The sequence below is a fragment of the Phyllobates terribilis genome, unplaced genomic scaffold, assembly GCF_046119375.1.
Source record: "Phyllobates terribilis strain yellow unplaced genomic scaffold, ASM4611937v1 Scaffold_3__8_contigs__length_932513732, whole genome shotgun sequence".
Lineage (NCBI taxonomy): Eukaryota > Metazoa > Chordata > Amphibia > Anura > Dendrobatidae > Phyllobates > Phyllobates terribilis.
The window spans coordinates 385,807,271-385,879,359 of record NW_027362763.1 but is presented as its reverse complement, the minus strand read 5'-3'; positions in this window follow the sequence as shown (position 1 = coordinate 385,879,359).

Below are 72,089 nucleotides of genomic sequence, written 5' to 3'. Positions count from 1 at the left end.
TGGTCCCCTCACCACCAATCCTGGTATGCATGGTCCACTCACCCCCAATCCTGGTATGCATGGTCCCCTCATCCCCCAATCCTGGTATGCATGGCACTACTCACCCACCAATCCTGGTATGCATGGTACACCTCACCCCTCAATCCTGGTATGTATGGTACAACTCATCCCCTAATCCTGGTATGTGTTGCCCCCTCATTCCCCAATCCTGGTATGCATGGTCCATCACCCCCAATCCTGGTATGCATGGTCCCCTCATCCTCCAATCCTGGTATGCATGGCACCCCTCATCCCCAATCCTGGTATGCATGGCTCCCTCATACCCAATCCTGGTATGCATGGTACCCCATCTCTCATCCCTATCCTGGTATGTATGGTACCCCTCATCCCTATCCTGGTATGCATGGCACCCCATCCCTCATCCTGGTATGCATGGTACCCCTCACCCCTATCCTGGTATACATGGTACCCCTCATCCCTATCCTGGTATGCATGGCCCCTCATCCGAATCCTGGTATGCATGCTCTCCAAAATCCCTATCCTGATATGCATGGTACGCCTCATCCTCCAATCCTGGTATGCATGGTACCCCTCATCCCCCAATCCTGGTATGCATGGCACCCCTAATCCCCAATCCTGGTATGCATGGTCCCCTCATCTCCAATCCTGGTAAGCATGGCACCCCCCACCCCCAATCCTGGTATGCATGGCACCCCCATTCCCAATCCTGGTATGCATGGCACCCCTCATTCCAAATCAGGTATACATGGCACCCTTCATCCCAATCCAGGTATGCATGGCACCCCATCTCTCATCTTGGTATACATGGCACCCCTCATCCCAATCCTGTTATGTATGGCACTCCTCATCCCCCAATCCTGGTATGCATGGCACCCTCCATCGCCCAATCCTGGTATGTATGGTACCAAATCCCTCATCCTGGTATGCATGGCTTTTTCATCCCCAATCCTGGTATGTATGGCGCTCCTCATCCCTATCCTGGTATGCATGGCATTCCTCATCCCTCAATCCTGGTATGCATGGTACCCCTCATACCCCAATCCTGGAATGCATGGTACCCCTCATCTCCCAATCCTGGCATGCATGGTACCCCTCATCCCCCAATCCTGGTATGCATGGTACCCCTCATCCCCCAATCCTGTTATGCGTGGTACCCCTCATCCCCCAATCCTGGTATGCGTGGTACCTCTCATCCCCCAATTCTGGTATGTGTGGTCCCCTCACCCCCAATTCTGGTATGCATGGTCCATTCACCCCCAATCCTGGTATGCATGGTCCCCTCATCCCCCAATCCTGGTATGCATGGCACTACTCACCCTCCAATCCTGGTATGCATGGTACACCTCACTCCTCAATCCTGGCATGTATGGTACAACTCATCCCCTAATCCTGATATGTGTTGCCCCCTCATTCCCCAATCCTGGTATGCATGGTCCATCACCCCCAATCCTGGTATGCATGGTCCCCTCATCCCCCAATCCTGGTATACATGGTACCCCTCATCCCCCAATCCTGGTATGCATGGTACCCCTCATCCCCCAATCCTGTTATGCATGGTACCCCTCATCCTCCAATCCTGTTTTGCGTGGTACCCCTCATCCACCAATTCTGGTATGCGTTGTACCCCTCATCCCCCAATCCTGGTATGTGTGGTCCCCTCACCTCCAATCCTGGTATGCATGGTCCACTCATCCCCAATCCTGGTATGCATGGTCCCCTCATCCCCCAATCCTGGAATGCATGGCACCCCTCACCCACCAATCTTGGTATGCATGGTACCTCTCACCCCTCAATCCTGGTATGTATGGTACCCTTCATCCCCCAATCCTGGTATGTGTGGCCCCCTCATCCCTCAGTCCTGGTATGTGTGGCCCCCTCATCCCCCAATCTTGGTATGCATGGTCCCCTCACCCCCAATCCTGGTATGCATGGTACCCCTCACCCACCAATCTTGGTATGCATGGTACCTCTCACCCCTCAATCCTGGTATGTATGGTACCCTTCATCCCCCAATCCTGGTATGTGTGGCCCCCTCATCCCTCAGTCCTGGTATGTGTGGCCCCCTCATCCCCCAATCTTGGTATGCATGGTCCCCTCACCCCCAATCCTGGTATGCATGGTACCCCTCACCCCTCAATTCTGGTATGCATGGTCCCATCACCCCAAGTCCTGGTATGCATGGTCCCCTCATTCCCCAATCCTGGTATCCCTGGCACCCCTCACCCCCCCCAATCCTGGTATGTGTGGTCCCCTCACCCCGAATCCTGGTATGCATGGTCCCCTCACCCCCAATCCCGGTATGCATGGTCTCCTCACCCCCAATCCCGGTATGCATGATACCCATCACCCCTCAATCCTGGTATGTATGGTACTCCTCATCCCCCAATCCTGGTATGTGTTGCCCCCTCATCCCCCAATCTTGGTATGCATGGTCCCCTCACCCCCAATCCTGGTATGCATGGTGCCGCTCACCCCTCAATCCGGGTATGTATGGTCCACTCACCCCCCAATCCTGGTATGCATGGTACCCCTCATCCCCCAATCCTGGTATGTATGGCCCACTCATCCCCCAATCCTGGTATGCATGGTCCCCTCACCCCCAATCCTGGTATGTGTGGCCACCTCATCCCCCAATCCTGGTATATGTTGCCCCCTCATCCCCCAATCCTGGTATGTGTGGCCCCCTCATCCCCCAATCCTGGTATGTGTGGCCCTCTCATCCCCCAATCATGGTATACATGGTACCCCCTTATTCCTGTCCAGGTATGTATGGTAACCCTCATTGCTATCACGCTGCACACATACAAAAAAAATAAACACTTACCGCTATTCCCTGTACTCCAGCGCTGTGGAGTCCTTTTCTGCCGGAGGCCAGGGGAGGAGTGTGGTGCCGGAGTACGCACGTGCCCATACCGCGCTGTCCGGCACCATTTTGCTGAAGACACACTGCAAATGTGTCTTCAGTAAAATGGCGCCGGATAGCGCTATGCTTATGTGCTGATTCCGACGCCTTCACTCCGCCCCTGGTCTCCGGCGAGAAGAGAGGCGCAGCGGCAATGCTCCTCCCGGTCAGGTAAGTATGTAAGTATGGTGCCGGAGATCGTGGTATGCGTTCAGTGTCTACGCATACTGTGATTTCCGGCGCCATGCACACTCCTCTTACCTGTAACGGCTCCATGCGTGATTCTGTCTGGAGCCAGACTGCGCAGGCATGTCTCGCTTGCGCAGTCTATAAAGGCTTCAGACAGAGACGTGCATCCCTGGTTATATTATAGATGTTGATGGAAGTATCTCTATTTATTTATAGGTTATATATAGGTATTGTCTGTTGTAATAATGAGCCTGAAAGGTTCTACAGAAGCTAATTCCATTCATAGCTGACTTTGGAACCTCTTACTATTAATGAGTTTTTGTCATCAGATTTCACAATACAAACTGCATACATTACATAGATGCTTTAGACTAGATAGTCTTGATGCACTCACTTTGAAAATCCACGTCAGAATGTACCATATTTTTCGGACTATAAGACGCACTTTTTCCCTCCAACATTTTGGAGGAAAGTGGGGGTGCTTCTTGTAGTCCGAATTATACATGTCCATACTATATACTTTGACTGTGGATGGTGGGGGATGTGGGGGGGGGGGCGACAACTGTGGATGAGCAAGGCACAGGAGGCAGCAGCATGAGCTGTGCCCGCTGCTAAAGAAAATTAATATTCACTGCTCCCCTCGCCCATGGGCATGGGGAGCAATGAATATTCATTTTCCTTAATAGCGCGCACACTGTACCCAATCCCATGGGTTGTAGTGAATATTCATGGTCTTTAATAGCGTGCACACTGACCGTAGAGCGGCAGCAGGAGCCGCGCTGTGGGTACAGTGTGCGACCAATTGAAGAGAGTGAATGGTCACTGCTCCCCACGCACAGAGTCCCAGCGTGGGGAGCAGTTACTATTCCGGAACAGCATATCACTTTGTGAGGGCGCATGGCATAACTGCCATGCGCGGCTCACACAGTGACATTGTCGGCAGCAAGGCGGGACACAGTGCTGGAGGAGAGAGGAGGTGAGTATAATTGTTTATTATTTTTGTGGTCAGTGTGATGGGGATCAGAGGGTGCCAAGCATACCAGGATCAAGAGTTCAGAGGGTCCAAGCATACCAGGATCAAGGGATCAGAGGGTCTCAAGCATACCTGAATCAATGAGTGACATGCATACCAGGATCAAGGGGTGCCATGCATACCAGGATGGGGGATCAAGGGGTGCCATGCATACCAGAATGGGGATGAGGGCCACGTATACCAGGATGGGGATAAGGGCCACATATTCCAGGATGGGGATGAGGGCCACGTATACCGGGATGGGGATGAGGGCCACGTTTGCCAGGATGGGGATGAGGGCCACCTATACCAGGAAGGAGGGGCCATATATACCAGGATATTAACAGAATTGGGGGACATTACCCCAATACCAGTATCAGCAGCAGACCCCCTCCCCCATAACAGTGCATCATGACAAAAATTTTTGCTTAAATTTTTTTTTCTATTTTCCTCCTCTAAAACCTAGGTGCGTCTTATGGTCCAAAAAATACGGTATGTATAATATTTTTGCAAAATTTTCAAGCCTAAAAATAAAATGATCATTTTATGAATTTACTGATTGCTGTTCCTTGGACCACATTTCATAGGTATTAGCACTGCATAGTGAGAGCATCCCAAAAGACCTGCCTATTTGGAAATAATCTGACCCACTTTACTATCTATCATAATTTGGTCCTTGTCAAACTTTAGAGCCAGATTTCTACATGTGCCCATTTTTCCTGCTTCCAACATATCAACATTAGAACTGACTGTTCACTTGAAGCTTAATATAGCCCTCCCTTTTACCGATGCAATTTTAATATATTAATTGATACTATTGGTGTCACCTGATCTTAATGTTGTGACTGATCAGTGTATGTACAAGTTACATACAAGAGATTGCTTTCTGGGCCTTTACTCATCTACTGGTAGGTGGGTATGTTAAATGAATCAATTAATCTAGTATTTGCAAAATTAATTAACATTACATTTTGAAAGCATTTAGCTTATCATAACCATCATAGTAATCTAATTATTAACATTAACATCAAGCAGATATTTTCAAAGGTGACCTCGTATTGTGTTTTCTGTGTAAGAGAATAATGTCAACCTTAGAACTGTTCAGTTTTAATTATCAGAGAGTAGAAAGACAATTTGCATAACATGACTTAATGTCAAATATCCTTGACATGCAAAATTTCCATTATGTAAATATGCTAATGTAACCTAAGATGCAGGTTATGATACTTGACTATATCTTCAAAATAACTTTTTGGGAAAATTAAGTCTTATTTGTCTCAATAAACTTTTTAATTTGTGATAACAGCTGCTGAAGTGTATCTAAGCTGTGAATATTTAAAAAGATAATTGCACTCAAAATGCATACTTTTCCTGCTCTTTCACCCTTTTTTGGCATGACCTATTTCAATTTTGATGTATTTTTAATATAGCACAATCTATATATAACAGTCAGTATGTCTCCAACTTGCAACTACTTCAACAGTAAATGTCTTCAAAAGCAGGAGAACAAAACTTTATACAATGAACACAAGCTCTCAAAAGGAATTTCAGAAGAAGCCAGAGTTCCTTGAGTTGACAGGATTATTTTTACAGTTGTCATCCTTACTCAATTTACTAACATCATTTTAGTTTAAGCCACCAAAAGAATGCTTACGTAGAGGTCTTAACATCATCTTACAGAATACAAGACTGTGTGCCTTTATAGTACAATTACTGCAAAGAACACATTATTGAAGGAGACTCATAGACTTAAAATAAGAGAGAAAGTAACAGTTGCCATTGATTTCCGCCACTCAGGGCTGAGGTCACGAGATACCGCAGAAGACGTGGAAAAACACTGGAAGCAGTAGAAGACAGCGACCAGTAAATTTTTTACTACACATATACAACGTACATTACACATATGTTACTAGTGATAAAATTGAAAAGAATAAAAAGAAAATTCCTTATTTTAAACAGAAAACTGTACATTTGCCACGAACTTCAATGCCATAACATGAATCCTATTGTTCCATTCAATTTCAGATTTTTCCATTCACTTAAAAAGTGCATCTGGCTGAACCATTTTTTAGCTAAAAAAAATGAAAATAAAAGCTAATCTGAAACAAACTGACAATTTCAGTCACTTATTGAAATTAAAGGGATTGTTCAATACCTGTAATGCCATTAATGAATATCTATTTAAACCCTAACCACAGAACGTCATCACGGGATGGCAGTGACAGAAGTCGTGATAAGTGACACACTTTACCTGCAGATTCGGTCCTCTTTAAAAGGGAAGGTGATCGAGGCTGAGGGGAAGTGACTGCAGGGCCAGCCTTCTGTGATGCTCCATTTGAGATTCCCCTAAAGCGAAACATTATAGGAAGCAATAAAAAAGCAGATATAGGGATTAGCAGAATAGGGAGAACAGTGGGTAATTTTAAAATAAAGCAAATTACAAAGTAGTTGGGGCTTAAAGATAAATATTTCTAAAGGGCAAGTATCGGATAACACTTTTAATGGGTTGTTCAAAAGATCAGTTATTATTATAATTTATTATTATAGCTCCATTTATTCCATGACACTTTACATGTGAAAAAGAGGTTTACATACAAGAACAATTATAATAATCTTGAACAAAATGTGACGGCGACTGGTACAGGAGGAGTGAGGACCCTGCCCGTGAGGGCTCACAGTCTACAAGGAATGGGTGAAGATACAGTAGGTGGGGGTAGAGCTAGTCGTGCAGCAGTATGGTAGAGCGATGGTTACTGCAAGTTGTAGGCTTGTCGGTAGAGGTAGGTCTTCAGGTTCCCTTTGAAGGTTTCCATTGTAGGTGAGAGTTTGATATGTTGGAGTAAAGAGTTCCAGAGAAAGCGACATTACTTTGTCCTCCTCTTCCTAGACCTGTCATCTGCCTTCGACACAGTGGACCATTCCCTCTTACTAGAGACTCTCTCATCTCTCGGCATCACAGACTTGGCCCTATCTTGGATCTCTTCATACCTAACAGACAGGACATTCAGTGTCTCTCACTCACACACCACTTCCTCATCTCGCCCCCTATCTGTTGGTGTCCCCCAAGGTTCAGTTCTAGGACTCCTACCCTTCTCTATCTACACCTTTGGCCTGGGACAGCTCATAGAGTCTCACGGCTTTCAGTATCACCTCTATGCTGATGACACACAGATTTACCTCTCCGGACCCAATATCTCCTCCCTACTAACCAAAATCCCGCAATGTCTGTCTGCTATTTCATCCTTCTTCTCTGCTAGATTTCTAAAACTTAACATGGACAAAACAGAATTCATCATCTTTCCACCATCTCATTCATCACACCCACCTGACCTATCTATCAACGTCAATGGCTGTTCACTCTTCCCACCCAGTACCGCAAGCTCGCTGCCTTGGGGTAACCCTGGACTCAAATCTCTCCTTCAAACCACATATCCAAGCTCTTTCCACTTCCTGCCGACTCCAACTCAAAAATATCTCCCGGATCCTCTTATTCCTCAACCACGAATCTACAAAAACACTAGTGCACACTCTCATCATCTCCTGCCATGACTACTGCAACCTCCTGCTCTATGGCCTCTCTTCCAACACTCTCACACCCCTCCAATCTATCCTAAACTCTGCTGCCCGACTAATCCACCTGTCCCCTCGCTATTTCCGGGCCTCTCCTCTCTGTCAATTCCTTCACTGGCTCCCCATTACCCAGAGATCCAAGTTCAAGACCCTAACCTTGGCATACAAAGCCATCCACAACCTGTCTCCTCCATACATCTGTGACCTAGTCTCCCTGTACTTACCTGCAAGCAACCTCCGATCCTCACAAGATCTCATTCTCTACTCCTCTCTTATCTTCTCTTCCCACAATCACATACAAGATTTCTCCCGTTCATCCCCCTACTCTGGAACTCTCTATTTTTTCGGCTTTTGAAATAGAGGAGAAAAAATAGAACATAAAATACTAGTGGTAAACTCTGCCTTACTGCCTGTCACCAGGTCAAAAGTGCCCAGTTTTTGGTTTTAATTTTGTCCTACTGCTCCCTTGAGTATTCTGTTTTTGTTCTTGTTTTTTTAAATCCACCATACGGTTCCACAGAAATGAGCCTATTTATTTTGTGCTGTTTTCTATGGCTTTTTTCCAAGTTTGCGTTACATGATTCTCTGGGACATGTCTTTAGGCTGCTCTGCATTAATACACTGTGAGCACCACCCACTTATAAGACCATAAAAATTACCTCAAAATAAAAAGGCCCATATCTCTAGAATTGCATGATCAATTTAGTAAAAAAAAGAAACAGTGGAAATAAGATAAGAGCAAAAACTGGCCATTTTTTCTTGATGACAAGCTTTCTTTAAAGGGATTGTCCACTACTTTAGATTCCCCCCCCCCCATGTATCCCCCTGGGGCCCCTAAGACTTCTTGTAAATACCTTCTGTTGCTGATAATGACTGTGAGCGGCGCTATTACTGGCCGCTCACAGGCATCATGTGACCCCTGGTTGCAGCCGGCTCTGATATCCTCTAATGTCACGACAAGTGCTAGCCGCAGCCGGGGGTCTTTGTCTTCCTGGTTCCATGGTGGATGCCAGGCTGTGGGCGGGGTTACCCCCCACGTCACACCCGGCATCCACCGCACGCTCTGCCTCTCTCCATTCATTGGGAAAGCACGTGGTGGATGCTGGGTGTGACGCGGGGGGTAACTCCACCCACAACCCAGCAGCCACCGCGGGGACCCCAGCGCTGAGTCACTCCTCACTTGTCGTGATGTCAGCGCGGGGTCAGTGATGCCTGTGAGCGCCCACCGATAGCGACACTCACAGGCATTATCTGCAACATAAAGTATTTGCAAAAAGTCTTAGGGGCCCCGGGGATATACATTATACATAGTGTACAACTTCTTTAATGTTCCTAAATGCTATTAGCATGCAGACATAGGGTCAATCTGTAGGTTAATAGCTTTAAAATGCTGACTGATCGCCTTACTGAAACAACAGCTACAGTGAAAACATTAACTTTATTCCACTCAGTAGCTGCTGGCTTTCGGTCATAGAGGCATTCCCGAAACAGCTAAAATCACTGCTCAGTACACAGTGAGTGGTGGCTGTAAGCACAGCCCAGCATTTTGATTGACAGCTGGCTCTGCAGCACATTTATGCAGAGCAAGCTGTCAATGAAAGTAGTGAGGTGGGCTTACAGCAGCTGCTCACAATGATCTGAGCAATGACTGCTGCCACTTCAGGCATGCCTCCATAACTGTAAGAACACCTCCATAACTGAAGAGTTTATTTTTTCCCAGTAGTCAAGCATTTCAATAAAGTGGCCGGACAGCATTGTACCCCTATTAACCTGCAGATTAACTCTATAACTGCAGGTTAATAGCATTTGGGGATGTGACACGTTCCTTTTAAGGACATAATAAGTGTTTCGTTTTTTTCATCACTGCCATTGATACATGTATAATAATAGAATTAAAATATATGCATTGTTATTTCAATGTGATAACTATTTATTTGTTTATTCTAAACATAAATTACAGCAGGACAATAGTGTGCATGCTTAACCTATCAATCCGAAGCTTTTGCTACAAAATAACAAAGCTCCATGATTCCAATTCTGTGACTTTCAGTTCATGCTTTGGATTGCTTTATAGTTCCTATTCAGGTCAATAGCTTAACTCTGGCTTACCTGGACTGATAAATAAACGAAGCATGTACTCTCCCTTCCTTTGTCCAGTGCCAACTCCCCACCGTTATTCTATTCCTGGTGTTTTGACTGCAGAGGTGATATCATGTCAACAGCAAATGTCACCACTCTAGGCAGTAATTGCTCAGCAATTCATACACTACGCTTGGCAGCAGTGCTGAGGTTGACGGCATGTCAGTGATTTCAATGACAAGCTAGAGCAGTGAAACGTACTGTTGATGTGACATCACTTCTGCAGCCAAAGCAGTGAGATTGGAGCAGAGGCGGAGCCAGCATTGCACCCAGGAAGGATGAGTTCCAGTTCAGTTTGTAATTTTAGGAATTGTACATAGTTTGGGGTCCACTTTACTGAAAATATATCTAGAGCAACTGTAAGGAAGTGGAGAAACTGTGGTTTTATATTGAATTGCACGGTTTTGAATGTGGCTTTATCTATTTGATTATTTGCATTGCTATGTTTTGAAATGTTGATGCATTTGTTTCCTGCCCAGTAACATCTAGCTAGCAATAGATAGGGTTAATAGCTGGGACTAGCTCAGGATGGGAGGAGTTATATGTGCATGAGCTGAGGAAGATTTCCTGTGATAGTGAGATAGCATTTAGCAACTGAGAAGTACTGATCTATGCAGACCTGCATTTAAAGGGTGTTCATGTGCCAAGAGGGAGACTCGAGACGTCAGAAAGCATGATCCAAAGGAAAGCGAAGAAACAGTGGGAAGTCGGGACCCATAGTAGAGACAGAAGGAAAGAACAAGGTCCTAGGTGCAGGCCAGGGAGGCCATTGTGACAATACCGAACTTTGCACAGGGGAAGCAGAAGTCAGAATTGAAGGGAAAAGAAAGAAATGACTTGTATAAACAGGGCTTTAGCAAACAAGTGTCTATAAAACAAGAAGGTAGAGTGTCACTGTACTGGGACACAAGTTCTCCTACAGAGAGCTGAAGATGCAGTGGCACAGCAAGTAAATGTGGCCCTGTTCAAACTGACTTTAAGAATACTAGTGAAAAGTCGTACTGATGTTGCTCAGCCATTGGGGACTTCATTAGCCAACTGGGAACCAAGAGTGAGGGGCCATAGTACTACACCTCGACCCGTACAATCCTCACAGGGGAAGATAGAGCTTCCCATGATGGTTTACTGGGTTGTTGTGAGATGTAAGAGAAGCAGTGTATCTTCACATGCACCTTAAAAGTGCATATTTCAGCATATTGCAACGGAAGCATTTGTAAAATATTGTGCCTACTATCTGAAGTATATAGTTCTTATCAATTTACTGTTCAATAAAGAAAAGTTTTTTGTTGGAATTTGGTCTCCTTCACTAAACCACACAACATCTGGTTCTGGCCTGCCAAGTGCAACAGCACCATGCGGTTTGCAGAGGCGTATCGTCGAGGACACTATAGCACATGCAACTAGCCAGGACCCATATTTTCATGTAGAGTAGCAGTGCGTGGAAGACAAGTACCTCGGCCATGGTTGCCGATCCCATTCATGCTACAGGGCCAAGAATCATTAGTCGGGTATTGGATGTTTTATGCAAATCATTGTTATCACCAATTCATCACCCTTTGTAAGCATGAAGCTGTTTAGGAACAGAACAACCATATTAGCGATCATTTTATTCCAATCAGTACATGTTGACCTGTGTAAACTTGCATACACCAGTACTCGTTGAAGGGCCTAGATTGGTCAGTGTGATTACACTTTTAATTACTTTTCGAACTACCAGTGTTTGATATGACGTTATTGGGCCAGATTAATAAAGTTACTATGCAACCTCCAGCAACATATCACATTATTAAAAGAGAATATATCTGGACCAAAAACAAGACAAAAAGGAGAGGATTCCTACTAATATAATAACCTAAAAAGTTTGAAGTCACAGCCTCTAAGTAATAAAATATAAATTTTATTGGAAATGTATTAAAAATACAATAATGCAAAAAATATCAAAATGCCATATTTTTTGAATTATAAGATGCACTATTTTTCCTCCAAATTTGGGAGGAAAGTGGGGGTGCGTCTTATAACCCGAAGTGAATTTACCGGGTGGGGTCTCCCTCAATCTCGTCTCCCAAGATCTCAATCTGCGCATGCGCCACCACTGGTGGCCATTTTCCCGAAGCCCACCACAGGAAACTGAATGGGAAAGGGGACTCCGCTCACCAGTGCCGACATCTAATGAGCGTCTAGACATCGCAGCATCGCCCCACTCCTGCCACCACCGGCCTCCTGAAGCAGTAATTTTGCCTCCTGTGACCCCAATCCACCGCCGCTGCCATCCTAGGCAAGCTACAGTTAAAATGGATTATAAGACCACCACCATTTTATTAAAAAAAATAATTCATATTTTCCACTCCAAAATTTGGGGTGCATTTTATAGTCCAGTGCATCTTATAATCCGCAAAATACGGTATATAAAGTATCTATTACAACAGTATATGAGTATAAGCAAGGTTCTGAGTGAAGGCTCAAAAAAAGAGGGGATACACAGAACAAAAAGTGAAGAAATGGGCAGTAAAAGGAAGTTCACTGGAAAACACAATGAACAGGGAATTAATTAAGCATGAATCAGACTTATCTGAATATGTATTGTGGTAATCGACTTGCTCGGCTCTCCAGAGGCAGAAACAGGACACACGGTTTGGGTTAACTTACTCTGCTGGTTTATTCTGTGGCATAAACTCCAGCAGTGTCCCATAAAAATAAACAGACCCTCTCGGGGTTAACGGGAAAAACAAAAAGATTTGGTATGACAGAGTCCAATAGTATGCGAGGCTCTGCCCGCTGAAGGTAGCACAGTGAAGTCTTCAGCAACACCAGTCCAACGGTGTTGCTCTCTGGTTTCACCCAAACACAGCCTGGAGACTTCACTCTCCAGACCACACACTCCAGAGGAACAAAGCTGACTGAGCATTTAACCCTGCTCAGCTACACCCTGAGGAGAGATAGGGAAATGGCCTCCCGCCCTCTTTTCCATTTCCATAAAACCACACCCTTGTAAGAGATTTAACCCCCCAGCATATAACATGCTGGCAGAAGTTCAGTAGGTTTCAGTTCACACAGGAGAGCACCCTGAGTGACACATACCTCCCCTCGTATATCAGACCAGTGACTCTGTCACATATCCTCCCCTCTGCCCAAAGCTGGGGGTTTGGGCACCTTCCAATACCAGACAGGGAATCCTAGAGAGAGCATTAGAGTTCCCGTGTAATTTTCCGGGCCTATGCTCCACCTGGAAGTTAAAGTCCTGAAGACCTAGGAACTAGGCATGAGCGAACATTTCAATGTTCGGTTCGGAAAAGTTCGCCGAACAAATTGATATTCGCCAAATTTATTCGCTGAATGTTCGTCGAACATTTCCGAATCCCATAGGAGTCAATGGGGGGACCAAACAAATGCATATACAACACCTAGAAACGGGACCAAAAGCTGCCAAAACACATCAAATTAGGTATAGACACCAGGGAAGTGCCATCAATTGACCCAGAGTACAAGTACTATAATTATTATTACTGTGACAGCAACATTTATTTAGTTGCGCTTTACATGTCAAAAGGGGTCATCGATTGGTACAACAGGAGAGAGGACCCTGCCTGGGAGGGCGCACTGTCACGGATGTGGTTTGTGGAACCACTTTGCCACTGACCCCGGAGAGCCTGGAGGGGCGTGACCAAGCAAGCACTGGACTGTTAACTAGAGCCTCTGATGGTGAGGTTAGACTTGGCTCCCGATGAACGCCAGGTGTCACTCCAGGACAGACCAATGTACGTGCAGCAGCTGGACCCAGTAGTACAGACTAGATGGTGCAGCAGACAGGTCTGTATCAGAGTGCAGGAGGCAGAGTCTGTATCAGAGTGCAGCAGGCAGAGTCTGTATCAGGAGTGCAGAGGCAGAGTCTGTATCAGGAGTGCAGCAGGCAGAGTCTGTATCAGGAGTGCAGCAGGCAGAGTCTGTATCAGGAGTTCAGCAGGCAGAGTCCGTATCAGGAGTCCAGCAGGCAGAGTCTGTATCAGGAGTGCAGCAGGCAGAGTCTGTATCAGGAGTGCAGCAAGGACTGGTACACAAGTTAGACTGCTGAACAGGAACGTTCCACTACAGCCAACCCAATAGATGGAGACCCAATCAGGATTCCCCACATTTAAAAAAAATAGTGACAGACACCAGCAAAGTGGCATTAATATCACTACTGTACAAATAGTGTAAATAAGACCCACACCTCTTCCAGTACAGCCAACCCAGGAGATGGAGACCTAACCAGGAGTGTTCACATTGCCCTAAATGAGGGCCTAACACCACCGAAGTGGCATCAATGTCATCAGACTAAAAGTAGTTTAACGCAGACCCAAACCTGTCCCACTACAGCCAACCCAATGGATGGAGACACAATCAGAATTCTCCACATTTCCCAAAATTAGGGCCTAAAACCTGCAGCAGCAGCAAGAGCAGGCACAGAAGCAATATCACAGACTGCAATTTCAAGAGATCAATGCAGCACACTCAAAACGACAACATTGCCTACTTTGTATAGTCTGCAATTGGGGTGCAAAAGTCCTTGGAGATCCATGACTTGTTCATCTTGATGAAAGTTAGGCGGTCTACACTTTCAGGGGACAGCCGGGTGCGCTTATCCGTCAAGCAGCAGCGCTGAAGACATGTTCAGAGAGAATGCTGGCTGCTGGGCATGATAAAACCTCCAAGTAGCTGGCTTATAGCACTGTATGACTTTTGGCATAGTAAAAAATATTTTTTGGACTGGGTCTAGTAACAGAAGTTTTTTTTTTACTGTGAAACCAGGACAAGTTCAATGCCACTAAAATAGGATCTGCCTTTTAGCAGACTGGATCAACTTTGCCACAGTAAAAAACCTTTGGTGGACGCTGCCTGCCAACCAAAAATATATATAGGTTTGACTGTGCGTACACGCTGAATTTGACCGCCACTGACGTAGTAGCTGGCTTTGAGCACTGTATGACGTTTGGCACAGGAAAAAATATTTTTTGCACTGGGCGTAGCAAGAGAAAAAAAACATTTTTTTACCCTGAAACCACCTGAAGTTCAACTCCACTAAAATAGTATCTGACACTAAAAAACTTTAGTGCACACAGCTTTCAATATCACAATAGCAACAGAAAAATAAAAAAAGATTTTGTGCTCTGCAATAAGAAGCTCTGCAGACTGTGCAGAGCCCAATCTCAACTCCACTAAATAAAAAGGTGCACTGCGCTTGCTTGATCACATTAGCAAGTGCAAAAAATTATTTAACCACTTCGCGCCAGAGCCTGTTTTTGCCTTCGTGACCGGGCCAATTTTTTCAATTCTGACCACTGTCACTTTATGAGGTAATTACTCTGGAACGCTTCAACGGATCCCCCTGATTCTGAGATTGTTTTTTGTGACATATTGTACTTCATGATAGTGGTAAAATTTCTTCGATATCACTTGCGTTTATTTGTGAAAAAATCGGAAATTTGGCAAAAATTTTGAAAATTTTGCAATTTTCAAACTTTGAATTTTCATGCCCTTTAATCAGAGAGATATATCACACAAAATAGTTAATGAATAACATTTCCCACATGTCTACTTCACATCAGCACAATTTTGGAACCAAAATTTTTTTCTGTTAGGAAGCTATAAGGGTTAAAAGTTGACCAGCGATTTCTCATTTTTACAACAAAATTTACAAAAAAAATTTTTTAGGGACCACATCTTATTTGAAGTGACTTTGAGGAGCCTTTATGACAGAAAATACCCAAAAGTGATACCATTCTAAAAACTGCACCCCTCAAGGTGCCCAAAACCACATTCAAGAAGTTTATTAACCCTTCAGGTGCTTCACAGGAATTTTTGGAATGTGGAAGAAAACAATGAACATTTAACTTTTTTTCACAAAACTGCTACTTTAGCCTCAAATTTTTAATTTTCACAAGGGCAACCAGAAAAAATGGACCCCAAAATGTGTTGTGCAATTTCTCCTGAGCACGCTGATACCCCATATGTGGTGCAAAGCCACTGTTTGGGCGCACGGCATGGCTCCGAAGGTAAGGAGCGCCATTTGACTTTTGGAATGGAAATTTGACTGGAATCGATAGCGGACGCCATGTTGCATTTGGAGAGCCCCTGAGGTGCCTAAACAGAGGAAACCCCCAACAAGTCACCCCATTTTGGAAACTAGACCCCTCAAGGAACTTATCTAGATGTGTGGTGAGCACCTTGAACCCCCTGGGGCTTCACAGAATTTTATAATGTTGAAGGGTGAAAATAAAAAAAACACATTTTTATCACAAAACTGCTACTTTAGCCTCAAATTTTTAATTTTCACAAGGGCAGCCAGAAAAAATGGACCCCAAAATGTGTTGTGCAATTTCTCCTGACCACGCTGATACCCCATATGTGGTGCAAAGCCACTGTTTGGGCGCACGGCATGGCTCAGAAGGTAAGGAGCGCCATTTGACTTTTGGAATGGAAATTTGACTGGAATCGATAGCGGACGCCATGTTGCATTTGGAGAGCCCCTGAGGTGCCTAAACAGAGGAAACCCCCAACAAGTCACCCCATTTTGGAAACTAGACCCCTCAAGGAACTTATCTAGATGTGTGGTGAGCACCTTGAACCCCCAGGGGCTTCATAGAATTTTATATTGTTGAAGGGTGAAAATAAAAAAACAAATTTTTAACACAAAACTGCTACTTTAGCCTCAAATTTTTAATTTTCACAAGGGCAGCCAGAAAAAATGGACCCCAAAATGTGTTGTGCAATTTCTCCTGAGCACGCTGATACCCCATATGTAGTGCAAAGCCACTGTTTGGGCGCACGGCATGGCTCGGAAGGTAAGGAGCGCCATTTGACTTTTGGAATGGAAATTTGACTGGAATCGATAGTGGACGCCATGTTGCATTTGGAGAGCCCCTGAGGTGCCTAAACAGAGGAAACCCCCAACAAGTCACCCCATTTTGGAAACTAGACCCCTCAAGGAACTTATCTAGATGTGTGGTGAGCACCTTGAACCCCCAGGGGCTTCACAGAATTTTATAATGTTGAAGGGTGAAAATAAAAAAACACATTTTTAACACAAAACTGCTACTTTAGCCTCAAATTTTTAATTTTCACAAGGGCAGCCAGAAAAAATGGACCCCAAAATGTGTTGTGCAATTTCTCCTGAGCACGCTGATACCCCATATGTGGTGCAAAGCCACTGTTTGGGCGCACGGCATAGCTCGGAAGGTAAGGAGCGCCATTTGACTTTTGGAATGGAAATTTGACTGGAATCGATAGCGGACGCCATGTTGCATTTGGAGAGCCCCTGAGGTGCCTAAACAGAGGAAACCCCCAACAAGTCACCCCATTTTGGAAACTAGACCCCTCAAGGAACTTATCTAGATGTGTGGTGAGCACCTTGAACCCCCAGGGGCTTCACAGAATTTTATAATGTTGAAGCGTGAAAATAAAAAAACAAATTTTTAACACAAAACTGCTACTTTAGCCTCAAATTTTTAATTTTCACAAGGGCAGCCAGAAAAAATGGACCCCAAAATGTGTTGTGCAATTTCTCCTGAGCACGCTGATACCCCATATGTGGTGCAAAGCCACTGTTTGGGCGCACGGCATGGCTCGGAAGGTAAGGAGCGCCATTTGACTTTTGGAATGGAAATTTGACTGGAATCGATAGCGGACGCCATGTTGCATTTGGAGAGCCCCTGAGGTGCCTAAACAGAGGAAACCCCCAACAAGTCACCCCATTTTGGAAACTAGACCACTCAAGGAACTTATCTAGATGTGTGGTGAGCACCTTGAACCCCCAGGGGCTTCACAGAATTTTATAATGTTGAAGGGTGAAAATAAAAAAACACATTTTTAACACAAAACTGCTACTTTTGCCTCAAATTTTTAATTTTCACAAGGGCAGCCAGAAAAAATGGACCCCAAAATGTGTTGTGCAATTTCTCCTGAGCACGCTGATACCCCATATGTGGTGCAAAGCCACTGTTTGGGCGCACGGCATGGCTCGGAAGGTAAGGAGCGCCATTTGACTTTTGGAATGGAAATTTGACTGGAATGGATAGCGGACGCCATGTTGCATTTGGAGAGCCCCTGAGGTGCCTAAACAGAGGAAACCCACAACAAGTGACCGAATTTTACAATCTACTCCTCTGTATAAATTAATCTAGTGGTGGGAAAATAAGTAGATAGGTAAATGGTCACTAAACCCATAGATGAATTCCCACAGAGGTGTCATTTCCATAATGGGGTCACTTCAGGGGGGATTATGCTGTTCTGGCACTTTTCAGAGTACCAGAGCTAAAGAATCCCCCCTGAAGTGAACCCATTTTGGAAATGACACCCCTCTGGGAATTCATCTATGGGTTTAGTGACCATTTTAACTTGATGGATGATTTCCAGAAACAAGCACGCAATGGAAGGTTTAGATTCTGGAGAACCCCCCCTGGAAATTAAGTGAGCTCTACTCGAATATGTCATTCACTAAATGAACCAAATGTTTGAATGACAAATTGGGATACATTTTTACAGTTTAAAAACGTGGTTCTGTGTGGTAGATTTTAAAGCAGTCAGTGACGCATAAGGCTGGCAATGATGGGCATTGTGGGCAATAGTAGCGGGTATCACGCCTCATTCCTCTCTTAGTACATACACGACATCTTTTCTGGGGGTTCCTTCTTGTTTCCGTTGCTGGAATAAGTGCAATAAAATGTCGCTCAGTGAGTCTTTTCACATTCTCAGATTCTAATGGATGAGCGGGGCTAACACTTTGAAAGACAAGATTTTCAATTACCTTTACTTGATAATCAAGAAAAGGATCTGAATTTCCTGCTTTTTTGTACAACACAAAAGAATTGTATGTGGCCACCTGAAACAAATAAATAACCAACTTTTTATACCAGGTATAGGACTTTCTTGATACCTGGTATGGCTGTAGAACCTGGTCTGCAAGGTCCACACCCCCCATGTGTTTGTTGTAGTCAATGACTGACACAGGTTTTTGCTTCGGAGTGGTGGATCCTAGTTCTACAGTGGCCCTTGTGACATCTGTGTGGATCGAGCTGAGGACAAAAATATCCCTCTTATCCCTATATTTCAGGGCAAGCAGCTCTCCGTTGCGTACAGCCCCTGACTGCCCCTTTTGGAACTTTTGGTTGACCAATGGTTGTGGAAACCCCTGACGGTTTTTACGGATGGTCCCACAAGCCCCGATGTTGTGTTCAACCAGACTTTTAAATAGGGGTATGCTGGTGTAATAATTGTCCACATATAGATTGTAGCCTTTTTGAAAAAATGGACTTATCAGCTCCCAAACAATTTTTCCAGATGTCCCCAGATAAGTAGGGCATCCTGGTGGGTTTAGCTGGCTATCTTTCCCCTCATATATGCGGAAAGCGGATGTGTATCCGGTTGAACTTTCGCACATTTTATAGATCTTTATTCCAAACCTTGCCCTTTTAGATGGGATAAATTGCTTGAGGTGCAGTCTTCCTTTGAATTTTACAAGGGACTCATCTATAGAAATATTTTGTGTTGGGGTGTAGAGGCTTAAGAATTTTTCTAACAAATTTTCAATGATGGGTCTAATTTTATATAACCTGTCATGTTCTGGGGCATTTCTGGGCAGGCATTGACTATTGTCGTTAAAATGCCAAAACCGCATGAGCATTTCATAACGGGTCCTAGGCAGAATGACTGAAAACGTAGGGGTGGCTTGAACAGGGTGGTTGGACCAGTAGGATCGAATGCTCGGTTTTTTAACAAGCCCCATGGCAAATGTAAGTCCTAAAATTTTTTTTATTTCCGGGACATTAGTTGGTGTCCATAAATTTGCCCTAGCATAGTAAGATCGGGGATTCTGGCTTATGAATTGGGATGCATATAAATTTGTTTGCACGACAATATGCTCTAGCAAGCTGTCTGTAAAAACAAATTAAAAAAATTAATTGGTCCAAAATCTTCCACCTCCACATTTATACCAGGAGTGGCGTTGAAATCAGGGCTGAATGGAGCAGCCGAATCCGAAGCCTCCCATCTGGGAAATGCTAGATCATGTGGCAAAGCCCCTTGTACACTGGGGTGCGCCAATTCACTAGTAGCAGGGACAGCGCTTGTACTGGGCAGTGTTCCCTGATTTGGAGACGTTTCTCCAGTAGCGCTATTTGCACCTATTGCTGTACTGGTCCTTGGGCTTGAGGATGGAACAGAATCACTGCTCATTTCTGAGCTCTCAGTGTCGCCGCTACTAAAGCCCTCAAAATCCACATCTCCATCTGAGATTGCGCTGTCATCAGTGTCAGAACACAGCAGGGCATACACCTCTTCTGCGGTATAAGTCTGACGGGCCATTTTATTTTTAGATTTTTTGACTGGACTGAACGGACCGGACTGAACGGACGGGACTGACCGGACTGGACTGACCGGACTGGACTGACCGGACTGATCTGACAGGACTGACTGACCTGACAGGACTGACTGATCTGACAGGACTGACTGACTGACAGATCTGACAGGACTGATCTGACAGGACTGACTGATCTGACAGGACTGACTGACTGACAGATCTGACAGGACTGACTGACTGACAGATCTGACAGGACTGACTGACTGACAGATCTGACAGGACTGACTGACTGACAGATCTGACAGGACTGACTGACTGGACTGATCTGACAGGACTGACTGACTGGACTGATCTGACAGGACTGACTGACTGGACTGATCTGACAGGACTGACTGATCTGACAGGACTGACTGACTGACAGATCTGACAGGACTGACTGACTGACAGATCTGACAGGACTGACAGGACTGACAGATCTGACTGACTGACTGATCTGACAGGACTGACTGACTGACTGATCTGACAGGACTGACTGACTGACTGATCTGACAGGACTGACTGATAGATCTGACAGGACTGACTGACTGATAGATCTGACAGGACTGACTGACTGATAGATCTGACAGGACTGACTAACCCTAACTCTTACTTTCTTTTTTATTTTTATTTTTTTACTTTCACAGTGGCAAGGCTGACACAGCTCTTGTCACACTGTTTCTCCTCTGCTCTCTCACTGAGATCGGAGGAGAAACAGTGTATTTATCAGGCAGATCGCCCGGGAAAGTTTGTTGCTAAAACAAACTTCCCTGGTGATCTCTCTGATTGGCTGGTGTGACGCTGACATCATCGAGACCTGAGCCAATCAGGTCTCGATGATGTCAGAGGTCACAGCACCGGGATCCCCGCCGCTCCTGAGGTATGTGGGGGGTCCTGATCGCCGACCACCAGCTGTTACTATCTTTTAAATGCCGCGATCGCTATGGATCGCGGCATCTAGAAGATAGGAACAGGTTAACATCATGGGGACCTGATCCATTCAGGTCCCCATGATGCCACATGTCAGAGCTATCGCTCTGAACCGGTACCGCAGCGCTAGCAGGACCCTGGGGGTCCTGAGCGCTGCAGGACCACCCACCGTTTTTAAACGTCGGCGCTGCACAGAGCCCGGGCAGCGCCGACGTTTATGTACAGTGGGCGGTCCTGAACCGGTTAAGCCATACTGAGACATGGAGCTCTATACCAGCGATGCACAGCACTATTGTATGGCATGGGCCCTCTGTTTCTGTCAGAATCTCAGTACTTGCACAAGAACACCAAAAATGTGCTGCACCAGCGGTTGCAGAGGTACACAGGCCAGGAAGTATCTACATTATCTGACCACCACACAAGCGCCCGTCTATCTAGCTAATATCTCACATTACACAAGAGAACACTGAGCTGCGTCTATCTCCAGCAGTGACATGAATATAGTGGCGCTGAGGGAACATGGCTGCTTTTTATATTGAGAGGACATGTGATTTCTGCAGCCAATTGCAGAAGCCCTTATGTCTGGACAGTGTAGATGCTTCCTGCGCTATGATTGGCTGGCCGCGCTTTCCTCAGTTAAAGTTACCGCCCACAGGAAAAAAAAAACAGTGCACCGTTGATCTGACTTGTTCTAAGCTCTCCACAGCCCCCACACTCACCTGGCACATGTCACCACTCATCATACACTTGCACTATGCTAACAAAACAGTTTAAAACGCCGTGGTTGCCCTGTATTCGCGGTCCCACGCACATTCGTCTAACTTTTCCGATTTTAAGAAAATTTGCTCACCTTTGCGATCACAAATCCGAATGTGCCATGTTCGTGCCCAATTTGAAACTTTTGAACATTCACCGAACAAATTCGCTCAACACTACTAAGAACCATCTAGTTACCCTGGCATTTTTACCCCTCTTTTCCCTCAACCATCTTAATGGTGCATGGTCTGACACCAACTTAAACTTCCAGCCTAGTAGGTAATATCTAAGAGTATCTACGCCCACTTTATGGCTAGACACTCTTTCTCTACTAGTTCTTCTCGCATGACGAAAGTTTCCAGCTCAGAGAATGGGATGCTCTTCTCCATTTATCACTTCAGAAAGTACGGCTCCTAGACCAACCTCTGAAGCATCTGTCTGGACCACGAACTCTTTCTTAAAATCTGGTGTGACCAGGACCGGCTGCTTACACAGTGCTAGCTTCATCTGTTGGAACGCGGTCTCTGTTTCCTCCATCCACTTCACCATGGTTGATCTGGTGCCTTTTAGGTGATCCGTCAGTGGCACGGCCATCATGGCAAAATTTGGGATAAACCGCCGGTAATATCCCACCATTCCCTGGAATGCTCTAACTTGCTTCATGGATAGCAGTTGCGGCCAGTCTGGATTGCCTCCACTTTATTTACATGTGGCTTTATTTCGCCTCTTCCGATGACATAGCCCAAGTACTTGGCCTCCTCTTTTCCAACGGCACATTTTCTCGGATTTATGGCAAATCCCGCCTTCCTTAGAGCATCCAGAATGGCCTATAGTTTAGGTAGGTGGCAACCCCAGTCTGGGCTAAAGACTACGATATCGTCAAGGTAGGCTGCGGCATACATCTTATGTGGGGCTAGGATCCGATCCATAGCCCTCTGGAAGGTGGCTGGGGCCCCCTGTAGTCAAAACGGCATCCGAGTGTATTGAAAGCACCCATCAGGTGTCGAGAAAGCCGAATTCTCCTTGGCCATCTGGGACATGGGGATCTGCCAGTAGCCCTTCGTCAGGTCCAGAGTGGTGATGTACCTCGTCAGTCCAAGCCTCTCGACGAGTTCGTCGACGTGGGGCATCGGGTACGCGTCACACTTGGACACCTCATTCAGCCGGCGGTAGTCATTACAAAATCTTCACTCTCCACTGGGTTTTGGAACGAACACAATTGGGCTCGATCACCCACTCTTTGACTCCTCTATCACTCCGAGGTCTAACATCCGGTACGGCTTCAGATTCACTCTTATATGTGGCTCTGTTAGCACGTCATGCTCTACGGGAGCGGCTCCCAGGCAAGGTGTTTCCACCACTTCCCGATCCCGCCACGGCTTGAGCAAGTTCACTTGGTATACTTGGTGCAGCTTCCTACGACCAGGTTGGTGGACTTTATAATTAACCTCGTTGACTTTCTCCACCACCTCGTACGGATCTTGCCATTTGGCCAGGAGCTTGCTCTTGACTGTAGGGATTAGCACCAAAACACAGTCGCCGGGCTGGAACTGCCTCAGCCTCACCGATCAGTTATAGACCCTTGCCTGGGCTTCCTGCACCTGGAGGAGATGCGCTTTCACGATCGGCATCAATCTCACTATTCTTTCCTGCATCTGGGCAACATGTTCAATGACACTCCGGTGTGGGGTATCCTCGGCTTCCCAGGTTTCCTTAGCGATGTCCAGGAGCCTTCGTGGATGTCGTCCATACCGGGGCTCAAACAGAGAGAAGCCAGTAGAGGCTTGCGGAACCTCCCTTACTGAGAAGAGCAGGAATGGCAGCAGGTAGTCCCAGTCATGTCCATCCTTCTCTACAAATTTTTTGACCATCTCTTTCAGGGTCTTATTAAAGCGCTCTACTAAGCCGTCTGTCTACGGATGGTAAACAGATGTTCGCAGCTGGGTAATCTAGAGGACCTTGCACAGCTCCTTCATTACCTTCCTCATGAACAGGGTCCCTTGATCCATTAGGATTTCCTTCGGCAGTCCGGTCCTGGCAAATATATGAACCAGTTCCCTGGCTATGCATTTGCTCGAAGAGTTCCTTAGCGGTACCGCTTCTGGATACCGGGTCGCATAGTCCATGATTACTAGAATGTATTCGTGGCTTCAGGCTGATTTGACTAAGGGCCCTACTAGGTCCATAGCAATCTTCTCAAAGGGGACCTCTATCACTGGTAGTGGAACTAGCGGACTACGGAAGAGGGAGGAGGGAGCGGTTATTTGGCAGGTGGGACAGGACCTACAATAGTTCCAAATTTCTTTGTAACATCCTGGCCAATAAAACCTTCTTAATATCCTGCCCCGAGTTTTCTCGACCCCTAAGTGTCCCCCCCAGAACATGTGAATGGGCCATTTCTAGCACGTCTATATGGCACAGGGACTAGCAGCTGTTCCACTATCTCACCACCCCTTAGTTTGGCCACCCAATATAGCAACTCCCTCTGAACTGCAAAGAGGGGGAACCTGGTGTCGGCCCCTGGCTCTTGGGCAATCCCATTGCATACAGTAACCTGGTCAAACGCCCTTTTTAACGTCCCGAACTTGAGCAGTCCCAAAGTTCTCTCTGGACACATCTAACTCAGGAAGGTTGGCCTCCTCAGTCACTGTCTCGCCTTCATCGCCGGCAAAGACGCACAGTGGGAACTCATCCACTTGAAACTTCGTCGGGGGTTCTTCTCAAGGGACCTGGCTTTTGCTCACACTACTTAGTCCGGTTCCCTTCCCCCACAAGTCCCAAAACTAAGAAAAATCACTGCCCAGTATGACAGAATGTATCAGGTTCTTAACCACCCCGACTTTGTGGGACTGGGCACCACAGTCTGTTCCGACTGTCACTGTGGCCACGGTGTAGTCCTTGGCGTCCCCATGGATGCACCAAATGCCCACAATTTTGGAAAGGGCCAACTGGTGGGGAAGGGTAGCTCTGATTAAAGTCACCAGACTTCCAGAGTCTAACAGCCCAAACACCTTTACTCCATTTATGGACACGGCACACGCCAGCGGCCCCTCGCCAGGTCGACAGTCCACACTGCAGGCTGGATACGCATAATAGGAACCTCGTCTGCCTAGGCTGCAGTCCATGGGTTCAGGGGACATATGACACCAGGGGGCTACGTGTCCAGGGTTGTGACACCTCCAACAGACTATATCCTTAACAACAATCTTTGCAGCACCTTCAGTGGAAGTGGGATGCTTCCCTGTGGTGGCTCTAAATCCCTTCTGTGGTGAACCCGCCCCCTTTTGGGTATCCCAGTATGGGGCAGTGATTATATCCAGTTTCCCAAGATATTTGTCAACCACCTGGTACCTCTCTATCAGGCCAATTAAGTCATCTGCCTTCTGGTGATCGCCCTGGGCAAGTCTGTACCGATTTAGGAAGGGAGTGCATGAATCTATCAATCACTACCCGCTCGACCATGTGGGCCGGAGTGGAGGACTCTGGCTGCAACCACTTCTGAATGAGATGCAGTAGGTCAAACATCTGCGAGCCAAGGAGTTTGTCACTGGCGTATGCCTAGTGGTGGACTCGTTGGTTTCTCACCGCCATATTCACTCCCAGTCATGCTAAGATCTCTGTCTTTAGCTTAGCATATCCCTTGGCATCCTGCAGTGCCAAGTCGTAATATGCCTTTTGGGGTTCACCCGACAAATATGGTGCCAGAACCTCTGCCCACTGGCCTGGTGGAAGTCTGGTGGCCTGATCAGCCACCATCTCAAAGACAGTCAGAAAGGCTTCAACATCATCCCCGGGGGTCATCTTCTGCATGGCCCTTCTTACCGCCTTCCTGATGTGTCAGTCATCAGTCGAGTCGACCCTGGGGGTGGGGCGGTCGCTCTGCCCTGGATGGCGTCCGCCAGAAACTGTATCTGATGTTGCTGCTCCTGCTGGTGCTGCTGCTGTGCCTTTTACTGCGACTGGATCTGTTGTAGTAACAGTTTGGTCATCTCCTGTTAAGCTTGCTGCTGCTGCAGGATTTGCTGCTGCTGCAGCTCCCGGTGTTGCTGTATTTCTTGCAGGTGCTGCTGATGTCGCTGCTGCTGGCTCAGGACTAAATGCTTAATAAGCTCCTCCATGTTGCCAGACATCTTTGGCTGGTTGAACAAAAAGTGAAGAAATGGGCAGTAAAAGGAAGTTCACTGGAAAACACAATGAACAGGGAATTAATTAAGCATGAATCAGACTTATCTGAATATGTATTGTGGTAATCGACTTGCTCGGCTCTCCAGAGGCAGACACAGGACACACAGTTTGGGTTAACTTCCTCTGCTGGTTTATTCTGTGGCATAAACTCCAGCAGTGTTCCATAAAAATAAACAGACCCTATCGGGGTTAACAGGAAAAACAAAAAGATAAGGTATGACAGAGTCCAATAGTAAGCGAGGCTCTGCGCGCTGCAGGTAGCACAGTGAAGACTTCAGCAACACCAGTCCTCAGGTGTTGCTCTCTGGTTTCACCCAAACACAGCCTGGAGACTTCACTCTCCAGACCACACACTCCAGAGAAACAAAGCTGACTGAGCATTTAACCCTGCTCAGCCACACCCTGAGGGGAGGTAGGGGAATGGCCTTCCACCCTCTTTGCCATTCCCATAAAACCACACCCTTTTAAGAGAGTTAACCCTCCAGCATATAACATGCTGGCAGAAATTCAGTAGGTTTCAGTTCACACAGGAGAGCATCCTGAGTGACACATACCTCCCCTCGTATATCAGACCAATGACTCTGTCACAGTATAAATAATCAATAACCATCCCTGCGAAATATGTAATATGTCCATTGTACAGGTGCAGGTGACGTAATAGATGACAAATGTAGTGCTACATGATATGAAGTTTGTAATTCTGAAATGTTTTTTACTGTCCGCAGAATCAAATGTAGTGAGCTTAATGATGTTTCTACATGCAATACAATCCCCACAGGGAAAACAACCCTTACTTTCACCTGATAGGGAACATATGGAAGGGTATAATACACTAATTCACACTGCTCAAGCTCTGGAAGAAGCCCACGCACAACGCACATTGGGGTGGAGAAGTATACACAACAAACATGCATAAGGAACTTCTGACTGTTTGATACTCGTATTTATGTTGCATTTACATGGGGTTTGCTCAAAACACTGGTGGTTTATTGGTATACCATATTACTGACCTTTATATATGGTGCAATTCCCTATTGCACTATGAACATATTGCATATTTCACAGGGATAGTTATTGATTATTTTTACATATTGAGACTAGTCTGATACATGCTTAATTCATTTCCTGTACATTGTGTTTGCCAGTGAACTACCTTTTACTGCCGATTTCTTCACTTTTTGTTATGTGCATCCCCTCCTATTTTGAGCATTCACTGAGAGCCTCGCTTATTTACTGTTGTTATATATACATATTTTGATTTTTGATTTTTTTTTGTATTACTGTATTTTTAATATATTTCCAATAATATTAATATTTTATTACTTGGAGGCTGTGACTTCAAACTTTTTAGGTTATTATAGAATATCAAAATAATATATATTGCTTTTTTTCTATATAGGCAAAAGGTTTTAGGGTTGTCATTTGCAGAACATTTTGCCTAATGTAGTTGCTATGCCTCAGTACTGTGATAGAATACCATCAAAGGATCCTTTGTTGAACTCTTTGTAAAGATAAACCTTGCAAGCTACATCCAAAACATTTTTGACTGATAATTTATAAATTGATATAAATTATGTTAAAATAGATCAAAAGGAATATATTTTAGCTTTAATTCTGAAATAGATACCACTCTAAGCATACAAAAAAATATATAGAATAGATTTATATACTGTTAGGCAAAGTGCTAATCATTTATGATACTATATAATTTAGTGAATTCAAAGCCAAATGAAAGCTATGTGATTTTCTAGGGACAGTGACATAGTGACATCTAGAGCTTTATAATTGATTGCTTCCTCTATCTTTGCTATAATCTCACTACTTCAGAATTTCTTTTGAGAACTGTTTGTGAAAAGTAGAGACGCCAAGAAACTCAAGTAGGAATTTGTAGGGTTTTTTTCTTTCAAATCAATCAAAAGTAGTCTCATATCCACTGCCAACTCTCCTCAAAAGGGTATTGTATTATGTTGAAAGAGTGGTACATAAACTTTAATAATAATAAAAACCTTAAATATCATACATTCAAGAAACTGAAAAAAATGAATAAAAATAATTATTTTCACCTCCTGGACCTTTGCCACTCCTGTGTGTTCATCATTCCATCCCTGCCGGTCCACTGAGCTCACCATCTGGCTAGGAGTGTCATGTGAGCGCTTTCTGCACTGCTCACAAAATGCCCCTCGCAGATGTTGATTCCAGTAGACCACTGGGAAGCACAGCTCTGCCTATGGAGGAATGGCATTGCTCTGTGAAGTGAGCATCATTTTTTTTACATACCATATAAAGGTATTAGTCAATCCAGAGTTGATTGTGATTTACAACTTTACAACTTGTATTATATCCATGCATTGCATACATAATGCCAATCAATGCTGATAATTTGCATAGAGCCAGCTAGGGCACTTTTGGAATTAATCTGATGTTCAAAGACCAAATAGTTTTGCATTGGAGCATTAGCTAAGTTTTTGGGGATGTGTCTTGCAACATGCTTTCTGACTGTTTCTAATCACTACAGCAGAATTATTAAAGGGAACCTGACAGCTTCTCCAGGCCCCCCAAGCCGCAACCATGTATTTATTGTCTATCTTTATACCCTTCTTAACAAGCGCTATGCTAATTGATTAGTGACTAGCTGTGGGGGCATTGTTTTCCCCAGCCTAGTCTTTCCACTAATCATGTTATCATGCCCCTGTGGATGTGAGTAACATGATTTACAACAGCTCTTTGCAAATCTCTACCTTCCTGACAATGGGCAATAAGCCTGGTGCATACATCCCGACTTCATTGGCGCACTGCATATGCTAAAGGAGGCATCTGTGATATAGCACACAGCCAACTGCGAGATTTGCAGTGTCGGCAATAACAGCCAGCTGAGTTCTGCATCACCATTGCTTTCCTGGGCGCTGATAAAGCCATGGTGCATGCCCCTGACTTACTACGCATTGTCAGGGAAAACCAATGCAAATCAACCACCACAGGGGTATGATAACATGCTTGGTGGGATGACTAATTTTGGAAAACAATGCCCTCATGATTAACTACCCATTAATTAGTATATCTAACACCACAGTTTAAAAATTCTATTTTGAAGTAAACAATAACTCTACAAAAAGGGTTCGGAAAGGTATCATACATGGTAGTAGTATTGGAGGTCTGTGGAAACTGCCAGGTTCCATTTAATATAATGAATATAGTGAGCATAATATAATGAATTAATTTGATGTCAGAAGACAAACAATTTATCATTATAGAATATTAATAAAGTTTTTAGAAATGTGTCTTGCATATGCTTTCTGACTGAAAGCTTTCTGACATATTCTAATGAATATAAGTCACTCGACCTTTATGTGAAAATTGTTTCTCTATTAAAAACATAAAATAGAGACCAAATTGAGAATTATACATTAAAATATATATTTTTTTGACAAAACAAAATACAAAGCATAAATTACAGCAGGGCAATAATGTGCAACATTGCAGTATCAATCTGATGCCAAAAGATTTTGTTACAAAGTTACAATGCCCGTGATTTTGTCTCTGCGACATTTGTTGTACATACTTCAGGTTGCTCCTATTCAGGTCAATGGCTTAACTCTGGCTTAACTGGACTCATGCGTAGAGTACTGTAAGTGTGAAAACTGTTCTTGTGAAAACAAACTAAATTGCTTCAATGTCAAAGAGTAAACTTTAGACTTGGAAGAAAACAAACTAAGAAAATGTAGGCAATGTATTTTAATTTTAGCAAGTGATTTACTATATGGCTGAACTCCATAATAATTCACTTCTTAAAATTACATTTATACTTCATATTGCACCAATAATTTGTTTTAACATTATCTACTTTTTTTCAAAATAGTTTACTAAATGTTTAAAGAGAAAAAAACAATTTATTGTAAATATATTTCTTATACTAATATTTCATTTTTAATCATTTGTAAAAGATAAAAATGCTCATGAGTAGGATATTATTGCTACATACTTGCTATGGCATAACAAAATATTTTTGTGCCGAAATGGAGATGCTGCACACTGAACAAGACAGATCTCTATGGTCCAAGGCCATGGAGAATCCCACTGCTTAAAGTTGGTCTGATCTAATAGTATGGATGTCACTAATAGATGAGCTAGAGACTGTGAATCACATGTATCTGTGTCACTGGTGCCCTATTCAAGCTTTATCCGTGTGCATTTGAAATACTAGGCAACCACCCCCTTTATGAATTGGTAGGTTGTGAGTGGTTGTTTCATCAATATTTTGTACCTGTGTTGATAATGTAGTCAATTTGTGCTACAGTAGCTACTATGTGAAAATTCAACCAGACATGCTAGCCTTCACTTTTCATGTGCATCAATGAGCCTTGCATACCAATGTAATGATTTCACTGATTATCCTTTCTTGACAAGTAGTATCTACTGCATCTTTGAAACACCCTATAAGACTTGTTATTTGGAAGGTCCAATCACCATTTGGTCCTTGTCAAAATTGCTCAGACTCTTGTGCGTGTCAATTTTTCCAGTTTCCAGTTCATCAACTTTTACCCCTTAATGACCATCGATACACCTTTTAACAGCGGTCATCAAGGGGCCTTATTCCTCAGTGCCGCTTTTTAATGACGCTGGGAAATAAGTGAATAGCACCCAACAGCAGGCACAATTCCCATGGATGACAACCCTGCAGCTTTGACCAAGAGCTGATTAACCAATTATATCAATTGCAACAGAGGTATCTAAGTGGTTAAAAGGGGTTTAAAAGACCCCTTTGACAGGATCGACCCCCACGATTATAATCCCGGGTGCTAATTGGTGTCATGAGATCATCTGCTATAAGCAGGGTCTAACAGGCTTTGTCAGTGAGTCACTGACAGATCTCAGGCACTGCATTAGACGTGTACAGCAATGCATGAGACCAGTGATCAAAGTAAAAATTCTTCATGTCACACAATGGGACTAAGTGAAAAACTGAAAAAAGTAAAATTAAATATGTAAAAAAGTAAAAAGCATACAATGAAAGCTCACACAAATTGCAAAAAGCCGTTTTGCAACTAAAAACTCAGCATTTGCATTAAAACTGAAATAAACAAAAAAACATACACATTATTGGTATTGCCAATCGCCAGGTCCAGAAAAACCCGATCTATAATACTGTCATGTTATTTATTCAGTACGATGAACACTGTAAAAACATTAATAAAAAACACGCCAAAAATGATGCTTTTTCACCATGCTTACACATAAAAAATTGAACAAAAAGAGACCAGTCACATCTAGAAAAAATGGTGTGTATGTGAAACACCAAACTGTCCCGCAAAAAACAAGCCCTAATATGGCTCATTTGGCAAAAATATAAAAAAGTTACAGCTCTCAGAATATGGTAACGCAAAAACAAATTCATTTATGTAAAATATTGTTTTTAGTCCATAAAAGTAACGAAGCATAAAAAACGATATATCTGGAATTGCTGTAATCGTACTGACCCGAATAATAAATCGGTCTTATTACTTTTACCGCAAAAATAAGAAAATAGAAACAATCACTTATAGCACATGGTGAACCGTGCAAAAATATAAATAAGAACTGTTTTTGTTCTATTTGTTCACTGTGCCTTTCAAAAAATCAGAACAAGACTGAGCTCCTATTTATCCTGTGCTCTCTGAGAAAAAATGCGATTCAGACTTAACCCAGGACGGAACCACTCACTTATGAGGCACATGGAGTCCCATTGGACTCTGTCTGGTCTCTGTTCTGGCAGTATCCCATCATTTTAGGCATCTTTTTAGCGTACAAGTGTGGAGGACCACAGATCTGTGCACGCCTGAAAACATGAATATCACCAGAACAGACACCAAACAGGGTCCAAAGTGTCTCCATCTGCATCATTAAAGTGAGTGGTTCCATCAGTTTAGTCTTAATCACATTTTTGTGAGATTTACAAGGAAACCCCATAGTAAATAATCAGCATAAAACACAAGAATGTGATCCAAGCCTTATATTTAAAGCATTCAAAAAAATGTTATGCACTTCAAAATGTCCGTATGTCATCTGTCACTGGAAATATAGGGGTTCCAACTTACTGGTAGAACAAAGACTCTGGAAAAGTGACATGGCTCCCACATCCTCAAATAAAATCCAGTTAAATCAGCACTCCCAAATCCAAATTCCCCCTCCTCCTGAGCCCCACTGAGCTTAAACCACAGTAAGCGGCCACATGTTTGGTATTATTATAGTTGGGTGAGAGCACTTAACAATTTGCAGGGTGAGTGTCTCCAGAAGCACAAGCTGGACACACTGTATGGAGGAACAATGTATGGGGGCACAATGTATAGGCATTAAACTGGCAGATTTGCAATTCTCCAAAAAAAAAAAAAAACAACGTAGATGTTACAAAACAGTCACTGCAGCAGTAGATAAATTCATTGAGAGGTCCAATTTCTACAATGGGGTCACTTTTGGGTTTTTCCTACTTTTCTGGCCCCTTAAGTACACCACAAATGTCACCCGCAAACTATTCTACCAAAATTTGTGCTCCAAAAGCCAAATAGCATTATTTCCTCCTCAGCCCTGACATGTGGCCTATCAGTAGTTTCCGATGACATATGGGACATCACCGTGTTCAGGAGAAAGTGTGCAATAAATTGTGGTGTTCAGTTTCACCTTTCACCCTTGTGTAATGGACAAATTTGCAGCAAATTAAAAAAATACATTTTTACCACTAAAATATTATATTTTCACGTCTCAATGTTATAAAATTCTGTGAGGCACCTATGGGTTCAAAATACTCACTGCACCCCTAGATGAATTTCTTATAACAAAGTTTCCAATATGGTGTCACTTGTGGGGGTTTCTGCTGTTCTAACACCTCAGGGGCTCAGCTAATGGAGCCCATAATCTATTCAAATGTAATCTGCGTTCTAAAAGCCAAGTAGCTCTCCTTCCCATCTGATCCCTGCCGTGTGCTCAAACAATAGTGTGCATCCACATATGGGGTACTGCCATGTTTGGTAAAAATTGCATAACAAACTATGGGGTACATTTTCTCCTATTACCCTTCCTGTGAATTATAAATTTGGTGCTAAAACAGTATTTTATGGAAATATTGTAATTTGTTGGTTTCACATCTAAACGTTATAAAATGTTGTGAATCTCATGTAAGTTAAAAATGGTTACACCCTAGATGAATTCCTTGATGAAGTCCTAGTTTCCAAAATGGTGTCACTTGTGGGGGGTTTCTGCTGTATTGGCATTTCAGGGGCTCGGCTAATGGAGCCCACAATCTGGTCAAATGGAAACTGCATTCTAAAAGCCATGTAGCGCTCTTCCCATCCAATCCCTGCCGTGTGCTCAAACAGTAGTGTACAATTACATATGGGGTGCTGGCACGTTCAGTAAAAATTGTATAACAAATTATGAGGTTCATTTTTTCCTGTTACCACTCGTATAAATGATAAATTTAGTGCTAAAAGAGTATTTTAGAGGAAAAAAAATATTTTTTTGTTTTCATATCTAAATGTTATAAAGTTTTGTGAATCACCTGTAGGTTAAAAATACTCAGTTCACCACTAGATGAATTCCTTGAGAGGTCTAATTTCCAAACTTCTTTCCTTTCCATGCCCTTTATTGTGCACAAACAGAAGTTTTTGACCACATATGGGGTATAATCGCATTCAGGAGACTTTGCATAACACATTATGGGGTCCGTTTTCTCCTATTATCAATTGTGAAAATTACAAATGTTTGACTAAAACAACATTTTAGAGGAAAAAAACATAATTTTTGTTTTTGGATTTACATTTTAAAAAGTTCTGTGAAGCACCTATGGGTTCAACATGCTCAAAATACCCCTAGATGAATTCCATGATAGCTCTAGTTTCCAAAATAGGGTCACTTGTAGGGGTTTCTGCTGTTTTGGTACCTCAGGGACATGGTGTCTGCAATCTAGTCCAGCCAAATTTACATTCCAAATACCAAATGTCACTTCTTCCCTTCCGAGCCCTGCCGTGTGTCCAAACAGAACTTTTTGACTACATCTGGAGTATCAATACTCCACTTGCAAACGTGAAAAATTTGGGGCTAAGACAACATTTTCAGCCACAAATGAAAATTTTCAATATGATGACCTAATGTTAGCAAATTCTGTGCAATACATGTGTGTTCAAAATGCACACTATACCCCTGGATAAAATCCTTCCAGGGTGTAGTTTCCAAAATTTAATCTCTTGTGGGGGGTTTCTGCTGTTTAGGCTCCATAGGGGCCCTGCAAATACGACATGGCACCCACAATCAATTTCAGCCAAGTTTGTGTTCCAAAATTAAAATGGTTTTCCTTTCCTTCCAAGTCCTGCTGTTTGTCCAAATAGAGGTTTCTGACCACATGTGGGGTATCAGTGAGCTCAGCAGAAATTTGGTAACAAATTGTGTGGTTCATTCTTTTGTGCTATTCCGTGTAAAAGTGAAAAAAATTGGGTTAAGCAACATTTTAGAGGAAAAATTGCAATTTATTTTTGTTATTCCACTTTACATCAATTCCTGTGTAGCACCTAAAGAGTTAAAAAGAAATCCTGACTGCAGTTTTGAAGTATTTAAAGGGGTTGTCCACTCAAAAGCGATAAGTCTGCAGTCACTCTGTGTGACTGCAGACTTATGAATCCCCCCAGCGCAGGCATTGTGCGCTGGGGGGATTCACCGGTATGAGACCCGGGACCGGAGGCTATGTATACGTTATACATACCCCTGGCCATTCAGTGCCGCCTCGCTCCATTCACTTGTATGGAGCAAGGCCACGCCCCATCTAGTGATGTGGATGACCTGTGGGCGCATCCGACTAGAAGGTGCGGCCTCACTCAATACAATTGTATGGAGAGTGAGGCAGCGCCCACTGGCTGGGTCTCATACCTGCGAATCCCCACAATGGACAGTGCCTGCACTGCAGGGATTCATAAGTCTGCAGTCACACAGAGTGAATTCAGGCTTATCACTTTTGACCGGACAACCCCTTAAAAGGGATTTAATAATATTCCATACAAAAATGGTCACTTGATCACTTCTCTTTGCAGAAATGCACTATTGTTGCTTGCCTGACAACTTCTGCACTATGGATCTAAGGATTTTTAACAGCTATTAAATATCATTATTTTGTTTATTTATGTTTAGTTTCAGTGTAATATAATAAATAAACAGAATAATGATACTTAATAGCTGTTAACAATCCTTAGCCCCATAGTGCAGAAATTGTCAGGTAAGCAACAGCAGTGCATTGTTGCAAAGAAAAGTGATCAAGGAAGGTGCTGTGACAGGCACTGAGTGTCTGCTCTGCTGTATGGAGAGTGACATGTAGACTGTGCCAGAGTAAAAGAGGAGCTACTCAACACATTGACAGCAGGCTGTTTAAAGTGTTGCAAGTGTCAGCCGGTTTTGTCAATACAAATTGCTTACCTCTGTTCAAGCTAAGCTGTTGCCTCTTGTAAAATTGTTGAAACCATCAAAATTGTTGCATTCTATAAAACTCTCTAACCATTAAACGTATTACCTCTTCATAATCCATCTGCTTTTGAACTGTCTTCTACAGTTAGGTCCATACATATTTGGACAGAGACAACGTTTTACTAATTTTGGTTCTAGACATTACCACAATGAATTTTAAACAAAACAATTCAGATGCAGCTGAAGTTCAGACTTTCAGCTTTCATTTGAGGGTATCCACATTAAAATTGGATGAAGGGTTTAGGAGTTTCAGCTCCTTAACATGTGCTATCCTGTTTTTAAAGGGAACAAAAGTAATTGGAAAATTGACTCCAAGGCTATTTCATGGACAGGTGTGGGCAATCCCTTCATTATGTCATTCTCAATTAAGCAGATAAAAGGCCTGGAGTTGATTTGAGGTGTGGTGCTTGCATTTGGAAGGTTTTGCTGTGAAGTAAACATGCGGTCAAAGGAGCTCTCCATGCAGGTGAAACAAGCCATCCTTAAGCTGCAAACACAGAAAAAACTCATCCGAGAAATTGCTACAATATTGGAGTGGCAAAATCTACAGTTTGGTACATCCTGAGAAAGAAAGAAAGCACTGGTGAACTCATCAATGCAAAAAGACCTGGGTGCCCACGGAAGACAACAGTGGTGGATGATCGCAGGATAATCTCCATGGTGAAGAAAAACCGCTTCACAACAGCCAACCAAGTGAACAACACTCTCCAGGAGGTAGGTGTATCAATATCCAAATCTACCATAAAGAGAAGACTGCATGAAAGTAAATACAGAGGGTTTACTGCACGGTGCAAGCCACTCATAAGCATCAAGAATAAAAAGGCTAGACTGGACTTTGCTAAAAGACATCTAAAAAAGCCAGAACAGTTCTGGAAGAACATTCTTTGGACAGATGAAACGAAGATCGTGGTACAGCTCATGATCCAAAGCATACCACATCATCTGTAAAACACGGCGGAGGCAGTGTGATGGCTTGGGCATGCATGGCTGCCAGTGGCACTGGGTCACTAGTGTTTATTGATGATGTGACACAGGACAGAAGCAGCCGAATGAATTCTGATGTATTCAGAGCCATACTGTGTGCTCAGATCCAGCCAAATGCAGCCAAACTGATTGGTTGTCGTTTCATACTACAGATGGACAATGACCCAAAACATAAAGCCAAAGCAACCCAGGAGTTTATTAAAGCAAAGAAGTGAAATATTCTTGAATGGCCAAGTCAGTCACCTGATCTCAACCCAATTGAGCATGCATTTCACTTGTTAAAGACTAAACTTCAGACAGAAAGGCCTACAAACAAACAGCAACTGAAAACCACCACAGTGAAGGCCTGGCAGAGCATCAAAAAGGAAGAAACACAACGTCTGGTGATGTCCATGAGTTCAAGACTTCAGGCAGTCATTGCCAACAAAGGGTTTTCAACCAAGAACTAGAAATGAACATTTTATTTACAATTATTTAATCTGTCCAATTACTTTTGGTCCCTTTAAAAACAGGATGGCACATGTTAAGGAGCTGAAACTCCTAAACCCTTCATCCAATTTTAATGTGGATACCCTCAAATGAAAGCTGAAAGTCTGAACTTCAACTGCATCTGAATTGTTTTGTTTAAAATTCATTGTGGTAATGTCTAGAACCAAAATTAGAAAAATGTTGTCTCTGTCCAAATATATATGGACCTAACTGTATGTGCACATTCCTTTCTTTCATCTTTGTATGGAATATTACGCTATAATTTAGAGCCCCTACATTCTATAAAATTATTTTAAGGGGAATACCATCACCAAGTAATCCTTTACAAACAGTAATTCCTTACCGTCATTTTAGCTTTTTGGACATCAGAGATGTAGTTGGGAAAACTTTTTCTTTTATTCTTTCATTCAGGTTAAGATTCACAACTATACAGGGTTGGCCATTTATATGAATACACCTAAATTAAATGGGAATGGCTGGAGATATCAACTTCCTGTTTGTGGCACATTAGTCATATGGGAGAGGGAAAACTTTTCCAGATGGGTGGTGACCATGGCGGCCATTTTAAAGTCGGCCATTTTGGATCCAACTTTATTTTTTTCAATGGGAAGAGGGTCATGTGACACATCAAACTTATTGAGAATTTCATAAGAAAAACAATGGTGTGCTTGGTTTTAACATAACTTTATTCTTTCATGAGTTTTTAACAAGTTTATGACCACTTATAAAATGTGTTCAAAGTGCTGCCCATTGTGTTGGATTGTCAATGCAAACCCTCTTCTCCCACTCTTGACACACTGATAGCAACACCGCAGAAGAAATTCTAGCACAGGCTTCCAGTATCCGTTGTTTCAGATGCTGCACATCTCGTATCTTGATGGTATGGTGTGGTATGTGAGGTACAAAGAGAGTGGGGCCATTCTTCACCAATGGAAACCTCAATGCCACTGGATATCTGAAATTGCTACATTATGATGTGTTGCCCTCTTTATGCACTGAAGATGGCACCTTCCCTGAGTTTTTTCAACAAGATGGTGCACCACCACATTATGGGTGTCAGGTCCGAGCATTCCTACATGAACAGTTTCCTGGAAAGTGGATTGGTCATCGTGGGCCAGTTGAATGGCCACCAAGGTCTCCCGATCTGACCTCCTAAGACTTTTATCTTTGGGGTCATCTAAAGGCAATTGTCTATGCTGTGAAGATACGAGATGTGAAGCATCTGAAACAACGGATACTGGAAGCCTGTGCTAGCATTTCTTCTGGCCGACAAAATGGCCACTATGGTCACCACCCATCTGGAAAAGTTTCCCCCCTCCCATATACTAATGTGCCACAAACAGGAAGTTGATATCACCAACCATTCCCATTTAATTTAGGTGTATCCATATAAATGGCCAACCCTGTAGAATGCTGCAAATTGTTACCTGCTCATTAAAATTATGAAACAGATATATGAGCTTTACCCAATGTCATTTTGTGCATCTGTAGAAAACAGTCTTTGATACAGTCCTCAGAGACTTCAGAATGTTATACACATCTTTTCAGAACAATTGTTGTAATTACTTATTGCAGCAAATGAAACTTTTTGGGGAAAAAAAGTGACACCTGCGGGCAAAAAAAACTAAATATTGACAGTAAACTGCCTTGTACAATTGGCCCTTTGAGACACATCAGATAATATAAAATTAAAATTCTAATGGCTATAGGGAATTGTTCATTTTGTAATAATATTAATCTTTGAATTAGATTTTTCAGACTGAAACTAGCTCTCCATTTTCATCTGCTTCAGCACTGAGTGTGCTACAACACACTCAGATTTAGCCTTTTTAAATCCCTAAGTGGAATGACCTGTGCACTCTGACCCTCCTATCCCCACTAAGTAAATGCAATAAATAGTGCTCTTAGACCGGCCCCCATCCTTTATACGCCCTGTGATGGCTGCACTAGACCTTGTGATGTGATGCTAGCAGTGCACAATAGAGAAGCTCGACTGGCCACACCTAATGCCATTAACCCACTCTCTGAGTCTACAACAGTGTGTGAAATGACGTTGGGGTAATCGAATCATAAAGTGTTCAAATTCATGGGAACCTGCGAATTTCAGGAAATTTGATTCAAAGTCATTCCTTCTCGAAACCGATCAACTCATCTCTACCAATATGATATTAACATTATTTTAACTTTTTATATGCAAATTGCCTCTTCAGATAAAAAGAGGACTTGAACTCTACAGCGCCACCTATTGGAAGCAGGAGGAGCATTGCAAAGCGAATAAGCCTCCTTACCTTGACATGCCAGAGCTGGTATGTCATTCTCAACAAGAAGAAACGTTACCCCTTAGACTTCAATCCAGAGCCGCTCATCTAGCCAAATCAGTTCTCATACTTTGCACTGACGAGGGCCAACAGCCCGAAACACCATGTCTGCAAATTGAGATTCTGATTTGGCTTTTATCCTAAATCATATTGCACAACTCGTTAAAGGGTTGATTGTGACTTGTAGGATTGCTGCTTCCAATAGGTGGCGCTATGGAGTACAAGTTCTCTTTTTATCTGAAGAGTAGTGCTGAGCGATACCTTCCGATATCAGGAAATATCGGATCGGATTGGATCGGGCCGATACCCAAAAAGTATCGGATATCGCCGATTCCAATACCGGAAACCAATGCAAGTCAATGGGACCCAAATATCGGAATGAAAATAAACCCTTTCTTTCCTTGTAGGTTAATTCTACATGAAGGAAAACAACTAACAATAATGTAGAATGTATTGGGGGAGGTGGTTGCCCAAATCGATGGGAACAGTGCTCACAGTGAAACATGAAAAGCCGGCAATTCAGCAGCAGCATACACCGGTACCCGACAATTTAGAAAAGAAAGAATAGAGCTTCACACATAGATTAGATACATAGAAACATGTCAGTCACATATATAATAAGTACAGTGACAGTGTTGCTTACTGTACTTGTCATTTAGTGTAAAGGATTTATTTAAAAAAATATTAGTGTTTTCATGCACCGTCTCTTTAAAAAAGCCGGCCGGCAATTCAGCAGCGGTACCCGACAATTTACAACAGAAAGAATAGAGCATCACACATAGATTAGATACATAGAAACATGTCAGTCACATATATAATAAGTACAGTGACAGTGTTGGTTACTGTACTTGTCATTTAGTGTTAAAATAAAGGATTTATTTAAAAAAAAATTGGCGTGGGGTTCCCTGTAATTTTAGGCTTTAGCGGAGGTTAAGCAGACGGCTGGGGCAGATCTTTGAAGCCTGGGAAGAGGGTAATACCCACGGAGCTTCCCAGGCTACTAATATCAGCCCCCAGCTGAATACCTAGCCTTTACTAGCTATTAAAATGGGGGACCCCCCAAAATAATGACGTGGGGTCCTTCCTATTTTAATAGCTAACAAAGACTAGGCTGACAGCTGGGGGCTGATATTAATAGCCCAGGAAGGGTGCCATGAATATTGGCCCCCTCCCAGGCTAGAAACACCAGCCGTCAGCCGCCCCAGAAATGGCGCATCCAGAGGATGCGCCAATTCTGGCACTTAGCCTCGCTCTTCCCACTGCCCTGTAGCAGTGGCAGTGGGGTAATAGGGCTGGGGTTGATGTCAGCTTATAATGCCAGCTGACATCAAGCCCAGGTTAGTAATGGAGAGGCGTCTATAAGACACCCCCATTACTAACCCCATTGTCAAAGTTAAAAAAAAAAACACAAACACCCAGAATAAAGTCCTTTAATTGAAATAAAGACACAATTCTTTATTGTTCTAAATTAAACCATACTTACCATCACGCCCATTCCAGCTGAAGCCAACGATCTCCTGCAATAAAAGAAAAATAATAAAGCGACATCATCCTTACCTTTTGATGGTTCCCAGGACGGCTTCAGCTCTGCTACATCGATATGACAGGCTGGATGGCAGCAGAAAGCTGCCATCCAGCCTGTCATCCCGCAGACACTGAGAAGCGCAGGCTTGTTTGCGTTCCTCAGTGTCTGGCTGTGACGGCATCCAGATGAGCCGACAATGAACTCAGCTCACCTCATGCACGTCACTGACAGCGTGGGAGAATTCTCCTGCGCATGCGGTGAGCGTGAGAGACTCGGCTCATCTGGATGCCGTCACAGCCTGACACTGAGGAGCGCAAGCATGCCTGCGCTTCTCAGTGTCTGCGGGATGACAGGCTGCATGGCAGCTTTCGGCTGCGATCCAGCCTGTCATCTCGATGTAGCAGAGCTGGAGCTGTCCTGGGAACCATCGAAAGGTAAGGATGATGTTGGTTTATTATTTTTCTTTTACTGCAGGAGATCGTTGGCTTCAGCTGGAATGGGCGTGATGGTAAGTATGGTTTAATTTAGAACAATAAAGAATTGTGTCTTTATTTCAATTAAAGGACTTTATTCTGGGTGTTGTGTTTTTTTTAAATACTTTACTAGAAATTCATGGTGGTCATGTCTAATATTGGCGTGACCCCATGAATTTCGGGCATAGGGCCAGCTGATAATGCCAAGCTGGCCCTAACCCCTTTATTACCCAGTGAGCCACCGCACCAGGGCCCTGGATTAGTTGGGTACAGCGCCAAAAGATGGCGCTTCTATGAATGCGCCATTTTCCGGGGTGGCTGCGGACTGCAATTTGCAGCGGGGGGGGCCCAGAAAGCTTGGGCCTCCCTGCGCTGCAGATTCCAGCCCCCAGCTGCCTAGTTGTACCTGGCTGGACACAAAAATAGGGTGAAGCCCCACGTATTTTTTTTTTAATTATTTCATGAAATTCATGGAATAATTAAGAAAAAAAGGGCTTCCCTATATCGTTGTGTCCGGCCAGGTACAAATAGGCAGCTGGTGGTTGGGGGCAGCCCGTTCCTGCCTGTTGTACCTGGCTGGACACAAATATAGTGTGAAGCCCCACGTCAATTTTTTTTTTAATTATTTCATGAAATAATTAAAAAAAAAAGGGCTTCCTTATATTGTTGTGTCCGGCCAGGTACAAATAGGCAGCTGGTGGTTGGGGGCAGCCCGTTCCTGCCTGCTGTACCTGGCTGGACACAAATATAGTGCGAAGCCCCACGTCAATTTTTTTTTAATTATTTCATGAAATTCATGAAATAATTAAAAAAAAAAGGGCTTCCCTATATTGTTGTGTCCGGCCAGGTACAAATAGGCAGCTGGGAGTTGGGGGCATCCCGTTCCTGGATGCTGTACCTGGCTGGCATACAAAAATTTGGCAAAGCCCACGTCAAAATTTTTTGGAAAAATTAATTAAAAAATAAATAATAATTTAGGGACTGCATCTTTATTAACCCCTCAAGTGTCATTTAGTGTTAAAATAAAGGATTTATTAATAAAAAATTGGCGTGGTATCCCCCATAATTTTAGTCTCTAGCGGAGGTTAAGCAGACGGCTGGGGCAGATGTTTGAAGCCTGGGTAGGGGGTAATACCCACGGAGCTTCCCAGGCTACGAATATCAGCCCCCAGCTGAATACCTAGCCTTTACTAGCTATTAAAATGGGAGACCCCCAAAAAAAAATAACATGGGGTCCCCCCTATTTTAATAGCTAGCAAAGGCTAGGCAGACAGCTGGGGGCTGATATTAATAGCCCAGGAAGGGTGCCATGAATATTGGCCCCCTCCCAGGCTAGAAACACCAGCCGTCAGCCACCCCAGAAATGGCGCATCCATAGGATGCGCCAATTCTGGAGCTTAGCCTTGCTCTTTCACGCTGCCCTGGTGCGGTGGCAGGGGGTAATAGTGGTGGGGTTCATGTCAGCGCCAGCTGCCATGAAGCCCAGGTTAGTAACGATGGGCTTCTATAAGACACCCCCATTACTAACCTAGAAAGTGTTAAAAAGAAAAAACACACACTACACCCAGAAAAAAATAATTTATTTGAAATAAAACACACAATTTTATTTAATTCTTAGTTTACTAAAAAAAAATAGTTATCTGTCCACGTTCCTGCGCTGATCTCCCATGCACAGCTGTCACATCTGGAGATGGTGACAGCTGTGCATGGCTGCTGTAAGCTCACACTGCCGGGAACACGTCCGCTCCCGGCAGCGTGAGCCCCTGACTGAGGTCACCGGAGTGCATTCAGTCAGCGAAGCTCCGGAGACCTCCTTTACGGCACTGCTGTACCGTGGGAATTTCTCACGGTACAGCAGGGCCGTAAAGGAGCTCACCAGAGCAGCGCTGCCTGAACTCCAGCGAACCCGCTTATGCAATGACGGGGCTGCTTTACGGCCCCGTCATTCTAGCGGTCGCAGCGGTTTAGAGTGGTCACATTTTATGTGGCTGCTCTAAACTGGAGATCTTCGTGGGACACCCGTGGACTACTACGGAGGGGTAAGGATAAGGTTGTGGTTTATTATTTTATATTTTATTACAGGAGATCGATGGCTTCGGGGAATTAGGTGTCTAGGTGAGTATAGGTGTTTTTTTTTAGTTTTTACTTTATTTTAGGTGGCGATCGGCGGGGACAGGTAATGTATAAACTAATTTATTTTAGGCAACCACTGGCCACCAATGAAATGTATTTAAAATTTATTGGGGACCAAAAACAAATATATATGGGGGCCTAAAAGAATAAAAGATGTGTATAGGGGCAAAAATAACATATGGGGCAGTTTAAATAGCAAGATCAGGCTGATGGGAACTACTGCTCCCATCAAGCTGATCCTGCTGGCACGAGTGGACGGGGGACAGACATAGGCCGATGGGAGTAGTAGTGTCACATTGGCCTATGTCTGCCTGCACGCACACACTAATCATGACGGGTCTGATGGTCTGGGAGGTGAGGCTGACCTGTGCGGCCGTGGGAAAGTTCATGTGAGTTCATGCAATGCAGTCAAGCATGAACTCACATGAACCCTCTGAGGGCACCGCGGATACTTCAAATGAACAGCTGATCGGCATCACCTGATACCTCAGCTGTTCATTTGAAATAACCGGCGGGAGAGCCCAGCACAGAACGGGAAAGCCGGCGGTGAAGTCTTTTCACTGCCGGCTTCCCCGCCCGGGTCCTTCGCTCCCCGCTCCTTGGTGATGCACTCCCTGCCCGGTCCTAACTTATGATCGGGATGGGAGGTGGCGAGGGGAGCGGAGGATCGGGGTGGGAGGCTGCGGGGAAGCAGTATGGGGCTGTGTGATTGTTTAAAAGCCAGCGGCTTTTTACCGCCCGCCGGCTTTTAAACAATCAGGAGAATTCTTTCAAGCTGGGATGGCATTCTGATGACAGGCTGGATCGCAGCTGAGCGCTGCCATCCAGCTTGTCATCCTTCAGAGACACTGCAGAGTGCAGGCATTATGGGAACTTCCGATTCCGGTATTCGATATTGTAAAAGTATCGGAACTCAGTATCGGAACTCTGATACCGCGAATATCGGCCGATACCCGATATTACAGTATCGGAATGCTCAACACTACTGAAGAGGCAATTTGCATATTATATTTCGGAGCGTTGCACGGCGAATAAGCCTCCTTACCTTGACATGCCAGAGCTGGTACGTCACTCTCCACAAGGAGAAATGTTACCCCTTAGAACTTTTTCTATGCATTCCTTGCATTGTGTACACTTTTAAATGGCAGCTGCATAAAATGAAACATTATGTTAAAGGGAATCTATTAGGAATTTTAGGATCACAAAACTATTTACGTTGGTGGCTCATGTAGTGAATTAGCATTCAAAATATCTTTCCAGCTAAAAATGAATATTCCATTGCTGAGAAAACATATTAAATCTTTATCCTAAGGTCATGGCCCGACTATCAGTATTTGGTCAGTATTATTTCTCAGGAGTGGGAGCCAAAACCAGGTGAAGAACAATCAGAGAAAAAGTATAATAGAAACAAGTGCACCAATTCTGCATTTATCACCCACTCTTGATTTTGTCTCCCACTCCTGAGAAAAAATACTGACCAAATACTGACCAAATACTGATAGTGGGGCCATGGCCTAATGATGTTTTTAGTGTGCCGAGGGTAACATATTCCTGACCAGTTAATCTATCCTACACAATATTCCCTGCCTAGTGCCACCCCAATAGGTTTGATTGACGTCTGTTTAGTACCACTACGTCACTTTTGTCAGATGCACTGAACAAACGTCAATTAAGCACAGGAAACAGCATGAGACTGAGAATAATACAAATAATCAGTACACTTGCTGGGAACTGGTTTTCCCTCCGTGGACTTTCAGCCTCGTTTAGAATGAAAAAATTCAAGATTATTTTCTCAGCAATAAAATATCCATTTTCAGACTTGTACATATGTTTGCACTTGTCTTTTAGTACAATCACTATAGCAATTCATATAGTTTGGTGACCCTAAAGATATTGACAGGTTCTCTTTAACCTAAAAAGACAGTTTTTTAAATAAAATATTGTCTGCATTTTAAAACTAGAATGTGTGAATTCTGAAGGTCAGCATGTAGTATGATACAAAAGCTCCAGATCACACCATGCATTGATTTTACAGATGTAAAGTTATGGCGTAAGGTGAAACAAGAAGGAAATATACTTTCAGCTTGTTTTACCCTTAGGCACCTTTCCCGAGAGAACATGCTTACCCTGATTATCTGTGTGGGTATTAGAAATTTCCTCAACCTAAATTTAATTTGAGCAGCTTACTTTTCCACATTTTCTGTTATTACTTGTTGGTAATACTAGTGAAAATTTTAGGTGGTGAGTTTAACTAATCTAATTAAATAATGTGACTTTTTCATCTCAGCTCTTCAATTCAAATAACTAAATAACTGTACAATGTGACTATAAATAACCTATATGCACTTGCTATTATACTAATCAAAAAGACATAAACTGCAAGATGTTTTAAAAAGTAACCATCATTTTATTATTTTTTTGTTCAGAAATCAATAGTAAAAATAGAGATAAAAAACTTTAACCCCTTTACCCCCTGAGGCTGTTTGCATGTTAATGACCAGGTCAATTTTTACAATTCTGACCAGTGTCAATTTATTAGGTAATAACTCTGGAACGCTTCAACGGATCGCACTGATTCTGTGTTTTCGTAACATATTGTACTTCATGATAGTGGTAAAATTTATTTGATATGACTGGCGTTTATTTCTGAAAAAAAAAACAGAAATTTGGCAAAAATGTTGAAAATTTTGCAATTTTCGAACTTTGAATTTTCATGCCCTTAAATCAGAGAGATATGTCACACAAAATAGTTAATAAATAACATTTCCCACATTTCTACTTTACATCAGCACAAGTTTGGAACCAAAAATTTTTTTTGCTAGGAAATTATAAGGGTTAAAAGTTGACCAGCGATTTCTAATTTTTCCAACAAAATTTACAAAACTATTTTTTTAGGGACCACATCACATTTGAAGTGACTTTGAGGGGCATTTATGACAGAAAATGCTTAAAAGTGACACCATTCTAAAAACTGCACCCCTCAAGGTGCTCAAAACCACATTCAAGAATTTTATTAACCCTTAAGGTGCTTCACAGGAATTTTTGGATTGTGGAAGAAAACAATGAACATTTAATTTTTTTTTCACAAATATTTTACTTTAGACACAGGTTTTTTTATTTTCTCAAAGGTAATAGGAAAAAAATGTACTTCAAAATTTGTTATTCAATTTCTCCTGAGCACGCTGATATTCCATATGTGGGGGAAAACTACTGTTTGGGCACACGGCATGGCTAAGAAGGGAGCACCATTTGAATTTTTGAATGTAAAATTTGCTTGAATAATTAGCGGACGCCATGTCACATTTGGTGAGCCCCTGATGTACGTAAACTGTGGAAACCCCCAACAAGTGACGCCATTTTGGAAACTAGACCCCTCTGGGAACTTATCTAGATGCGTAGTGAGCACCTTGAACCCCCAGGTGTTTCACAGAAGCTTATAACATTGAGCCGTAAAAATAATTTTTTTTCCACAAAAATGTTTTGCAGCCCCACAATTTGCATTTTCATAAGGGTAATAGGAGAAATTGCACCATACCATTGTTGTGTAATTTCTCCTGAGTAAGCCGATACCCCATATATGGGGAAAAATCACTGTTTGGGAGCACGGCAGGGCTCGGAATGTAAGGAGCTCCATTTGACTTTTGAATGCAAAAATGATTGAATAATTAGCAGACGCCATGTCATGTTTGGAGAGCCACTGATTTTCCTAAACAGTGGAAATCCCACACAAGTGACACCATTTTCGAAACTATACCACTCCGGGAACTTATCTCGATGTGTGATGAGCACCTAGAACCCACAGGTGGCTCAAAAAAAATCCTATTTTTCCCACAAAAATGTTTTTTTAGCCCAAAATATTTTATTTTCAAAGGTATAACAGGAGGAAAATTTGCTGTGCAATTTCTCCTGAGCATGCAGATACCCCATATGTGGAGGAAAACTATTGTTTGGGCACACGGCAGGGCTCAGAAAGGAAGAACTGACATTTTGGAATGCAGACTTTGATGGAATGGTCTGCTGGTGTCATATAGCGTTTGGAGAGCCCCTAATGTGCCTAAAAAGTGGAAAATCTTCACAGGTGCTTCACAGAATTTTACAACGTGGATCTGTGAAAATGAAAAAAATATATTTTTCCCACAAAAATGTTTTAGCCTCAAATGTTTTCAGATTTTGCTGGACTGGTTTGAGGGTGCCATGTCACATTGGCAGAGCCCCTGAGGTGCCAGAACAGCAGACCCCCCCCCATAAGAGACCCCATTTTACAAACTACACCTCTTAATGAATTCATTTAGGGGTGCAGTGAGCATATTGACACCACAGGTGGATCACAAATTTTATACCATTGGGTAGTGAAGAAAAAAATAATTATATTTTTTACCACCAAAATTTTGTTTTAGCCCCAGAATTTATATTTTCACACTGAGAAATGGGTAAAAATGGCACCAAAATGTGTCCCACAATTTCTGCTGAATGTAGAAATACCCCATATGTAGCTGTACAGTACTGCTTGGCAAAACATCGAAAATCGGGAGGGACAGTGTGCTATTTGCCTCCTGGAGCCCAGATTTTTCTAGAATAGTATGCGGTCTCAATATATAGAGCCCCTAAGTGTTAGAATAGCAGAATCCCCCTCAAATTACCCCATTTTGGACATTATACCCCTTTGGGAATTTATCTACAGTTGTAGTGACGATTTTGACTCCATGGGTCTTTTCCAGAAACAAGCAGCAGCGGATGTTGCTGAGTGAAAATTGCAAACTGCCATTGTAGTGACCAGTACATTGTAGTGAAAAGTACGTTGTGCCAAGCTCATGCTTCTGGAGACATGCACCTGTAAATTAGGTGGCCTCTCGTTGCTACAGAAATGACAAACATGTGGACGCTAACTGTGGTTTAATGTAAATATAAATCTGGCACCAGATTTATATTTACATTTTATGGTGGAGTGGAATCCTATCTGTGCACCCACAATCCAGAGAGTGTCACGCAGCCTATTTCTTCCTGCTAACTGCAGTTTAAGCACACTGTGGGGCTCAAAAGGGAAGCGAGAATTTGTATTTGGGAGCACAGAATTTCTTTTGGGGAGTATGTGCCATTTCACTTTTCCAGAGCATTTGTGCTACTACTAACATGGAAGCCCCCTATATTTTCATTAGCAGATAATGGACCTAAGTGGGGACTTGCTTTTTTGAGGATTGAGTCAAAGCTTTTATTGTCATCCTAAATGTTATGTAATATGTTCCCATTTATCCTGTGCTTTATGCTGAGCACTGATATCAGGGTTTCCATTTAAATCTTTGAGTGATGTAATTCAGATGAAACCCCCGAGAGATCCATTCACTATAATGAGGCAGCAGAGTTACTCTGGACTCCGTCTGGCCTCTGTTCAGTGGTGTTCTTTTTTTCAGAGGTTCACAAAACAGTGGCCGACGACACTTTTATGCACGCCTAAAAGAAATCTTCCGCCTGGGGTTCTGTCTTAATCTTGTATTTCAGAGATTTACACGGAAACCCCGGGGTAAGCACTCAGCACAGAGCACAGGATAAATGTGTGCTGAGCCATACTGTGATCTTTGGGAGGCAAAATGAACAAATCAGCAGCAGGTGAAGAATTGGTTTTATTTATTTTTTATGCCGCTCCTCATGCAGTATAAGTGATTAGACGACTTTATTCTTCGGGTTGGTGAGATTACAGAAATACCATATTTATATGTTTGGCTGCTGACATACACTGAAAAACACTTTTTTTTTTTTTCAAAAACTAGATTTTGCATCGCCATATTTTGAGAGCTATAATTTTTCCATAGTCATGTAAGGGCTTGTTTTTTTAGGGACAAGTTGACATTTTTATTTTTACCATTATCGGGGACTGTGATATTTTTTGATCGCCTTCTATTCCGATTTTTGTTAGGCAGAATAAACAAAAAACAACAATTCAGGAATTGTTTTTAGAGGGGTTTTATATGCCGTTCCGCACGTGTGATAAAATTGATAAGACAGCTTTATTCTTTGGGTAAGTACATTTACAGCGATACTAGATTTATAGATTTTTTAGGCTTTGGCGCTTTTATACAATAAAAACTATTTTATAGAAAAAAAATGTTAGCATCGCTTTATTCTGAGAGCTATAATTTTTTTATTTTTTGGCTTATGGAGCTGTATGGCTGCTTGGTTTTTGCGGGACAAGATGGTGTTTTCAGTGGTACCATTTTTATTTACATTCATCTTTTTGATTGCGTTATATTCCACTTTTTGTTTGGTGGTATGATGATAAAGCATCATTTTTTGCTTTGTTTTTTATTTTTACCGTGTTCAGTAAGGGGTTAACTAATGGTACAGTTTTATAGATCAGGTCGTTCCAGATGCGGTGATACAAAGTATGTGTACTTTTATTGTTTATTTCTTCTTTTCATAAGAATATTTATGGGTACAATATATTTTTTATTTTTTTATTATTATTATTTTGTGATTTTTTTAAAAAAAATATTTTTACAACTTTTTTACATTTTTTTTTTTCACTTTTTTACTTAATCCCACTATGGGATTTTCACTTTCTGCAGTCTGATCCCTGCTATAAGGCATATCAATGCAGGATTACTGCTATGCCTTATAGCTGTCAGTCCTGCAGACATAAGATAGTTAGATCATGCATTGCACATGATCTAACTACCTTGCTAGTGCCTGGTAACCCGGATGTCATCATGACTCGACATCGGGTCACCATGGCAATGATTGGGACCCCACGATAACGTTGCGGGATCTCCGATCCAAGAGCAGAATGGCTTCTGTCCCTCTGCTCGCTTGCTAAATGCTGTGATCTCAGGGATCGCAGCATTTAGGGGGTTAAAGTGGCAGGAGCAGTGCGGGCACCGCTCCTGGCACTGAGTGTCGGGTGTCAGCTGTCAGAATCAGCTGATACCCAGCAGCGATTGCGCGCACACAGGCTCTGTGCGCGCGATCTCCAAGATGCATCCATACGTCCCTAGTCAATAAGTAACAGGCCACAGGGACGTATGGATATGTCACACGTCAGAAAGGGGTTAATATATCTTATCAGAGAAATCTGCATCTTTTGATCTTTCACTCTCAATTTACAGGTAAAATCTGTCTTCAATGAATAAAGATTTTCACATTACTGAGATAGAACATGAGAGTAGCTCATCATAGAATTCCGTAGAAATAGGAGGGTGGAGGAGGAGTAAGGAAGAAAGACAAATACAGAAATGTTACTGTAAATTCACCTGAAATGACAGATACCCTTTAGATTCCATAGACTAATGTATACCTTTACTTTATGCAAAAAAACAGCACATGAAATTATCATAAAAGCACACCAAAAGGAGGATGACCTGCTTCTACGAGGGTCAGTCAATAAGTAATGCCTCCTATTTTTTTTCTCCTTTTAATTGGCAAGAAATTCAAATGCAATTACATAGGTTGAAAAACACAACATTAACGATTAATTTGTCACTTTTCAATATAATCTCCATCCATCTCCACAATCTTGGTCCACCGTTTAACAAGGGCATGTATTCCAGCATGGTAAAATGCATTCTTGGGACCCACCGTGCACAAACTTTTCGGTATCCCAGTTGTGCAATAATTTTCATCACACTGCCTTTACTGAGGCAGATAATGCCACACAATTCATCTGCAGTCACCCGGCGGTCACCACGAATGATGTCATCGACTGGCTGAATGTTGCTTGGAGTCACTGCGGTTACTGGTCTGCCACTCCACATTTTGTCAGCCAATGGTGATGGCCCTTCAGCTGTGTTACAGCGACGAACCCATCGTCTAACAGTACTGACATCCACTGTTGCATCACCGTACACATTTTTCAGTCTCTCATGAATTCGAATGGGCGTTTCGCCTTCTGCATGCAAGAATTCATTCACAGAACGTTGTCTAATACGAACATCGATGTCAGCCATTTTGCAAACAGATACAGTCCTGCCACCTGTTGGTGCAGGAATTTGCAATTGCTGTGGATTGGAGAAGAAGGTTTGAGGAATTGTGCCAAATTCGAATATTTAACATAACTACCTTATTTAAGGAGAAAAAAATTAGGAGGCATTACTTATTAACTGACCCTCGTATATAATGATACATTTGGTAGTTTGTTAAATGAATTATGACATGCTTCCCTTGTCTGAAAGTGTTTGCATGGGTTTCCACCAGGCTCTCCGGTTTCCTTCCAGACTCCAAAGACATACTGAAAGGGAACTTAGATTGTGAGCCCCAATGGAAACAGTGCTGAAAATGTCATTAAAGCACTGTGAAATTCATGGCGATATATAAGTGAGTAAAATAAATAAATAAAAAATAAATATAGTGAACCAAGTGTATTGTACCAGCTATTGCTCAAGTAAGACGGTGAGAGACCCACTTATGTACAGGGACCCACCGGGGAATTAACCAATTCCTCTGTGGGCCAGTCAGAGGAATCGGCAATAAAATTAAACTGACTTGACAGGTGAGGTAAATGACAATGATTATCTCATAACAATGGAACTTGTCAGGTGATGGGCTAGATCAGAAAACAAGTAAACTGTGTATTCTTGATCAGTTAATTCTGGACAAGGATATCGGGCATCTGTCTCAAATCTCTAAAACAAAAGGTAATGCGGGGTGGTCCATTGCTTAGTACTGGGAAGCACAAATAATGATTGTGATTGTTCTTTTCTTTGCATATAGAGTAATCAGTGATAAAGTAAAAAACACTCACAAGTGAGATAAATTACATTGATTTGCCAATGAAAACTGTCAGGCATTGAGTTTGATTAGACACCAAGCAAACAGTCAATTTTTGAACAGGGAATTCTTGATAAGGGGCAAAATTGTAACAGACTGACAACTGGGTGATACAATCCACAAAATGACAAGTTTTGTGTATGTAACACCTGCACAGGGAATTGTCAGGGCAGCTACTGGTATACTGGAACTTACAGACACTAAGAAGAGCTTTGCAGCTGCTGTTAAACAGGGACCTACAGACATTAACTGTTTTTCCCCTGAGCTGTAGTGGACTACAATTCCCAGGGACCCTTGTTTCAGTCAGATGACAGAGCCTGGAAGGATAGAAGGAGAGAGATTTGATTGGATGAGGAGGGACTTGGGGGAGGGTGCTGGGCAGGAAGTGAAAGTGAAAGTTCAGAGAAAAAAGAGCGTGGCAGCTTGCTGTGAGGGACGGAGCGGTGTGGATCTGCATTGCGCTACGCTGCCGAGTGTGGCGGCCCCCTCTGAGATACCCGCGCTGCTGGAGAGAGCGCGGTCTTGTCACCCTCTGAAGCAAGTTACATCAAGGACTCGGAGAGTTCTACCGGCACTTCCACCGTATAAAGGCCTGAATCCTGCCGCCCCCAGCTGGTGTCCAGAGAACCATCCGACCGTTTGAGACACACAGTGAGTGCCCTTCTGAGACTTGTGGTTCTACCAGCACTATTTACTGTGAGTACACTACAACCCAGACTATTGACATTAATATTCATTTAAGTGCACCAACGGTTCTCATTTGCGCGCCAACATCCGCGGCAACTGGGCCCCAACGTTTGGACTGAGTTAATACAAAAAGGGAAAACCTGCTACGTTATATTTGCAGGGTCGGAGTAGAAGTAGATTGTGATGTGTATATGACTTTTATAGAGCACTGTTACTTGTATTGTATGTTATTCCTTTAAATCCACCTCAATTCTGCTGCATAGCAATAAACCTGTTAAACGGTTTTACTCCTGTTCCCTGTGAGTGTGTACTGAGCTGTGGCAGGGGCTTCCCGAATCAGTCCCTGGCAGAAGATAACAGTCCTTCTGTAGTCCCAGAGAGAGAGATCCAATCAAGATTCGGGTGGAGGCACTGAGCCCTAGAGAGGTGAGACCCCCCATAACACCCGGTGTACCATGGTAGCCCTAAAGGGGTGTTACAGTGGAGGCACTGCTGAGATCCAGAACTAACACAGGAGTATTTACTATGGAGACTTTCACAGAGCAAGAAGTGTATTTGTGGTGTGAAGAGATGGATGTTACAGCTAAACAAAGCTTTGCAGTGAGTGGTGAGCTCTGTGATGCGTCTGATGAAGAGATACTGAAAATAGTTAACCGACTCACTGAACTTGCCCACCCTAAAGTGGTCGACCGCAGGAAGGAAAAGGGGGGACAGTTACCCACAGCCCTGATCTCAACCGGGCAGATCTTGAGGAAAGAATACTTCCCATCCATGGTAGCCATGTCCCCAGAGTATGGTCGACAATGGAAGATCACTTGGCCTACTGAGTCCGAAGTTGAGACCCGGCAACAGGAATCAACCACTCAGCCTAGAAAGACTAGTATATGTCTGCCCTCTACTCCACTTAGAGCCAGTCCTGAAGAGACAGCAGCCCTGCTGATGTGCTTATGACAGCTATGGAAAAGTTAGTCAGTCAGTTTGCAAAGATGCAGCCAGAAGGGAACTACCGTCGTCTAAGAACTTTCTCGGGTGCCCTCCCCACACCTGCTGGAGAAGAAGGATATGATATTTGGAGGGATGTCACTTTACTGTGCTTAGAAGAGTGGCAGTGCACTGATGCCGTAAAGAAGCAGAGAATAGTAGAAAGTTTGAAGGGTACTGCTATGGAAGTGGTGCAGGCTGCTTGGCGGAGCAAGCCACTAGCAACTTATCAAGATTATATGAGTGCTTTAGAAGATGCTTTTGGATCCCCTGAAGATGCTACTGATCTACTCTATAAACTCCATACTACCTATCAACAGCCAGATGAGAAGATGTCCGACTATCTATACCGACTAGATAAGCTGGTTCATAGAATAGTATCTAAAGGTGGAGTCAGCCCTAAAGAAGTTGATCAGTGTCATCTGGAACAAGTACTCAGAGGAGCTCTCACGCATGATCCAATTGCCCAGCGGATGAGTTCTTGTGATAGAGAGAAGATTCCTGGTTCTTTTCATGAGTTGCTTAAGGAAGTTCACAAGGAGGAGGTTATTTTGGCCGCAAGAGAGAAGACATTCCCTCGGGTGACTACTGTTGCCCTGAAGCCAGCAGCCGACTGCTGAGAGATAGAACTGTTGAAAGCCATCGAGAAACAGGGGGAGAAGATTACACAATTGTTAAGTGCCCAGGCCAAGACAATACAGCGGCTACAAAGTGCTGCGGAGGTAGCCAAGAAGCAAACCCTGGCTTCAGGAAGCGAGAATGATGACCTCTGTAGAGTAGAGAGTAGGAAACCAGGAGGGTGCTTTGTCTGTGAGAGTCCAGGCCATATAGCTCGTCAGTGTCCAAAGAGGTGGCGCTCAAAGAACTCTTCACATTTTCCCCATCACACTCAGAGGCAGTCGGGAAACGGGAAAGGGGGCCAGTAGGACAACACACTGAGCCCCCATCAGCAACTATGACCTACTCTACTGCCCCATACAATAGTGCCTCATCGAAAACACTGCCTGAAGGTTTAGTGGGACCAGCCCCACATGTCCCCGCATATATCAATGGTCAACCTTGTACAGTATTGCTGGATAGCGGGTCTCAAGTGTCCATCATCTTCAAAGGATGGTATAAGAGATATTTATCCAACGTGCCTCTGAAACCGTTGTCTGGACTCGTGGTGTGGGGACTGAGTGACCACAGCTACCCCTACAGAGGGTACGTGTCCGTGACACTACGATTCCCAAAGACTGTTGTTGGAGTGGATAAAGAGATACCCATCATAGCGCTAATCTGCCCGGAGGCAGAGGCAGATGAGAGACCAACACCTGTCAAAGTGGGAACAAATGCCAACATCTTCCGTACGTTAGCTCAGTGGTGTCGGGAAGTTGGGGGAGAAAATTACTCGCAGACCCTATCCATCCACCCAGTCTGTCTGGAAGCCTATGTGAGAACGGAGGAGGAGAAGAGGGAACTACAGCCTGAAAGCTTTGACCCTTGTTTTGAAGGAAGTGAGCTGAAAGGAGAAGAGAGTGGGCTGGTCATCGACGGCATGATGATGCAGGGGGCAGCTTTCTCTTTAGGCAAATGGGACATGGGCCTTGCCCAAGGAGTAGAGCATCGCATTCGGTTGAAGGATCAAAAGCCTTTCCGAGAGAGATCCCCAAGATTGGCCACGGCGGATATCGAAGATGTCAGGCTGCATCTACACGGTATGTTAGACACAGGAGTCATCATAGAGTCTAGTAGCCCCTAAGCTTCCCCCATCGTGATAGCTCGAAAAAAAAATGGAGCTATTCGGATTTGTGTGGATTATCGTACCTTGAATAAACGTACGGTCCCTGATCAGTACACTGTGCCCCGAATCGATGATGCTTTTGATTGCCTGCAAGGGAGCCAATGGTTTTCTGTGTTAGATCTCCGAAGTGGCTGCTATCAGATACCCATGTCAAAAGAAGATCAAGAGAAGACCACTTTTATCTGCCGCATTGGGTTCTTCGAGTTTCAGAGACTGCCTCAAGGACTGACAGGTGCTCCGGCCACTTTTCAGAGATGTATGGACAAAGCAGTGGGGGACATGCACTTACGTGAGGTCCTGGTTTAAGATGATCTTATTGTTTTTGGGAAGACTCTGGAAGAACACAACCAGCGGTTGTTCAAGGTGCTGGATCAGTTGAAGGAAGCTGGGTTGAAGTTGTCCCTTGACAAGTGCCAGATTTTACAGACGACGGTGAAATATGTGGGACACATAGTCAGCAGAGAAGGAATTTCCACTGACCCTGCCAAAGTGGGGCTGTTGTAAACTGGCCTAAGCCCACCAAACTGAGGGAGCTTAGGTCCTTTTTAGGATTTTGTGTATATTACCGAAGATTTGTACCCCAGTACTCTCGGATTGCGAAGCCGTTAACTGCCCTTACCCAGGGGTATCCCCCTTCCGGGAGGTCAGGAAAGAGGGTCTACTTCTGAGTGAATGAACTTTTTGGGTAAAGATGGACACCTGTATGTGATGAGGCATTCAAGAAATTGAAGTCATGTTTGTCCCAAACTCCAGTGTTGGCCTATGCAGACACCAGTAAACCATATGTGTTACATGTAGCTTCTCTCGACGGACTAGGAGGGATTCTCTACCAGGACCATGATGGCTGTCTGCGTCCCGTTTACTACATTAGTCGAGGATTGACTCCCAGTGAACGCAACTACCCAGTTCACAAACTGGAGTTTCTGGCTCTGAAATGGGCTGTAGTGGACACGCTGCATGACTACCTCTATGGGGTACACTTCGTGGTTCATACCGACAACAATACATTAACCTACGTGAGAATCACAGCAAAAACTGGATGCCTTGGGGTACCGGTGGCTTGCCGCACTCTCTTTGTACGATTTCAGCTTCAAATATCGACCAGTGATCAGTAACATTGATGCAGACACACTCTCTCGCCTGCCTAGGGAACCCTTAAATGAGGAAGAAGAAGGAGGATGGATAGAGGTCCCTTCCCCTGAGGTGAAGACTCTGTGCCATAGACATCAAACTAATGCCTTCCCTATGCAGTGCTGTGCTAAATTCTTAGGAGTATCCAGTGAAGGAAGCGCTCCCGTTGTTTTACTGCCGAGTGACAAATGTAACCCCAGACTCTCTTCCTCAACTGACTCGTAATCAAGTCAGAAAGGCGCAGCAGGAGGATCGGTCGGTGGGGGTAGTCCGATGGTGGGTTAAGAGGAGCTGGAGGCCCGAAAAGAATGCATTAAGAACAAAGGAGTCTGTCCTGGTGACTCGGCAGCTAGAGTCTCTAGTAGTAAGAAATGGACTACTATACCGGGAGGCAAAGCGCCAGAAGGGAGGAGTCCGCAGACAGCTGGGGTTACCCACCCGATTTCGGAGGATGGTAATGAAGTCCCTGCATGATGGTCATGGACATCTTGGCATTGAAAAGACCACGGGTCTTGTGGCAGACCGATTTTACTGGCCTCAGATGGAAGCGGCTATTGAAGAATACTGCAAATTATGCTCCCGGTGTGTGTTGAGAAAAACCTTGCCTTTGAGAACAGCCCCCCCCTTGTGAACATTATCAGTGATGGCCCACTTGAGCTAGTGCGCATTGATTTCCTCTCCATAGAGCCTGATGAAAGCAATGTCTGTAATGTGTTAGTGGTCACTGACCATTTCCCCGATATGCCCAAGCATACCCCACTAAAGATCAAAGGGCAATTAATGTGGCAAAAACACTATGGGAGAAGTTCTTCATACATTGCGGGCTGCCAGCCTGCATCCATACCGATCAAGGAAGAGATTTCGAAAGAAGACTAATCAAGGAGCTATGCACCATCTGTGGGATCAAGAAATCCAGAACCACACCATATCACCCCCAAAGGGACCCTCAACCTGACAGGTTCAACCGTACCCTTCTGAACATGTTAGGCACTTTGGATCCCAGGAAGAAGGGACACTGGAGCAGGCATGTGAGTCAGTTGGTTCATGACTACAACTGCACCACAAATGAGTCAACTGGATACTCGCTTTATTTCCTCATATTTGGAAGAAAAGCCCGGCTACCAGTAGATATTAGTTTGGGGACATCCTTTGACAGTTCTAATGGGAAGACCTACTTAAAATATGTGTCCCAGCTACAAGATGATTTGAATAAAGCTTACAGATTGGAAGAGCTGGCCTCTGGTTGGTCAGGGAAGCGCAATAAGACTCGCTATGACTGTAGAGTTCGATAACAAGTTTTACTGCCTGGAGATAGAGTCCTTTATAGTGTTGAGCATTCCGATACTGAAATATCGGGTATCGGCCGATATTCGCGGTATCGGAATTCCGATACTTAATTCCGATACTTTTGCAATATCGTATACCGGAATCGGAAGTTCCCATAATGCAATGAGCCATTTTCATTTTATTCAGCCAATGAGGATCCTAAGAAGTGTGGGCACATCCTGTTAGGCATGTAGGCATCTTAACTAAAGGCATGGCTGTGATTGGCTGCTGAAATGATGTCATGATGCACTATAAAAGCCGCCGCCGCCATTTTGAGCTCACTCTGCTGTGAATTCAGTTAGGGATAGGACGCTGTTGTTCTGAGGGACAGTTTTAGCTACCTATTTGGTCTATTCTGCTTTACCCAAGCTACTTTATAAATCGCTGTGCCTTGCATCGCTAGTGCACAGTTCTCTGTGCTGTTCACCGCTTTCTGCAAGGTCTGTGTGCGTGAGTGCAGCTCACCCAGTAGTGTGTGCTTCAACCACATCTGGTTGTAGTGCACTCAGTGTGTGTCACTGCCTCATACATTGTCCTTTTTTGCCAATTCATCATTTTTCCTGATATCTCCTATTAGTGTGGTGGTTCCATCCGTATTCAGCTAAATTGGTTCCAAACACACTATATAGGAGTAGATAGAGAATTTTTTTTGGTCTTGCAGCGCTAGTGCACAGTGCTCTGCATCTGTACTGTTCACCGCTGTCTGCAAGGTCTGTGTGTGTGAGTGCAGCTCACCCTGTAGTGTGTACTTCAGCCACGTCTTGTTGTAGTGCACTCAGTGTGTGTCACTGCCTCATACATTGTCCTTTTTTGCCAATTCATAATTTTTCCTGATATCTCCTATTTGTGTGGTGGTTCCATCCGTATTCAGCTAAATTGGTTCCAAACATACTATATAGGAGTAGATAGAGAATTTTTTTTGGTCTTGCAGCGCTAGTGCACAGTGCTCTGCATCTGTACTGTTCACCGCTGTCTGCAAGGTCTGTGTGTGTGAGTGCAGCTCACCCTGTAGTGTGTGCTTCAGCCACGTCTGGTTGTAGTGCACTCAGTGTGTGTCACTGCCTCATACATTGTCCTTTTTTGCCAATTCATAATTTTTCCTGATATCTCCTATTTGTGTGGTGGTTCCATCCGTATTCAGCTAAATTGGTTCCAAACATACTATATAGGAGTAGATAGAGAATTTTTTTTGGTCTTGCAGCGCTAGTGCACAGTGCTCTGCATCTGTACTGTTCACCGCTGTCTGCAAGGTCTGTGTGTGTGAGTGCAGCTCACCCTGTAGTGTGTGCTTCAGCCACGTCTGGTTGTAGTGCACTCAGTGTGTGTCACTGCCTCATACATTGTCCTTTTTTGCCAATTCATAATTTTTCCTGATTTCTCCTATTAGTGTGGTGGTTCCATCCGTATTCAGCTAAATTGGTTCCAAACACACTATATAGGAGTAGTTAGAGGAGCCTTTCTGCAGCATTGGGCCCTGCAACCCCAGCCAGATTAGTATTAGCCTATTTTTTGTAGCCTCATCTATTGCATTGTAGGTTACCTTCCTACATTGTAATAGCTACAAAAAGTTTGTGATACTATCGGTATTACATCTTTAGGCACATCCAGTGTCTTTTTGTGACAAAAAAAAACCTAAATAAAGTTCACCAAACACTCCACTTTACAGTTGTGTAGGCCACATTAGCTCATATTAAAGTCTAGTCCACACTTTATAAAATTAGTGTTTCTTATACCTGTTAGCAGCTGTTCAGGAATAAGCATACTAAGCCCTTAGTACTTTTCTGCCTATCTTTATCAGTCTACCAAGATGAAGAAGGCAGGGAGTAAGGCATGTGGTCGTGGGCGTGGGCGTGGGCGTGGAGTTTCTGCAGGTAGAGGACGTGAGGATTCTGTGCCTGCAGGGAGAGGACGTGGGGATTCTGTGCCTGCTGGGGGCACCAGTGACTCAGCATCCCCTAGTTTTACCAGGGAACAGTCCTTTATGCGCAGCTTTGTAGGAGCCAGCCGCACCCAACTGCTGTGGGAGGACCAAATTGAAGCCGTTGTCGGATGGAGGGCAGCTAACGCATCGACTTCAATTAGTTCCAGATCCTCTCAGGTCCTGAGCACTGAAGAGCACCCATCTCTCTCTTCACCACCTGCCAAATTGCCCAGGCAGTCAGAGAGCCCTGGACAGGAGCCATCTCTACTTCTGTTCTCTGAATGTCTTGGCTTGGAAAGAGGGGGCCAGCCAAGCAGAATTCGAGAATTTGAAGAAGAGATAGTATGCAGTGATGTGCAACCGTTTTGTCTCTCTGAATCTGAAGAGGCGGGTGGGCCAGAGCCTATGGTCAACAGCACACCTCAGTACGCATCTGATGATGAGACTCAGGTGCCACTTTCTGGTGCGTACTGTGCTGTCGAGACTACCCAGGAGAAGCAGATGTTTGAAGAGGGTGGTGTAGATGATGAGGTCCTTGACCCATCATGGCGTGAGGGACAAGAAGGTGGTGGGAGCAGCTCTGTGGAAGAGATTCCCCGAACAGCCCAAAAAGGAGGGAGAGGGAGGGGGCAGACTTGGTTGCCTGTAGCCTCCACTTTGGCACCCATTAGGAGCATGGCTCTTCCAAAATCCAAAGCGGGCGCTCCCAAGACTTGCAGTGCCTGGTCCTTTTTTGACACAGTTGCAGATGACATTTGCTTTGTCAAATGAAAGCTGTGTAATCAGAAGGTGAAAAGAGGGAAAAGTGTCAGCAACCTCAATACCACAAATATGTGGAAACATGTGCGGACCAAGCCTGTGGTGGAGTTACAAAAACACACTGAAGACCTAGGCCAACCTACAGCGCCACCTACCACCTCTTCAGCTTGTGTTGTAGCCTCTTCCTCCAGCTCACACACAGCTGGTTCGGCTTCCTCACAGGATCCCCATGGAAGAATCTCTGGCACTGTTGTACAGAGACACAGTGTAATTCCACCCACAGCACCACTTTTCCAGTCATCCTCACACTCCCAGGCCAGTCTACAGCCATCGTTAGCACAGGCATGGGAGAAAAGGCGCCCATACTCGGCAAACCACCCCCGAGCACAGGCTCGGAATGCTGGCATTGCTAAACTACTGGCCCTTGAAATGCTATCATTCAGGCTGGTGGAGACTGACACATTCCGTAACTTTATGGCATTGGCACTCCCACAATACAACGTGCCCAGCCGCTTTTATTTCAGCAGGCAAGCCGTCCCTGCCCTGCAACATCATGTGGAGGGAAAAATTAAACATGCGCTACAAAACGCCGTCAGTAGCAAGGTCCACCTGACCACCGATGCGTGGACCAGTAAGCATGGACAGGTACGATAACTTTCCCTCACTGCCCATTGGGTAAATGTTGTGGAGCCGGGTACAGATCTTGAGAGTGGCGCTGTACGTGTTCTGCCAACTCCAAGGATTGCAGGAATCCAGTCTGTGCACATTGACTCCTCCTCATACTCCAGTTCCTCTGAATCAGCACTGCAGGAGCCGTCACGGTCTACCTCCACATCGACCCGTGAACGGTTACCTGCTATGATGACCGATATGAGCACAGCCGTGGCCAAACGTTAACAGGCCGTATTAAAATTAATTTCTTTGGGGAATCGAAGCCACACAGCGCAGGAGCTCTGGAATGCCATCAAGCAGCAGAGCGACGAGTGGTTTGTGCCAGCGAATCTCCAGCCCGGCATGGTAGTGTGTGACAATGGCCGAAATCTGGTGGCAGCTCTGGGCCTAGGCAACCTCACTCACATCCCATGTCTGGCACATGTGCTCAACTTGGTCGTGCAGAGTTTTTTGAGGATCTTGATGCACTGCTTCACAAGGTCCGCATAGAGTGCGCTCACTTGCGGTGTTCCAGCAACGCAAGATCACGCATTGCAGCTCTGCAGCGCCGATTACGTCTTCCGGAACATCGCATCATATGTGACCTACCCACCAGGTGGAATTCAACGTTACATATGTTGGAGAGGTTGTGTGAGCAGCAGGCAGCAGTAATGGAGTACCAGCTGCAGCAGGCGCAAACAAGTCGCAGTACGCGCCATTCACACTTCACCACCACTGAGTGGGCCTCTATGAAGGACATTTGCCACGTTTTGCGTGCCTTCGATTATTCCACGCGGATGGCGAGTGCAGATGATGCACTAGTCAGCATGACTATCCCCCTTATCTGCCTGCTTGAAAAAACACTGCAAGCACTAAGGGACGAGGTTTTGGAAGAGGTGGAGGATGAGGAGTCACAAATTCCATCTGCTTCGCTACAGTCTGCGCAACGTGGTTCCTCACAAAGGCCTAGGCAGGGGACACTTTGTGAGGAGGATGAGGAGGAGTCAATGGATAAGGAAGACATCTGTCCAGAGGAGGGAGGTACACAATGCTCTAGTAGTCAGTATCTAGAGCGAGGGTGGGGTGATGCAGAGCAGGCAGAGATCACGCCTCAAGCAGGGGACAGCGTTTCTTGACCAGTTGGCAGTCTGCAGCACATGGTTGATTTTATGCTGCAGTGCCTGAGAAACGACCGCCGCATCGCCCACATTCTCAACACGGCTGATTATTGGGTGTCCACCCTCCTAGATCCTCGCTACCGGGACAACTTACAAAGCCTCATAACACCGTTGAACCGGGAGCGTAAAATGCGGGAGTACCAAGACGCACTGGTGCATTCCATCATGTTCTCCATTCCAACTGAGAGCAGTGCTGCTAGTGCTTTACAAAGCAGCTCAGTGCGTCGAGGCAGTGGAGGAAGCTCTGCACAAAGAGGGAGCAGAAGCAGCGCCTCAGCACAAGGCAAGACCAGTATGGCCGAAATGTGGCAAAGTTTTGTGTCCCCGCCGCCACAAATGTCTACACCATCACAGATGGCTCCAGTCAGCAGGAGGCAACGTTTCCGTCAGATGGTGACAGACTACATGTCTTGCACTCTTAGTGTACTCCCAGACGGCTCTTCTCCCTTCAAGTTTTGGGTCTGTAAGCTGCATACATGGCCAGAGCTTAGTCAGTATGCATTGGAGGTGCTAGCTTGCCCTGCTGCTAGTGTATTATCGGAACGCGTCTTTAGTGCCGCAGGTGGTGTACTAACAGACCGTCGCATGCGACTATCCTCCAATAACGTTGACCGGCTTATTTTTCTCAAAATGAACAAGGCCTGGATCTCTCATGAATTTACCAGTCCTCTTCCAGAATAAATAATTGATTGGCAACAGTATCCAGGTCTCCTGTTGTGTTCATGTTTCTACTACCTGAACTGTAATCCCTGAGCTCCAACACCACCAGTTGGCGCTCGGAGTGCCGTCTTCACAGTCAACACTTGCTGCCGTGTTATTGGAGTTCAGTAACATCAGCTGTTCCCCTGCTGTGCGGACGGCAATTTCTCCGGCTCTGTCCACATTCTCACTACTACAGATTTTAAAGTTGCTCCAATTACACCTCTGGCTCCTCTGTTTTCAGTATTATCCCTGAGCTCCAACACCGCCAGTTGGTGCTCGGTAGTGCCGTCTGCACAGTCAACACTTGCTGCCGTGTTATTGGGGTTCAGTAACGTCAGCTGTTCCCCTGCTGTGCGGACGGCAATTTCTCCTGCTCTGTCCACATTCTCACTACTACAGATTTTAAAGTTGCTCCAATTACACCTCTGGCTCCTCTGCTTTCAGTATTATCCCTGAGCTCCAACACCGCCAGTTGGTGATCAAAAGGGCCGTCTGCACAGTCAACACTTGCTGCCGTGTTATTGGGGTTCAGTAACGTCAGCTGTTCTCCTGCTGTGCGGATGGCAATTTCTCCTGCTCTGTCCACATTCTCACTACTACAGATTTTAAAGTTGCTCCAATTACACCTCTGGCTCCTCTGTTTTCAGTATTATCCCTGAGCTCCAACACCGCCAGTTGGCACTCGGAAGTGCCGTCTGCACAGTCAACACTTGCTGCCGTGTTATTGGGGTTCAGTAACGTCAGCTGTTCCCCTGCTGTGCGGATGGCAATTTCTCCTGCTCTGTCCACATTCTCACTACTACAGATTTTAAAGTTGCTCCAATTACACCTCTGGCTCTTCTGCTTTCAGTATTATCCCTGAGCTCCAACACTGCCAGTTGGCGCTCGGAAGTGCCGTCTGCACAGTCAACACTTGCTGCCGTGTTATTGGGGTTCAGTAACGTCAGCTGTTCCACTGCTGTGCGGACGGCAATTTCTCCTGCTCTGTCCACATCCACTGTACTACTGATTTAAAACTTGCTCCAATTACACCTCTGGTTCCTCTATTTTTAGTTTTTACCCTGGGCTCCAATACTGCTAGTTGCTGCTCAGAAGTGCCGTCTGCACAGTCAATGCTTGCTCCAGTGTTATTGGGGTTCAGTAACGTCAGCTGTTCCCCAGCTGTGTGTCCGGCAAATTCTCCTGCTTTGTCCACATCCACTGTACTACTGATTTAAACTTGCTCCAATTACACCTCTGGTTCCTCTGTTTTTAGTATTTGCCCTGGGCTCCAATACCGCTAGTTGCTGCTCAGAAGTGCCGTCTGCACAGTCAACGCTTGCTCCAGTGTTATTGGGGTTCAGTAACGTCAGCTGCTCCCCAGCTGTGTGCCCGGAAAATTCTCCTGCTTTGTCCACATCCACTGTACTACTGATTTAAAACTTGCTCCAATTACACCTCTGGTTCCTCTGTTTTTAGTATTTACCCTGGGCTCCAATACCGCTAGTTGCTGCTCAGAAGTGCCGTCTGCACAGTCAACGCTTGCTCCAGTGTTATTGGGGTTCAGTAACGTCAGCAGTTCCCCAGCTGTGTGTCCGGCAAATTCTCCTGCTTTGTCCACATCCACTGTACTACTGATTTAAAACTTGCTCCAATTACACATCTGGTTCCTCTGTTTTTAGTATTTACCCTGGGCTCCAATACCGCTAGTTGCTGCTCAGAAGTGCCGTCTGCACAGTCAACGCTTGCTCCAGTGTTATTGGGGTTCAGTACGGTCAGCTGTTCCCCAGCTGTGTGTCCGGCAAATTCTCCTGCTTTTTCCACATCCACTGTACTACTGATTTAAAACTTGCTCCAATTACACCTCTGGTTCCTCTGTTTTTAGTATTTACCCTGGGCTCCAATACCGCTAGTTGCTGCTCAGAAGTGCCGTCTGCACAGTCAACGCTTGCTCAAGTGTTATTGGGGTTCAGTAAAGTCAGCTGTTCCCCAGCTGTGTGTTCGGCAAATTCTCCTGCTCTGTCCACATTCACACTACTACAGATTTTAAAGTTGCTCCAATTACGCCTCTGGCTCCACTCTGTTTTTAGTATTTACCCTGGGTTCCAGCACCGCCAGCTGTTTCCTAGCAGTGTCTTTGGCACGGGTACTCCCTCCTGCCCAGCCTGGTTCCATCACGCCAGTTGTTTCCGGGTAGTGTCAACATCACTTTGCCTCCAATGCGTTGTCCTGTCGTGTTGCGGTCGGGTTAGCCGACTCTATGTTGCCTGCAGTTTAGGTGACTCCTATGTGGGCTGCGGGATCTGGCAATGAAGGCTGGTTCCATAGTGCCAATAGGACAAGCACCCCCTGTAGGACTGTGGGTTTTGGTAACTGCGGCCGGCTCGCGGCCTTGAAACTTTTTTTTACATGGGTACCTTCTGCTACCCATCCGGGTTCCAGTACCGTCAGTTGGTTCTCGGCAGTGCCTTTGGATTAGGTGCCTCCTTCTCGGTATCCAAGTTTCACCAACGTCTGCTGATCCTTGGTAGTGCTTTCTGGCACAGGTACCACCTGCTTAGTAACCGAGTTCCAGTACCGTCAGCTGGTCTTTGGCAGTTCCATTGGCTCTTGTACCTTCTGCTACCCATCCGGATTCCAGTACCGTCAGCTGGTCCTCGGTAGTTCCATTTGCTCTTGTACCTTCTACTACCCATCCGGGTTCCAGTACCGTCAGCTGGTTCTCGGCAGTGTCTTTGGCACGGGTACTCCCTCCTGCCCAGCCTGGTTCCAGCACGCCAGCTGTTTCCGGGTAGTGTCAACGTCACATTGCCTCCAATGCGTTGTCCTCTCGTGTTGCGGTCGGGTTAGCCGACTCTATGGTGCCTGCAGTTTAGGTGACTCCTATGTGGGCTGCGGGATCTGGCAATGAAGGCTGGTTCCACAGTGCCAATAGGACAAGCACCCCCTGTAGGACTGTGGGTTTTGGTAACTGCGGCCGGCTCGCGGCCTTGAACTTTTTTTTACATGGGTACCTTCTGCTACCCATCCGGGTTCCAGTACCGTCAGCTGGTTCTCGGTAGTTCCATTTGCTCTTATACCTTCTACTACCCATCCGGGTTCCAGTACCGTCAGCTGGTTCTCGGCAGTGCCTTTGGATTAGGTGCCTCCTTCTCGGTATCCAAGTTCCACCAACGTCTGCTCGTCCTTGGTAGTGCTTTCTGGCACAGGTACCTCCTGCTTAGTAACCGAGTTCCAGTACCGTCAGCTGGTCTTCGGCAGTTCCATTGGCTCTTGTACCTTCTGCTACCCATCCGTGTTCCAGTACCGTCAGCTGGTCCTCGGTAGTTCCATTTGCTCTTGTACCTTCTACTACCCATCCGGGTTCCAGTACCGTCAGCTGGTTCTCGGCATTGTCTTTGGCACGGGTACTCCCTCCTGCCCAGCCTGATTCCAGCACGCCAGCTGTTTCCGGGTAGTGTCAACGTCACTTTGCCTCCAATGCGTTGTCCTGTCGTGTTGCGGTCGGGTTAGCCGACTCTATGGTGCCTGCAGTTTAGGTGACTCCTATGTGGGCTGCGGGATCTGGCAATGAAGGCTGGTTCCATAGTGACAATAGGACAAGCACCCCCTGTAGGACTGTGGGTTTTGGTAACTGTGGCCGGCTCGCGGCCTTGAAACTTTTTTTTACATGGGTACCTTCTGCTACCCATCTGGGTTCCAGTACCGTCAGCTGGTTCTCGGCGGTGCCTTTGGATTAGGTGCCTCCTTCTCGGTATCCAATTTCCACCAACATCTGCTGGTCCTTGGTAGTGCTTTCTGGCACAGGTACCTCCTGCTTAGTAACCGAGTTCCAGTACCGTCAGCTGGTCTTCGTCAGTTCCATTGGCTCTTGTACCTTCTGCTACCCATCCGGGTTCCAGAACTGTCAGCTGGTCCTCGGTAGTTCCATTTGCTCTTTTACCTTCTACTACCCATCCGGGTTCCAGTACCATCAGCTGGTTCTCGGCAGTGTCTTTGGCACGGGTACTCCCTCCTGCCCAGCCTGGTTCCAGCACGCCAGCTCTTTCCGGGTAGTGTCAACGTCACTTTGCCTCCAATGCGTTGTCCTGTCGTGTTGCGGTCGGGTAGCCGACTCTATGGTGCCTGCAGTTTAGGTGACTCCTATGTGGGCTGCGGGATCTGGCAATGAAGGCTGGTTCCATAGTGCCAATAGGACAAGCACCCCCTGTAGGACTGTGGGTTTTGGTAACTGCGGCCGGCTCGCGGCCTTGAAACTTTTTTTTACATGGGTACCTTCTGCTACCCATCCGGGTTCCAGTACCGTCAGCTGGTTCTCGGCAGTGCCTTTCAATTAGGTGCCTCCTTCTCGGTATCCAAGTTCCACCAACGTCTGCTGGTCCTTGGTAGTGCTTTCTGGCACAGGTACCTCCTGCTTAGTAACCGAGTTCCAGTACCGTCAGCTGGTCTTCGGCAGTTCCATTGGCTCTTGTACCTTCTGCTACCCATCCGGGTTCCAGTACCGTCAGCTGGTCCTCGGTAGTTCCATTTGCTCTTGTACCTTCTACTACCCATCCGGGTTCCAGTACCGTCAGCTGGTTATCGGCAGTGTCTTTGGCACGGGTACTCCCTCCTGCCCAGCCTGGTTCCAGCACGCCAGCTGTTTCCGGGTAGTGTCAACGTCATTTTGCCTCCAATGCGTTGTCCTGTCGTGTTGCGGTCGGGTTAGCCGACTCTATGGTGCCTGCAGTTTAGGTGACTCCTATGTGGGCTGCGGGATCTGGCAATGAAGGCTGGTTCCATAGTGCCAATAGGACAAGCACCCCCTGTAGGACTGTGGGTTTTGGTAACTGCGGCCGGCTCGCGGCCTTGAAACTTTTTTTTATATGAGTACCTTCTGCTCCCCATCCGGGTTCCAGTACCGTCAGCTGGTTCTCGGCAGTGCCTTTGGATTAGGTGCCTCCTTCTCGGTATCCAAGTTCCACCAACGTCTGCTGGTCCTTGGTAGTGCTTTCTGGCACAGTTACCTCCTGCTTAGTAACCGAGTTCCAGTACCGTCAGCTGGTCTTCGGCAGTTCCATTGGCTCTTGTACCTTCTGCTACCCATCCGGGTTCCAGTACCGTCAGCTGGTCCTCGGTAGTTCCATTGGCTCTTGTACCTTCTACTACCCATCCGGGTTCCAGTACCGTCAGCTGGTTTTTGGCAGTGTCTTTGGCACGGGTTCTCCCTCCTGCCCAGCCTGGTTCCAGCACGCCAGCTGTTTCTGGGTAGTGTCAACGTCACTTTGCCTCCAATGCGTTGTCCTGTCATGTTGCGGTCGGGTTAGCTGACTCTATGGTGCCTGCAGTTTAGGTGACTCCTATGTGGGCTGCGGGATCTGGCAATGAAGGCTGGTTCCATAGTGCCAATAGGACAAGCACCCCCTGTAGGACTGTGGGTTTTGGTAACTGCGGCCGGCTCGCGGCCTTGAAACTTTTTTTTACATGGGTACCTTCTGCTACCCATCCGGGTTCCAGTACCATCAGCTGGTTCTCGGCAGTGCCTTTGGATTAGGTGCCTCCTTCTCGGTATCCAAGTTCCACCAACGTCTGCTGGTCCTTGGTAGTGCTTTCTGGCACAGGTACCTCCTGCTTAGTAACCGAGTTCCAGTACCGTCAGCTGGTCTTCGGTAGTTCCATTGGCTCTTGTACCTTCTGCTACCCATTCGGGTTCCAGTACCGTCAGCTGGTTCTCGGCAGTGCCTTCGGATTAGGTGCCTCCTTCTCGGTATCCAAGTTCCACCAACGTCTGATGGTCCTTGGCAGTGCTTTCTGGCACAGGTACCTCCTGCTTAGTAACCAAGTTCCAGTACCATCAGCTGGTCCTCGGTAGTTCCATTGGCTCTTGTACCTTCTGCTACCCATCCGGGTTCCAGTACCGTCAGCTGGTCCTCGGTAGTTCCTCAGCCTTCTTGTACCTTCTGCTACATTTCCAAGTTCAAGCTTTTTGAAATGGTTCTTGGTAATCACTCTGGATCTCCCTGACGAGGACCCTGAAGACGAGGACCCTGAAGACCAACCCGAAGAAGACGAGGACCCCGAAGACGACGACCCTGAAGACGAGGACCCTGAAGACCACCCCGAAGAAGACGAGGACCCTGAAGACCACCCCGAAGAAGACGAGGACCCCGAAGACGAGGACCCAGAAGACCAGCCCGAAGAAGACGAGGACCCCGAAGACGAGGACCCCCGAAGACGACGACCCAGAAGACCACCCCAAAGAAGACCAAGAAGATGACCCTGAAGAAGTTGACCAAGAGGACAAAGAAGAGAAGACAAGCACCAAGATACAGAAGAACAAGAGACAGAAAACCAAGAAGCAGAAATACAAGAAGCTCCAGAACAAAAAGCGGAAGAACATTAAGCATAAGACTAAAAATCAGAGCAAAAGATAATATCAAAATTATAAGCAGAAGATGACTAAGCAGTGTATGGGGGTGAGTCCGTTCCTCCTCGTGGTGCCCCTGGAAAAGACCTGCTGCTGCAGGCCAAACTGAACAAGGACAAATCCTGTTGTAAATCTTTTGTGATGGGCAGAACGAAAGGTGTAATGTCAAACCTTTTATAGATAACAACTACAGGAATGCCTGTCACAAATAAGAATATGATGAAGAAGTAGAATATGAAGAATGTAAAAAAAAAGAATAATACGAAGAAGGTGAAGAAGAAGAAGATGAAGAAGGTGAAGAAGAAGTGGATGAAAGAGATGCTGAGGATGATGAAGGAGAAAGTGTGGGAGAAGTAAAAAAGAAGGTGAAGAGCATGGAAGTAGTGAAACATAAATATCTGACAAAATATAAAAATACTCAACATAGTCAATATTTCCGTAACTCAGAACGTCTTAAAAAAATATTAATTCCTGCTATTCCATTTGATTGGGCTAAACCTCTATGCCTTTATTGTCTCCCCCACCTCCCCCAATACATTCTACATTATTCTTAGTTGTTTTCCTTCATGTAGAATTAACCTACAAGGAAAGAAAGGGTTTATTTCCATTCCGATATTTCTGTCCCATTGACTTGCATTGGTTTCCGGTATCGGAATCGGCGATATCCGATACTTTTTCGGTATCGGTCCTATCCAATCCGATCCGATATTTCCTGATATCGGAAGGTATCGCTCAACACTAGTCCTTATCCAACTTCTGGGCCTTCCCAGGAAGCACAAGCTTGCTGATCAGTGGTGTCCTGACCCTTATGTGGTGATGGAGAAGCTGGCCGGAGTCCTGGAATAGAGTGAAGCCCGAGAAAGGGGGCGGATCTGTCAAAACCTATCATCGACACCATCTGTTGCCTGTGGGAAAAAACATCCCTTTACCACCATTGCCAACCCAAGGAGGTCACAACCCTTCCGTGCAATAGAAGTCGTAGGTGTAAACAACCACCCCAGCCTGGGGTTGCCTCAGGAGGAAGTAACAGCGAGTCTGGGGATGAATGGGGACCCGACGGTCAATGGAGCTACAGATGGACCAAGGACCCATGCCCCATAGGCGCGGACCCTGTAAACCAGACTCCTGAAGTGGAAACACGAAAAAAGGACATTTGTCAGGAGGTGAGTGCGTTCTGCCCACAATTGGGGGAGAGTTCAGAAGAGGGACATTTATGGAATGAAGAGATCCATCTGGAGGAGCCCGTTCTTGAGAGACAAGAGTCGGGGGCTGAGGAAGGGGCCCCCTCGGTACACACTCGTCCCAAACGGGACACTAGGCCACCCATGATGCTGACCTATGATAGAATTGGACATACCACTGAGGTTCCCAGGCTGATACACCCTAATTCAAATTCTGTTTGGCCTTATTTCCCGGTATTTCCCATGTGTCCAGGTGGTGGTTTGTGTGCATGTAAATTTGATGTTAGTCAGGATGCCTTAACCCCCATTCATGTTTCAGGTGGTGAGTCCTCATGTCGTGATGGGACACTTTCAATGACTCACAGAGGGAGAATGTAACACCTGCACAGGGAATTGTCAGGGCAGCTACTGGTATACTGGAACTTACAGACACTAAGAAGAGCTTTGCAGCTGCTGTTAAACAGGGACCTACAGAAATTAACCGTTTTTCCCCTGAGCTGTAGTGGACTACAATTCCCAGGGACCCTTGTTTCAGTCAGATGACAAACCCTGGAAGGGTAGAAGGAGAGAGATTGGATTGGATGAGGAGGGACTTGGGGGAGGGAGCTGGGCAGGAACTGAAAGTGAAAGTTCAGAGAAAAAAGAGCGTGGCAGCTTGCTGTGAGGGACGGAGTGGTGTGGATCTGCATTCCTCTACGCTGCCGAGTGTGGCGGCCCCCTCTGAGATACCCACGCTGCTGGAGAGAGCACGGTCTTGTCACCCTATAAAGCAAGTTACATCAAGGACTCGGAGAGTTCTACCGGCACTTCCACCGTATAAAGGCCTGAATCCTGCCGCCCCCAGCTGGTGTCCAGAGAACCATCCAACCGTTTGAGACACACAGTGAGTGCCCTTCTGAGACTTGTGGTTCTACCAGCGCTATTTACAGTGAGTACACTACAACCCAGACTATTGACATTAATATTCATCTAAGTGTACCAACGGTTCTCAATTGCGCGCCAACATCCGCGGCAACTGGGCCCCAACGTTTGGACCGAGTTAATGCAAAAAGGGAAAACCTGCTACGTTATATTTGCAGGGTCGGAGTAGAAGTAGATTGTGATGTGCATATGACTTTTATAGAGCACTGTTACTGGTATTGTTTGTTATTCCTTTAAACCCACCTCAATTCTGCTGCATA